Raw genomic sequence first — 72,089 nt, forward strand, 5'->3', positions numbered from 1 at the left:
CTACCTCAACACTGGAATGATGCATGCTGTGGACTGGTACCCGACATTGGTGGAGTTGGCTGGTGGAGAGAACACCGATCCCAACATGGACGGAGTCAGTCAGTACGACATGCTCATCAATGGTGGACCGAGCAAGCGAAATGAGTTCGTCTACAACATCTATGATGATAGGGAAGCAGCTGCAATCAGGTACGGAGATCTCAAACTCATGCAAGGGAGTCCAGGAACTCACAATGGTTGGGCTCCTTTGCCACATTTGGGAATCGATGAACGTGTCTATGAAGCTGATAACCAGAAGTTCCCTCCTTTCATGCTCTACAACATTACTGCAGATCCAACCGAACACTTCGACCTCTCAGCCAAGTACCCTGAACTTGTGGACATGATGAAGAAGAGGCTGGAGAACTGGAAGAAGTCGCGTATTCCGGCACAAGACCCTTCTCCTGTTCCAAGAGCGAACCCAAAATACTATGGAGGAGTATGGAGTCCTGGGTGGTGCTAATATGTAGTGTGTTTGGGTACAGGTGGAAATGTAGTTTTTTTATATTACCCTGCAGCTTCTGTGTATATAATCAAATAGTTTGACGATGCCACGTAAGATGAGTACGATGTGAAACCGCCCATGTATCACTCACAGCAAATAAAAAATACTAGTCTCGATGTAAAATTGTTTGCACATGAAATATCCAAATTTCAACTTCATTTTTATTATATTTCTTGGCCCGTGAAGGTCCGTGGTAGAATAGGCCTTCGGGAACCCATGCTTACCATAAAAGGCGACTATGTTTGTTGTGAGAGACGATTAACGGGATCGGGTGGTTAGGCTCGCTGACTTGGTTGACACATGTTATCGGTTCCAAATCGCACAGATCGATGCTCATGTTGTTGATCACATTGCCGCCATATAGCTGAAATATTGCTAAGTGTGGCGTAAAACGCAACTCACTCAGTCACTCATTATATTTCTTGGTTGTGTCGGCCATCCACAGCCGATGGTAAGTGCCACCAAAGCAGTCAACGCCTAACACCTTCATTAGTTCCCGTCACGATGACGCACCAGAGAATAGCTGAAATAATTTACTTAAAGACGGTTTCAAACCCAACTCCCTAGCCCATGGCAAACATCATTGACGTGAGTTTTATGTATATTGTAAAAGAAGCAGTGTAATGTCAACTGAAGATGTAATTTGGATGATGTGTATTCGTAATTTCTTGTTTGAAAAGCGTTTGGGTAAATTGTTGAAAACGGGTAACAGGTCAGTTATTACACTTAATATTAATTTATCCCAACTGACCTTAAGCGATGATGGATCCATATACGTAATTATGGATCCAGATACGTAGTTATTGGTCTACCGAAACACAAAAAAGGATCCACCACTGCGTATCTGGATCCCTCATTATCGAAGAATTCCATTCATTGCACAGCGTATATATGCACGAATATAAAGTGACAACGAATTTAAATACCAGACTGTAAATCAGCTTGGTCATTCATCTTTCCATTTCAAGCTTGCCTTTAGCGTTCTCCAACATCTCGAACGAATACCACAGATTGTATAACAAACTTGAGTTTTATGACAAAATTAATTATGTAGATTCATGCCATACTTGACACATTGTCACACGGGATGTAATCATGGTGTTATCATTGTCCGTACACATGTAGCAGGTATAGTAGGGCACGGTTACTTGTTGTTTCCATGGTTACTGACGATGGCATGCAAGGAAGCGCAGGCACAAAGCATAACCAGATGGCGTGTATATTAGCAGGAAAGACTAAGAGGATGGGTGCGATTTTGTATTAACCAATCCTTACCTCTCCAGAGTTGATCAGTCATACGTAACTGAAGTCGGAATTGGAAGCATTTGGGAACCGTTGAACATCGCTTACACAAATACGCACAGAGAGAGTGGTGGTGGTAGACAAACAGAAAGACAGGCGGAAAGACATGCAGGCAGACGGGCAGATAATCGCATTAAACATAACATTGATAACATTTCATTTGTGATGTACTAGTAATGATTGAGTATGGTTTTACGTCGCTCAGCAATATACTAGCTGAGTGAAACTCTGTTGGTAATCAAGGCTGGACAAGACAATCCAGAGAATACCAAAAGAAGGTATTCTAGGTAACTGATGTATGATGACATGCACTGCCCAAGGAAGTGAGTCTGACCACCCGATTCCGTAAGTCTCTGGAGTGAAGCTGATAACCAAACGTTCCCTCCCTTCATGCTCTACAACATTACTGCAGATCCAACCGAACACTTTGACCACTAAACCAAGCACCCTGAATTTGTGGACATGATGAAGAAGAGGCTGGAGAACTGGAAGAAATCCCGTGTTCCGGCCCAGGATCCGTCTCCTGTTCCAAGAGCGAACCCAAAATACTGTGGTGGTGTGTGGAGCCCCGGGTGGTGTTGACACAAGCTACGATGGGATTCACATTAAGTATTCAAGAAATAGCATACAGTATATTTTGCATTTTCTTTCTGCAAATGATATTGGAATAGACTGAAAGTTTGTTTGAAAATGTATGAACGTAATAAATCGTGTAATGATACATGCTTTTGAGTCATGATATTACTTGTTGTTTTTTCATGGCGTGCACATTCTCGTTTGACGTAAGAGGCGACCAGAAGCATTGGATTCCAGAGCGTCACTAACGTAATACAACGTAATAATACAGAGTCCTACAGGGCATGTTATGTTTACGTGTATACCGACATCAATGGTAAAAGTGACTTGAAAGCGAGCACTTTGACCACTAGACTACCTCATCGCCTCTTGATACTTTGTTAAATATCTGATGAGAATTTGAGATGATATCCCTTTTTAACAAACATTTTGCCAGTGTAATGGTGGATCGCATTAACTTAGGTCATGCACAGTTGTGGTCATTAGACGCGCTTCCATCTGTGGGTAGAATAGTTATTAAGTTTCTCACTGGCCCTGAAAATTGCCTTTGATAGTTTAGTCTGGGGTGGACTTTACTGCCCCATGAAACTGACATGCTGTGAAATATCTTCAATATCTTTCAAAGTAGAGGTGGTTAGATCAACCCACTCAAAACACGCTCACATCCAAAAGAAATAGGTTCCCGAATGAATTCATTGTAACGTTGACAGAGCTCAATGGAGGTGTGCATGGCAACTACTCTTCGCACTGCTGCACGTGTGTTCAGTCGTTTACAACATGTACAAGATATCAAGGACACAACTCTTCAACTGATAACATTAACGCAGTTCTAGCTGAAGGTATCACTTTGAAGCAGCTATAAAATATGAAACTGTTCCTAGCCACGCAACAACTAGTGTGCATGTCGAGTTTAAACGTCGGTTTATGAATTCCAGTCTTAAACCTATATCAAAGATTATTTGAAGTTTCAGACATATTTCATAGAATCTGAAGACAAACTCTCGACTAAAAACTATATCTTATTGTAGAGATGGAGGTCTTTACAAATGTTGTGAGAATGTTAATATCTTACGACTATAAACTGAAGTTCTTTTGACTTAACGCGTTAGGAAATTATGACATTGAGGACTAGAAGAATGTGATTCTGCATCACATTCACTGTTACTTATGATGCCAACATCGCTTCGCGTCGGCAGAAAATTATATCATTGTCGGACACACGAACGCCAGCACAAAAGCCCTTGTTTCTGCAGTAGAAATAAAACATTTGTAAGTGCACCTTACTGGACCTTCTTGTTAAGTTCTTAGAATGTAAAGCTTCCAACCCAGAAAAAAACCTTGAGCTACCTGAGTACCGGGTCCAGTTTATCATAAATAAATAAATGCGTGAATCTCTAGCCCAAAGCTGGAGAGTTGACAGGTATGAACATATATTACAAACACGTTGAAGACATTGCTGAGGGTCATGAAAAGTTGTAACTGACATATTTAATTATCCACTACTGCTTGACAACTTTAGATGAGCCATGGCCTGACTAATGACCCCAATTTACATATATCGGAACGCCCTCTACAACATTCCATTTGAAACAAGAGGGAAACACGTTGTCCTCTAAATATTGAAAAGTGCAATTTCCTCGTGCGATTCGTGTCGTGATGGTGTCTTGCTGAACTAAATCGTTCTACGAGACACGTGTTAAACAGTAGCGGTACTCATGTCATGCCACGGTCAGCATGTATTGCACGTGCTTAATCGCTAATCTACCTGTAGCAACCAAGTGTATTCGCAGACATTACTTGCCCCTCCCAATTGTCACAAACGCGTTCACTGCGTTGGTTCGTCTAATACTTGTCAAGCAGAAGTCAAAAACTAAAAGTCAACATTAAATTCCTCTACACATGTTGTCATTGCTTCATGTATGAATATGCCATTATATGATTTTGCCTGATGTATTAGTATGTCTTTATTTAATCAATCACTGCTCCACAACCATTTTTCAGTGACATTTTCATCACCGTAATCAGTCAAGACAACAACACATCACAGGTGATAACTCCTTCTAAAATCAAATGAAATCTTTGCTCAAAACTGAGTCCATTGTACCGATTGTCACTATGTTCTTACTAAAGCTTAAGGATATCGATGTTCCAGAGAGAGAAATGTACCGGCTGTAAATCCGGCATTCTTCATCTTGAAGGTGGAGATCAGTTATAAGCAAGTATAGCCGCTATTGCAAAACCACTTTGTGAAACTTTGGCAAAACCTTCAAAGGTGGTTGAAGTACCGTAAAATAATAGTCCTCCGAGAAGGAACGTGAGTCCAATTTTATTCCAAATACTTTTTTATTCTTCTGTGTTCTTGGTCGCAGTATTTTGTTAATTTTAACTCTTTGGCTAAACGTTCTGACGTACATCCAACTTGGGCGACTGTGCAGTTAGCAGAAGTACCATGGTCCCTGGTGTGGTAGCCCAACTTTGGTTGCTGGTAATCTATGTAATCTATCTAATGTTATTTTGTATTATATATTGTTGTCTGTTAATGTTCTAATGATTGTATACAAATTTCAATCTTCATCTGTGATTTGTAGTTCCTTTACTGTCATTCGTTAACAGAGTTTTAGTCATATATACTACCCATCGAAAGTTTAGACTCACTATTATACGTGTGTGCGTGTATGTGTGTGCGTGTGCGTTAGCGTGCGCGCGTGTGTGTGCGCGTGTCCCTGTGTGTGTGTGGCTACATCGAAGATGAATTTCTCCACTAACGTCGGGGCAGCTACTGCAAATCTTATGCAGATGAATTACACGAAGATCATGCATCAAATTGCTGAAAAACATGTGCAAATATGGTAAAAGGGTTTAGTGTAAAGTTTCGTTTAGAATTCACCAATTTCCACTGAGTTTTATCATTTAGTGAACTCATGACAATAATCTTTTCAACGTTACGAATTTGTTTTACAATACATCTGTTCATATGTAAACATGTATGCATGTATGTATGTAGTTCCCCGGGTATAGTGACATGAACAGAAATCAGAGAATGCTTGGCGTGTTGTACAAAAGCAAATGTTTTCACACAGCTGAAAATACTGCGATTAATTTTATCTTTCTCATACTAGTTTTAATTCTGTCTGATAGAGTACTGTCCTTTGGCGGCAGGTTTTATACCATACACATGTTTCTCATCAGATATGTTCTTATCACGATATGGCTGAAACATTGCCGATGTGACGTGAAGTCCTCACTTAGTCACTCACTCAATCACTCATAGAAGCATAATACATGTACACAAAATAGATTTCTGAAAAATCGAAATGCTGTAATTTATCTGCATTATATAACGCCCAGATGACGACTCTTACGCAAAAAAGTCGACATGCCGTTGTTTTCAATTCTTTGGTGTTTCGATTCAGACATTCTGAATTCTGAAAGTATCACAAACCGTTAGGTTACACCAGAAACGTCAACATGTTTCATTCACAGTCACATTATCCTGACATCTTATACTTATAACCATGACAGCATTATGTTTATAGCGTCTACATATATAGTCTCCATATTTTCAGTCCTTGATATAATCTGTCGGAATGCGTCCATTTAAGCATTTCTTTCACAGATATGAACACAAGCTGGTACGAATCAGGACACTCACATGACACCTTATCTTTGGGAGATCTCTTATATAAAACTAGGTCTCACTGCCTACATCAAAAACAACATGCCTTTCACGTCTGTTGTATGTCTTCTTTTGGTCACGGTTCTCTGTGAGTGTGCAGAGAAACCTCACATCATATTCATAGTTGCTGATGACCTTGGATGGAACGATGTCGGATTCCGGAATCCTCAAATGATCACCCCTAACCTGGACAGACTGGCCACAGCGGGAGTCATCCTCAACTCTTCTTACGTCCAGCCTCTGTGTTCTCCCTCCAGAAACTGCTTCATGTCAGGATATTTCCCTTATCACACAGGACTGCAAGATGGCGTCATATTGGTAAACGAAGCAAAACATCTACCCGCCAATCTCACAACAATTCCACAGAAACTGAAACAACTTGGTTATGATGCTCACATGGTTGGAAAGTGGCATCTTGGTTTCTGTAACTGGAAATATACACCCACAGAGAGAGGCTTTGACTCCTACCTTGGATATTACTGTGGTGCTGAGGATTATTTTAACCACTCGAGACGGGGAGGTCCTGGTGAAGTAGGACTGGATTTTCGTTATAACAAGACGGTCTATAGAGACGCCAATGGAACGTACTCTGCACACGTGTTTGCGGACAGAGCTGTTGAAATCATTCGGAACCATGACAACAATAAGCCACTTTATTTGTACCTTCCATTCCAGTCTGTACATGCACCTCTAGAAGTTCCTCCTGAATACGAAAACATGTACAAGAACATAGAGACCATAAGCAGAAGGATCTATTGTGGAATGGTGAGTGCTTTAGACGAAGCTGTTGGTAATATCACGAGGGCATTAGAAGAAAAAGGTCTCATGGACAATCTATTGTTGGTCTTTACAACTGATAATGGTGGTCCTACATATACAGCATCTAATAACCTGCCTTTGCGGTGAGCCAAAAATACTCTCTGGGAAGGAGGAACGAAAGGAACGGGATTCATCTACAGTAAAACCCTTCTCAAGAAGACAGGCTACCTCAACACTGGAATGATGCATGCTGTGGACTGGTACCCGACATTGGTGGAGCTGGCTGGTGGAGAGAACACCGATCCCAACATGGACGGAGTCAGTCAGTACGACATGCTCATCAATGGTGGACCGAGCAAGCGAAATGAGTTCGTCTACAACATCTATGACGAGAGGGAAGCCGCTGCAATCAGGTACGGAGATCTCAAACTCATGCAAGGGAGTCCAGGAACTCACAATGGTTGGGCTCCTTTGCCACATTTGGGAATCGATGAACGTGTCTATGAAGCTGATAACCAGAAGTTCCCTCCCTTCATGCTCTACAACATTACTGCAGATCCAACCGAACACTTCGACCTCTCAGCCAAGTACCCTGAACTTGTGGACATGATGAAGAAGAGGCTGGAGAACTGGAAGAAATCCCGTGTTCCGGCACAAGACCCTTCACCTGTTCCAAGAGCGAACCCAAAATACTATGGAGGAGTATGGAGTCCTGGGTGGTGTTAGTATGTAGTATGGTTGGGTACATGGTCAGGTGGAAATGTAGTTTTTTTTTGTATATTACCCTGCAGCTTCTGTGTATATAAGCAAATACTTTGACGATGCCAGGTAAGATGAGTACGATATGAAACCGCCCATGTATCACTCACAGCAAATAAATGATACAACTCTGGATGTAAAATTGTTTGCACATGAAATTTCCAAATTTCAACTTCATTTATTATATTTCTTGGCCCGTGAAGGTCCGTGGTAGAATAGGCCTTCGGGAACCCATGCTTACCATAAAAGGCGACTGTGCTTGTGGTGAGAGACTATTAACGGGATCGGGTGGTTAGGCTCGCTGACTTGGTTGACACATGTTATCGGTTCCAAATCGCACAGATCGATGCTCATGTTGTTGATCACATTGCCGCCATATAGCTGAAATATTGCTAAGTGTGGCGTAAAACGCAACTCACTCAGTCACTCATTATATTTCTTGGTTGTGTCGGCCATCCACAGCCGATGGTAAGTGCCACCAAAGCAGTCAACGCCTAACACCTTCATTAGTTCCCGTCACGATGACGCACCAGAGAATAGCTGAAATAATTTACTTAAAGACGGTTTCAAACCCAACTCCCTAGCCCATGGCAAACATCTTTGACGTGAGTTTTATGTATATTGTAACAGAAGCAGTGTAATGTCAACTGAAGATGTAATTTGGATGATGTGTATTCGTAATTTCCTGTTTGAAAAGCGTTTGGGTAAATTGTTGAAAACGGGTAACAGGTCAGTTATTACACTTAATATTAATTTATCCCAACTGACCCTTAAGCGATGATGGATCCATATACGTAATTATGGATCCAGATACGTAGTTATTGGTCTACCGAAACACAAAAAAGGATCCATCACTGCGTATCTGGATACATCGTTATGGAAGAATTCCATTCATTACACAGCGTATATATGCACGAATATAAAGTGACAACGAATTTAAATACCAGACTGTAAATCAGCTTGGTCATTCATCTTTCCATTTCAAGCTAACCTTTAGCCTTCTCCAACACCTCGAACGAATACAACAGATTGTATAACAAACTCGAGTTTTATGACAAAATATTTAAGTAGATTCATGCTATACTTGACACATTGTCACACAGGATGTAATCATGGTGTTATCATTGTCCGTACACATGTAGCAGGTATAGTAGGGCACGGTTACTTGTTGTTTCCATGGTTACTGACGATGGCATGCAAGGAAGCGCAGGCACAAAGCATAACTAGATGGCGTGTATATTAGCAGGAAAGACTAAGAGGATGGGTGCGGCTTTGTATTAACCACTCCTTACCTCTCCAGAGTTGATCAGTCATACGTAACTGAAGTCGGAATTGGAAGCATTTGGGAACCGTTGAACATCGCTTACACAAATACGCACAGAGAGAGTGGTGGTGGTAGACAAACAGAAAGACAGGCGGAAAGACATGCAGGCAGACGGGCAGATAATCGCATTAAACATAACATTGATAACATTTCATTTGTGATGTACTAGTAATGATTGAGTATGGTTTTACGTCGCTCAGCAATATACTAGCTGAGTGAAACTCTGTTGGTAATCAAGGCTGGACAAGACAATCCAGAGAATACCAAAAGAAGGTATTCTAGGTAACTGATGTATGATGACATGCACTGCCCAAGGAAGTGAGTCTGACCACCCGATTCCGTAAGTCTCTGGAGTGAAGCTGATAACCAAACGTGCCCTCCCTTCATGCTCTACAACATTACTGCAGATCCAACCGAACACTTTGACCACTAAACCAAGCACCCTGAATTTGTGGACATGATGAAGAAGAGGCTGGAGAACTGGAAGAAATCCCGTGTTCCGGCCCAGGATCCGTCTCCTGTTCCAAGAGCGAACCCAAAATACTGTGGTGGTGTGTGGAGCCCCGGGTGGTGTTGACACAAGCTACGATGGGATTCACATTAAGTATTCAAGAAATAGCATACAGTATATTTTGCATTTTCTTTCTGCAAATGATATTGGAATAGACTGCAACTTTGTTTGAAAATGTATGAACGTAATAAATCGTGTAATGATACATGCTTTTGAGTCATGATATTACCTGTTGTTTTTTCATGGCGTGCACATTCTCGTTTGACGTAAGAGGCGACCAGAAGCATTGGATTCCAGAGCGTCACTAACATAATACAGCGTCCTACAGGGCATGTTATGTTTACGTGTATACCGACATCAATGGTAAAAGTGGCTTGAAAGCGAGCACTTTGACCACTAGACTACCTCATCGCCTCTTGATACTTTGTTAAATATCTGATGAGAATTTGAGATGATATCCCTTTTTAACAAACATTTTGCCAGTGTAATGGTGGATCGCATTAACTTAGGTCATGCACAGTTGTGGTCATTAGACGCGCTTCCATCTGTGGGTAGAATAGTTATTAAGTTTCTCACTGGCCCTGAAAATTGCCTTTGATAGTTTAGTCTGGGGTGGACTTTACTGCCCCATGAAACTGACATGCTGTGAAATATCTTCAATATCTTTCAAAGTAGAGGTGGTTAGATCAACCCACTCAAAACACGCTCACATCCAAAAGAAATAGGTTCCCGAATGAATTCATTGTAACGTTGACAGAGCTCAATGGCGGTGTGCATGGCAACTACTCTTCGCACTGCTGTACGTGTGTTCAGTCGTTTACAACATGTACAAGATATCAAGGACACAACTCTTCAACTGATAACATTAACGCAGTTCTAGCTGAAGGTATCACTTTGAAGCAGCTATAAAATATGAAACTGTTCCTAGCCACGCAACACCTAGTGTGCATGTCGAGTTTAAACGTCGGTTCATGAATTCCAGTCTTAAACGTATATCAAAGATTATTTGAAGTTTCAGACATATTTCATAGAATCTGAAGACAAACTCTCCACTAAAACTATATCTTATTGTAGAGATGGGGGTCTTTAAAAATGTTGTGAGAATGTTAATATCTTACGACTATAAACTGAAGTTCTTTTGACTTAACGCGTTTGGAAATTATGACATTGAGGACTAGAAGAATGTGATTCTGCATCACATTCACTGTTACTTATGATGCCAACATCGCTTCGCGTCGGCAGAAAATTATATCATTGTCGGACACACGAACGCCAGCACAAAAGCCCTTGTTTCTGCAGTAGAAATAAAACATTTGTAAGTGCACCTTACTGGACCTTCTTGTTAAGTTCTTAGAATGTAAAGCTTCCAACCCAGAAAAAAAACCTTGAGCTACCCGAGTACCGGGTCCAGTTTATCATAAATAAATAAATGCGTGAATCTCTAGCCCAAAGCTGGAGAGTTGACAGGTATGAACATATATCACAAACACGTTGAAGACATTGCTGAGGGTCATGAAAAGTTGTAACTGACATATTTAATTATCCACTGCTGCTTGACAACTTTAGATGAGCCATGGCCTGACTAATGACCCCAATTTACATATATCGGAACGCCCTCTACAACATTCCATTTGAAACAAGAGGGAAAAACGTTGTCCTCTAAATATTGAAAAGTGCAATTTCCTCGTGCGATTCGTGTCGTGATGGTGTCTTGCTGAATTAAATCGTTCTACGAGACACGTGTTAAACAGTAGATTTACTGATTTCATGCCACTGTCAGCATGTATTGCACGTGCTTAATCGCTAATCTACCTGTAGCAACCAAGTGTATTCGTCCAGATGACTTGCCCCACCTAATTGTCACAAACGCGTTCACTGCTTTGGTTCATCTAATACTTGTCAAGCAGAAGTCAAAAACTGAAAGTCAATATTAAATTGCTGTATAAATGTTGCCATTGCTTCATGTATAAATATGTCATTATATGCTTTTGCCTGATGTATTAGTATGTCTTTATTTAATCAATAACTGCTCCACAACCATTTTTCAGTGACATTTTCATCACATTTTCATTTTAGTCAGTCAAGACAACAACACATCAGAGGTGATAACTCCTTCTAAAATCAAATGAAATCTCTGCTCAAAACTGAGTCCATTGTACCGATTGTCACTATGTTCTTACTAAAGGATATCGATGTTCCAGAGAGAGAAATGTAACGGCTGTAAATCCGGCATTCTTCATCTTGAAGGTGGGGACCAATTATTAGCAAGTATAGCCGCTATTGCAAAACCACTTTGTGAAACTTTGGCAAAACCTTCAAAGGTGGTTGAAGTACCGTAAAATAATAGTCCTCCGAGAAGGAACGTGAGTCCAATTTAATTCCAAATAATTTTCATTCTTCTGTGTTCTTGGTCGCAGTATTTTGTTAATTTTAACTCTTTGACTTTCTGACGTACATCCAACTTGAGGGACTGTGCAGTTAGCAGAAGTACCATGGTCCCTGGTGTGGTTGTCAAACTTTGGTTGCTGGTAATCTATGACCAATGTTATTTTGTATTGTTATCAGTGTTAATGTTCTAATGATTGTATACAAATTCCAATCTTCATCTGTGATTTGTAGTTCTTGTACTGTCATTCGTTAACAGAGTTTTAGTCATATATACTACCCACCGAAAGTTTAGACTCACTCAAAGGACTCTCTGTATGTCATTACGCGTGTATGCGCGCGCGCGCGTGTGTGTGTGGTTGCATCGAAGATGAATTTCTCCACTAACGTCGGGGCAGCTACTGCAAACCTTATGCAGATGAATTTCTCCACTAACGTCGGGGCAGCTACTGCAAACCTTATGCAGATGAATTTCTCCACTAACGTCGGGGCAGCTACCTCAAACCTTATGCAGATGAATTTCTCCACTAACGTCGGGGCAGCTACTGCAAACCTTATGCAGATGAATTTCTCCACTAACGTCGGGGCAGCTACTGCAACCCTTATGCAGATGAATTTCTCCACTAACGTCGGGGCAGCTACTGCAAACCTTATGCAGATGAATTTCTCCACTAACGTCGGGGCAGCTACTGCAAACCTTATGCAGATGAATTTCTCCACTAACGTCGGGGCAGCTACTGCAAACCTTATGCAGATGAATTTCTCCACTAACGTCGGGGCAGCTACTGCAACCCTTATGCAGATGAATTTCTCCACTAACGTCGGGGCAGCTACTGCAACCCTTATGCAGATGAATTTCTCCACTAACGTCGGGGCAGCTACTGCAACCCTTATGCAGATGAATTGCATGATGATCATGGATGAAATGTGCTGAAAAACATGTGCAAATATGGTGTGATGGTTTGGTGTAAACCTTCGTTTAGAATTCACCAATTTCCACTGAGTCTCATCATTTATTGAACTCATGACAATAATCTTTTCAACGTTACGAATTTGTTTTACAATACATCTGTTCATATGTAAACATGAATGCATGTATGTATATATGTATGTAGTTCCCCGGGTATAGTGACATGCACAGAAATCAGAGAATGCTTGGCGTGTTGTACAAAAGCAAAATTATTAATGTTTTGACACAGCTAACCTTGATTTTAATACAATATTCAAAATACTGCGATTAATTTTAACTTTCTCATACTAGTTTTAATTCTGTCTGATAGAGTACTGTCCCCTGGTGACAGGTTTTATACCATACACATGTACACATACACCATACACATTCTTATCAGATATGTTATCACGATATGGCTGAAACATTGCCGGTGTGACGTGAAGTCCTCACTTAGTCACTCACTCAATCACTCATAGCAGCATAATACATGTACACAAAATAGATTTCTGAAAAATCGAAATGCTGTAATTTATCTGCATTATATAACGCCCCGATGACGACTCTTAGGCAAAAAAGTCGACACGCCGTTGTTTTCGATTCTTTAGTGTTTCGCTTCAGACATTCTGAATTCTGAAAGTATCACAAACCGTCAGGTTACACCAGAAACGTCAACATGCTTCATTTACAGCCACATTATCCTGACATCTTATACTTATAACCATGACAAATTAGCATTGCGTTTACACCGTCCACATATATAATCTCCATATATTTTAGTGCTTGATATAATCAGTCGGAATACGTCCATTTAAGCATTTCTTCCAGAGATATGAACACAAGCTGGTTCGAATCAGGACACTCACATGACACCTTATCTTTGGGAGATCTCTTATATAAAACTAGGTCTCACTCCCTACATAAAAAACAACATGCCTTTCACGTCTGTTGTATGTCTTCTTTTGGCCACGGTTCTCTGTGAGTGTGCAGAGAAACCTCACATCATATTCATAGTTGCTGATGACCTTGGATGGAACGATGTCGGATTCCGGAATCCTCAAATGATCACCCCTAACCTGGACAGACTGGCCAAAGCTGGAGTCATCCTCAACTCTTCTTACGTCCAACCTCTGTGTTCGCCCTCCAGAAACTGCTTCATGTCAGGATATTTCCCTTATCACACAGGACTGCAAGATGGCGTCATATTGGCAGACGAAACAAAACATCTACCGGCAAACCTAACAACAATTCCACAGAAACTGAAACAACTTGGTTATGATGCTCACATGGTTGGAAAGTGGCATCTTGGTTTCTGTAACTGGAAATATACACCCACAGAGAGAGGCTTTGACTCCTACCTTGGATATTACTCTGGTGTTGAGGACTATTTTAACCACACGAGACGTCTCATTCATAGTGAACTAGGACTGGATTTTCGCTATAACAAGACTGTGTATAGAGAAGCCAATGGAACGTACTCTGCACACGTGTTTGCGGACAGAGCTGTTGAAATCATTCGGAACCACGACAGCAATAAGCCACTTTATTTGTACCTTCCATTCCAGTCTGTACATGAACCTCTGGAAGTTCCCCCTAAATACGAAAACATGTACAAGAACATAGAGACCATAAGCAGAAGGATCTATTGTGGAATGGTGAGTGCTTTAGACGAAGCTGTTGGTAATATCACGAGGGCATTAGAAGAAAAAGGTCTAATGGACAATCTATTCTTAGTCTTTACAACTGATAATGGTGGTCCTACATATACAGCATCTAATAACTTGCCTTTACGGGGAGCCAAAAATACTCTCTGGGAAGGAGGAACGAAAGGAACTGGATTCATCTACAGTAAAACCCTTCTGAAGAAGACAGGCTACCTCAACACTGGAATGATGCATGCTGTGGACTGGTACCCGACATTGGTGGAGCTGGCTGGTGGAGAGAACACCGATCCCAACATGGACGGAGTCAGTCAGTACGACATGCTCATCAATGGTGGACCAAGCAAGCGGAATGAGTTTGTCTACAACATCTATGACGAGAGGGAAGCAGCTGCAATCAGGTTCGGAGATCTCAAACTCATGCAAGGGAGTCCGGGAAGTCACAACGGTTGGGCTCCTTTGCCACATCTGGGAATCGATGAACGTGTCTATGAAGCTGATAACCAGAAGTTCCCTCCCTTCATGCTCTACAACATTACTGCAGATCCAACCGAACACTTCGACCTCTCAGCCAAGTACCCTGAACTTGTGGACATGATGAAGAAGAGGCTGGAGAACTGGAAGAAATCCCGTGTTCCAGCCCAGGACCCTTCTCCTGTTCCAAGAGCGAACCCAAAATACTATGGAGGAGTATGGAGTCCAGGGTGGTGCTAATATGTAGTATGTTTGGGTACATGGTCAGGTGGAAATGTAGGGTTTTTTTGTATATTACCCTGCAGCTTCTGTGTATATAAGCAAATACTTTGATGATGCCAAGTAAGATGAGTACGATGTGAAACCGCCCATGTATCACTCACAGCAAATAAATGATACAACTCTGGATGTAAAATTGTTTGCACATGAAATATCAAAATTTCAACTTCATTTTTATTATATTTCTTGGCCCGTGAAGGTCCGTGGTAGAATAGGCCTTCGGGAACCCATGCTTACCATAAAAGGCGACTGTGCTTGTGGTGAGAGACTATTAACGGGATCGGGTGGCTAGGCTCGCTGACTTGGTTGACACATGTTATCGGTTCCAAATCGCACAAATCGATACTCATGTTGTTGATCACATTGCCGCCATATAGCTGAAATATTGCTAAGTGTGGCGTAAAACGCAACTCACTCACTCACTCATTATATTTCTTGGTTTTGTTGGCCATCCAAAACCGATTGTAAGTGCCACCAAAGCAGTCAACGTCTAACACCTTCATTAGTTCCCGTCACCATGACACACCAGAGAATAACTGAAATAATTTACTCAAAGACGGTTTCAAACCCAACTCCCTAGCCCATGGCAAACATCTTTGACGTGAGTTTTAAGTATATAGTAACAGAAGCAGTGTAATGTCAACTGAAGACATAATTTGCATGATGTGTATTCGTAATTTCTTGTCGAAGAAACGTTTGGGTAAATTGTTGAAAACGAGTAACAGGTCAGTTATTCTACTTAATAATAATAATTTATCCCAACTAACCCTTAAGCGATGATGGATCCATATACGTAATTATGGATCCAGATACGTAGTTATTGGTCTACCGTAACACAAAAAAGGATCCATCAATGCGTATCTGGATCCCTCATTATGGAAGAATTCCACTCATTGCACAGCGTACATAAGCACGAATATAAAGTGACAACGAATTTAAATACCACACTGTAAATCAGCTTGGTCATTCATCTTTCCATTTCAAGCTAACCTTTAGCCTTCTCCAACACCTCGAACGAATACAACAGATTGTATAACAAACTTGAGTTTTGTGACAAAATATTTAAGTAGATTCATGCTATACTTGTCACACTGTCACACAGGATGTAATCATGGTGTTATCTTTGTCCGTACACATGTAGCAGGTATAGTAGGGCACGGTTACTTGTTGTCTCCATGGTTACTGACGATAGCATGCAAGCAAGCGCAGGCACAAAGCATAACTAGATGTCGTGTATATTAGCAGGAAAGACTAAGAGGATGGGTGCGGCTTTGTATTAACCACTCCTTACCTCTCCAGAGCTGATCAGTCATACGTAACTAAAGTCGGAATTTTTACATTTGAAGCATTTGGGAACCGTTGAACATCGGTTACACAAATACGCACACAAACACAGAGAGAGTGGCGGTGGTAGACAGACAAACAGACAGACAGACAGATAATCGCATTAAATATAACATTGATAACATTTCATTTGCAATGTACTAGTAGTGTAGCAGCCTCCTGCACAGACTGAGTATGGTTTTACGTCGCTCAGCAATATACTAGCTGAGTGAAACTCTGTTGGTAATCAAGGCTGGACAAGACAATCCAGTGAATACCAAAAGAACTGATCTAGGTAACTGATGTATGGTGACATGCACTGACCAAGGAAGTGAGTCTGACCACCCGATTCCGTAAGTTTCCTCTTATGACAGGTTGATGTATAATTATTGTCCTCCCGAGAGGGTACGTAAGTCCCAAAAACTTTCAAAGTCAATTTTGCTCAACCATACCTTTTAATCGTAGTATTACTGTTCTTGTACATTCTGACTGAATCTTCCTACCATCGCCAGCGGCTGAAGGGATGGTGTAAATCCAGCTAGGGTCATTGCAGGTAGCAAAAGAAATGTAAGTCCCCATGGTTCCTAACCGGTTTTTATGGTGTTTTGTCCAAATGGTGCTGTCGGTTTCAACTGGCCATACTAGTTTTACTGTAACTGTCATATTCTAGTTGTTTTACGGTCATTTGACGACAGGTTTTTTCAATATACACATATTCCCTTTCATTATGAAACATGTTCTTGTCCCCATATGGCTGAAATATTGCCGACATTTAATCTTCACTCACTCACTCACTCACTCACTCCTCTTACGACAGGTGTAAGTCGCTGAAGAACAGTTTGGACTCGATCTTCAAGGGGCTGGTTCCTAGTGTATCGTGCAAATATTCTACTTCAAGTTCTATGTCTACAAACAAAGGGCCATGAACAATGTGGAAAAAACTCGCACCCACCCCCCCCCCCCCCCCCCCCCCCCCTCTTGGGTTGCTTAAGACGCTGATGCGGCATTAAACACTATTCCTATGTTGGTTTACTACCTAGCCCTCCAGGACTCGATCCACAAATCATTCGTAATGTTGCGACCTGTCGTAACTCTGTAGTTTATCATTGACTTACGAACGCTTTTTGGATCGTGTCGCTCACTCTCTAGGTTGTCAATAAACATTTTCTAAACCTTATTAAGTCTTATACGGAATGCCACAAGTTTAAAGTCAGTAGTTTGTCATAACCTCTGATTTTTATTTCTAACAGAGGATAAAATCTTAAACATAAACAACTGTGATTACATCAACAAGGTGTAATAAACATGTGTTTATGCCTCAACGACAGTTTAATAGACCTCATGTCTAAATATTTAACCAGTATCAGCACTTTCAACAATCCATAAAACTGACCTTCTCGGCCCACAAAGTAGGGGACAGCTGTGCTTGTTACGTCACGCTTAGGTCAATGCCCTTTAACCCGTTGACCCGGAACCAGAAGGTGTAAAAAGGAAGTTACGTGTATCAATGACATCCGACCTTGGACAATGTATACTAATTAAGCTACCTTTGTACGAACTGTATACTTTCACCACTTGTCTGGATGCTAGGTAAACCTACGGGCTGTAATTGCCGCTCCTTAAGATGCGGGCCGGTTTAGGTAAATACGGTGACATACTCGGGTAGATTGATGGACGTATTAGCGAGCACATCAAGTGTCATTTGGAATAAAATAGAGGTAATTTATTTCCAGCCTAAAGCTGGAAAGAACACACGCACGAGCTAAATAAATAGCACATAAATATGCAATATTTAAAATATGTATAACATAAGTATGTAATGTAAAAACAAAGACTTCACACGGAAATTAAATTAATGTCGCATTTTAATCCTATAAATCATCAGAATCCTTGACCTGCGGTTCATTTCACAAGCAACCTTTACTAAGGTTAACATTAACTCCCATGTTTTATCATTGCACGAAGGTTACCTTAGTAACTTACGATGATCACATTAGTGCTTTGTGAAAAGAGGCTTGGTTTATCGCCGTTGAAAGAATAAATTAATCACACTATTGTCTGGCTCAAACCTCTTGAGTCACAAACAAAACATTAACACGCTTTCAGCTGGCTCTGAACATCTGCTAAAGCGGATCAGTGATTGATCTCGTCTCTTTGGCCTGTGTTTTTTATTAACCCTACTGTAAGTCTAGTGGTGTTAATAAGGAGTAAAATGATACTCATTGTTGCCAGAGATGGGTATCTTGTATTGCGGTAGATCCTTGCCACCTCAAGGAGATAAGTTGTAGCATCAAAGAGAGCGAAAATAACTCAGCTAAACACTGTAAGCTCTCTTGCACACACATTCGTATTTCGTCATTACGGTTAAACTGGAGGGCAGAGAACAGTTTTCATTTCAGCTGATTTTATCATATGTTTGATTTTCGGTTGAAAATATTTAAGTTTGCAATGTTGTATGAAAAAGATCAAATGTACTCGGGTTTAGTCAGAGCTCAAAGAATACGTCCTCTGCTCTTTTAAATACAGCTACGCTCGTATGCAGCACACAACAATCCCTGAACTTCTACACAGCAGTCGTAATTCTATATTAGATGTTCTGGCTGATCAGCCACTTAATTGTCTGGTCAGTTCATATCCCGTCATAGCGAGCGTACCCCAACGGGGTCTGTTCATACTTACTGTTTAGGCAAATCGTGTGAATGGCGAGTGTATGTAGGACAGGACACATATACGTTCTTCGCGAGTACTTACTCTCATTAATGACAGTTAGGGATCTGTTGATATACTTTTCACAACTATTTGCTCAATTCACCAAATGAAGTCTGTTTCTCAAGAGTCCAAGCTTGATAATCTATTCCACTGGTGGTATATATCTAATTTTTAGTACTGTGAGAGATAACAAACCGAACACTGAGACAGGCGGGAACAATGACATCAAAGTCACGACGTGACATATGGGCCCATTAAAGGTTAATTTTATATCAATAAACCTCTCACTGGAAGCAATTAAGCTGTCATTTTGGAACAAGATTTATCTTAAATCCACTCAATATGTACATTGAACGACCTAACCTGTACTCAATGACAGAACTGATTGACAGACCATAGTCATAACATGACATTCAACCACTGGAATTGCCATAGTGTAGCGTATCAAATTTCAAAGTCAATTACAGCTCCCTAAAAGTAAGGCGGCGAGATAACGTAACGGTCAAACAATCTGGCCATTGATGACCGTAGACGGACACAAACCCCGGGTGACATTATACCAGCGTGTGTCCCTGCTTTATGATTAGGACGGACGCACCTGCTGCCCTTTACTCCAGCTGTTAGGTCCGTGTCACGTGACATCATGAATAATTCAGTGATATTTACATTACATGATATATACACTGCTACCCAACAGTTTCTCACGCTAGCATGTACATGTACTTTGTGATAGACAAGTTAGGCTGGTGGGCATATAAAGAGAAGTCCGATCGCTCTGACAGTTTGTAATTCAACTGGAAATTAAGCTTGGTCCCATTTCAACGTTTCAAAGCTGGTGTTTTCTGTTTTTGTTTACAGTATATGTTGAGGTTACGTATAACGTGACTTAGCAATATACTTAATGTGTTCAATTCTCTCATGTTAGACATCGTGTTACCCACCATGCAGAAGATCACACCCATAACGCTTTTAAATTCCATTCAACGATGTTAATTCTAATCTTCATCATTTTATGTTTTGAGGTGTTTAAACTGCCAAGTCGTTGTTTTTATATAGATGGTTATAAAATAAACAACAAATGACTGGACATGTACATGGTGTTCAGTGTTGTCGTTAGCGTTTATGTGAGGTGCATATTTTGGAGTTTGGAAATCAATCTAGTGATTGATAGCACGAGCAAGGAACGATGCATCTGTCATACACCACTACAGTATTAAACTGGAATTCCTCAGCATCACTGAAAACAGAGGATTTTCCGAAATTCATACAGCTAATCGTGTTTTACTGCATGGTGAATGAGGGTGTATTGTTTTACGCAACGTTTGGGCAGGCTGTTTAACATGTATACAGGCAATGAATCCAAGATGGGAAACAAGATGAAGTAGAAAATGTTGAAGGTAACGGACGATGAGGAGAAGTTGGAGAAGAAAAAGAGAAGAAGACAGTAAGGAGAATGATATGGAAGAAATATAGGAAAAAGAGGAACGAGGAGGAGAAACGGAAGAATTAGGAGAGCAGGCGCGTAGCAAGCCGTCTTTTTTTCATGTAAGCCCAATGGGTTGCAAAGCTTTATGTTTAGATAGTATTCAGGGATTGCCCAACTTTCATATAAGGGTCATGTGTCTATAAGCCCGAGCTTTTTATAGTGGTAGCTGCGCCCATGCAGAGGGACGAAGAGTAAAGGAATAACGGTTAGGAAAGGGTAGAGGAGATGAAAAAGGAGGAGAAGAAGAAAGGAGATGAAGAGTGAGGGCAAGAGGAGGAAGGAATGTGGTTGAAGCGGAAGTAGGAGAAAACACTTACTTTATCAAATACTGTGGCAGTATAAATATTCAGCGAAAGTGTCAGACCATATAGCACAAAGAACAGACAACAGAACATTTACTCAAGCAACAATAAAACAAAATGCTTACACAACTGAAATTACACAGACGAGAAAAATCAGCTGTGATTTATATACTCTTACTCATAATCCTTCTAACTAATCATTAAGTAATGAAGTAACGAAGTGGCAAACGAATACACATCATAGGATCAAGTTATGGTCAATTAGTGTTATATACTCTAGGATAGTCCATGTTTTCACTGTACCCGCCCATATCAACTCCCCGACACCTCATCATAACCCCCAACAAACCTTCACGCCGCGGGGATATAATAAATAAATCGTCCTGCTACAATTTAAGTTTCATTTTTGGAGCTCAAGGATAACACCAATGACTGTTTGTGTCCCTGGGCGTTGTCATCTGTAGGCTTCAGTTACTGTCCTTCGGCTGGACATCGCCGACGGCGGTCAAGCTGTGACTGGACATAAAGTCCTGCCCTAAGCTCTTCCTAGTGTTCGTCTACATTTGTTTTATCTCAGAACATTTGTTTTATCTCAGAATGTCACAGATCACGGCTGATAGAAAGTTGACGCTTATGTTAATAATGACAGTAGATAAATTCGTGAGCATGAGTGCGTGCGTGTGTTTGTGTGTCCCAGGCCGTGATCTTGAGTGAACCAGCCACGTGTACTTTTTTTATTTATACTTCTCTTTTAAAATATTGATGCTTTTTTTATCTATTTTGTTTGGTTCTGTACTAGACGCAATCTACCTAAGTATCAGAATAATACAAACAGCTATAAAAAGTCGCCTAAATTTACAATGCACTGCAATCTAGAGACATTTCCATTCTATAGAAACTAGTGAAACAGGCAGTGTTAAGTGTCTCAGTCTCCAGCCACGGTCTGTGGTAAACCTGGGGACCAACCCATACATTACAAAGCCAACCCAGAAATCGGGGGACAATGTGATGTATTGCATGGTCAGAAGCGGGAGTTATCCCACCATTGCGTCATATGATTGGCAGATAGGGAGTTAATGTTGTCTTTTATGTCTTTTAAACGTTGGCTTCCACATAGTCGGTCAATGTCAATGCTAATGGACGCCATTTAAAAGTGTTGTATTGTCCCTAGCGACCGTTGTCAATGAATGAGTGGGTAGCTTTGATACTCTTTCTTTGACAGGAATTCCAATTAGTCGTATAATATAGTAGGTTTATATATATGATGTGTTCCAGAGACCTCGTTTCCAGGTATATTTGTTGTTGGGGTACCATTACGATGCAATTTTGATGGTTGGATTGTTGAAAGGCCAACTAATAGGCGAGAGGCATAATGGCAGCTCCAAGAACTGGATCTAGAAATACTGCCATGCGTTTTACACACTCACAGTTTGAACACCACAGGGCAATATCCTACACGCATTATACTCTTAATATCCCACATTCATTACTGACGCTCAATCACTTCAAAAGGTGAGTCAACATTAAGAATAAAAGAAATCAGAAGCCAAATATAACATCGTTATTGTGGTATTTAAGTATGTGGACGCCAAGGTTTCTGTTCGCTTTTCCTTGGGAGAATCAACGTTTTTAATATTAATATACGTGAAGTAATGCTGGATATTGCTCCTTAAACACTAGTGGAACAATATATACCAGTCTGTGTACCAGTCCATTCGGTTTATGAATCTGTGGGCGTAGGAAAAAGGTGTGTGTAAAATATAAACAAAATAAAAGCATTTGTAGAATGTCACGTTCAAATTAGGTGTCACTTATTTATTTAATCGATGTGTATGTATAGTTTGTAATACAACTAAACCCAGTTATATCCGTGTCCCGCAACCTCATTTTTACCTATAACTGACATTTTAAGAAATATATTTGGGATTTTCATTTATTCAGGTTCTTGATATAAATGTTTGGTCAAACAAACCATATTGCACATCACGTAATATTGTTTTTCGGGTAAAAGTGGTGTTTGGCATTCCAGTATGCGACAAGCCTATTTCAAAACTGATATGAAATATCTGCTGAAAGTCAGTTGTACATTTTCTATCAGTCTTGGCTTATGAATCACTAATTAGTTGTGAAATCAGGTGCTCGCGATTCGCGAACAATCCGGCTTATCCTGCTCCGCATGACGTACCGCTCACAAACACATGTACAGGCAAGTGAGTTGTTCGCCTGACCTATGAGTCTCTACCCGTACAGAACCTTTTTACAATCCTGATCTAGAATCAGTAACACTTGAGTGATGTCAGTGTATTGAACCCAGTTGCAGGTATCTGCAATGTACAGCCTACCCAGGAGTCAGGACAAGGCAAAGTATCAGCACCCTTTAGTGCGAACCAGAGAGTCGGGTTTATGTAATGCCGCTTTAAATAACATTCCAGTGATGTCACACAACATATTAATTATTATCATGACACAACGAATAACCAGTGGTAAGAATTATAAGGAGTAGGGGGTTTCTAACCCACGAGGCGTGTAATATACCCGTCTCTGCACAGTCCATAACGACTGCGACAACGGACCACCTTGGCCCAGTTCACCTCTCAGCCCCTCCCCATGTGCTTTATAACTATATCACATTATATAACGATCCCTTACATTAAAATACCAGCACTTACAAACCAATGTCGTTACACAGAGAGCACAGACCCTATGGTACTCCTGGCCATATGCACGTATCCTCAGTGCATGCTGACCTCGCATTTCCACGTTGACAAACAGCCTGCAGTCTGCATAATGGTTGTAAAATACATGAATATGATATATTCTATGTCATGACTTTTGTTACGGGTCAGTGGGTTAAGATTGACATAAGAAATAATGCTAAGAAGTGTGGGATAAAACAAACAGTATTGTTCGTTGTTATCCTGCTCAAATTAGTTCTTTCGGTTGTCTAAATATATTGGCCATCGTGGGTATAAGGGCACTTGCTGTCTCACCGGCAGGGACTTACGGAGAGAGAGACTGACGGTACTTGTTCAAGCAGAAAACTTCCCATGCATATTGCAGGTCGTGATTTGCTCCTTTCTAATGTTTATGTGTTACCTAATAGTTGAATAAACGTCAATGACATTTCTATGCTACCTGTCCATAAATTTATGATTTACACCATGTCTCTGCATAATAAAACAGATTGTGATTTGGTCTCGGTCTATTAGTTCTTAATATAGCGTACTCAAGAGGTTAAGAGTTGTGTCATGGCATAACAGCTACCATATTAACAAAGAAATAATCAGGCGCGTAATAAATGTTTGATGACCAAAACGACACTCTTGTCTTGATTGTTCCGGGACTTGGCTATCAATATTCCATGAATGGGCTTAAGTGAAGATGTTTTGTTACATCGCGTGGTTGATTGACAATACCATGTTGTGTGCAGGTGTAATATGTGTTTGGAGTGAGTGAGTATGTTTTTCTAAACAGCGTTTAGCAATATTTCAGCAGTATTACGGTAGGGAAATAGGCTTCACACATGTCAGGAATCGAACCCTGTTCTTCAGAGTAAGGAGAGGAAGCTTTAACCACTAGGCTACCCCTCCACCCCAGTATGTGTCTGGATCATGTTCAGGTGTAGTGTGTATTTTGATTGTGTTCAGGTGTAATATGTGTCTGCATCATGTTCAGGTGTAGTATGTGTCTGGATCGTGTACAGGTGTAGTATGTGTCTGGATCGTGTACAGGTGTAGTATGTGCCTGGATCGTGTACAGGTGTAGTAAATGTCTGGATCGTGTACAGGTGTAGTATGTGTCTGGATCGTGTACAGGTGTAGTATGTGTCTGGATCGCGTACAGGTGTAGTGTGTGTCTGGATCGCGTACAGTTGTAGTGTGTGTCTGGATCGTGTACAGGTGTAGTATGTGTCTGGATCGTGTACCATTGTAGTATGAGTCTTGATGGCGTATAGATGTAGTGTGTGTCTGGATCATGTACTGGTATAGTATGTGTCTGGATCGTGTACAGCTGTAGTGTGTGTCTGGATCATGTACAGATATAGTATGTGTCTGGATCGTGTCCATGTATAGGATGTGTTAATGTAAAAGGTATGTTTAACTCAGGTGACATAAATTCACTTCGCATGATATTTTCATTTATGCGAAATAATTAAGAGTGTGAATGATTTACAGTCATGTAGCCTACATAACATTTTCTTTGTGCCATTAGGCCTGAATTGCCCACAATGCCACCCCAGCCCACCCGCTTAAGAATCGGTGTTCACTATGATCGTCCTAAGATGCGGTTAACTTTGTTCATGTCAAAATATACCAACTGCACAGACCGAAGCATTTGATGTCAATCACTGGATTATCTAGACCTGGGACTCCATTCACGAAGCGGCCTTTAATTTAACTCCGACTCTTTAACTTTGCACTACGACCACCGTAGTAACGTAAGGTCGCCTTGGTGCTTTGTGCAAGGTGGCCATGGCCTTTAAAGACGGGGGTAATATAGCTGTTGTTACAACAATGCCTCTCTTTCATCCAACATCGATTAGCTGAAAATCGGACAAAATCGAAACACTTGACGTCATTTCACCTCCCTATACTTGAAATCCGTGAAGATCCGTGTTAGACCTGATCTTCATTAACCCATGCTGGTCGTAAGAGACCACTGAGGGGTTCGGTTCCCAGTTGCGCAAACCCATGCTCATGCTGTTTTTCACTAATAGCTGGAATATTGCTGACTGCGGCGTAAAACTAAACTCACACATCCACTCTATGCTTGAAGCATCTTCCTGTCCGGGACAAACACAATCTTGACAACTCGCTGTCACGTTGTCAGGTCATGTGCAGATATCCGTCACGGATATATCTGAGAAGAGATCCGTGTTTGACGATTTATCGGTATTACACGGGATGAACGGAGCAGAGAAATGTCTGTGTTGTTGTCCACATGGTGAGTCAGTGTCGTGAAGTGAATTAAATGCAACAAAGAGTTTATTTTACTTTTCTTTATTTTGTATTCAAATAATTATTTCACATTCGTATTGGCGTGTACGTCAAGCACAAAACGCGCCACTCCCATCAACTCTTTTTTTCTTAAATGGAATTTCTCAGAGTTTTAAAGCATATAATATAATATATATCAAAAATCAAAATGTGGATATAATGATATGACAATGATGAAATGAACAAAGTATGAAAGGACATTTCTCAGGACACAAAGTACATATCAAAGACAACAAGATACTGAACAAAAGTGCGCCTATCTTTTAAGTTATGGAAAGATAAAATTGGAGAAATCAGCTAGAGTGATCAATGCTTAGAATGCCTTCCAAACAAACTCACCTAAATATCGTTGATGAGTTGGCGAAAAGCCGTTGAGAACAATGAGCTGAAAAATCGAACAGGCCTTCTGTGTGACGAGCGAACGGTTTAACCACTAACCACTTGTGTTAATGTCGTTGTATATTTCATAGCGAGAGTGAGCATGGTTTTACGCCGGGTTAGCTACGTTTCTGAAATATCACTGCAGAATGGGCTGCACACGTTGTACCCATGGAGGAATGGAACCGAGGCTTTAGACGTGACGAGTGAACGCTTTAACCACTAGCCTATCAATGATACTGACTACACTAACACAAATTCTCGTGTACGTTACATTGCCTTATTGTATTAGGGTAATGAAGTTTTACAGAATAGTAGCAACGTGTCGATAGAAATTTAATAGTCGCATGTGATATACTCACTGTGGTACAGAGCGTTCATGATAAAGTATGTAAATACACGGCACGGTAAAGCATGTAAATGTGTGTTAACAATCTTAAATCAGATTACCCACTTTTATTCAGTATCAGTATGATATAGGATACGAGACAAAACTATATACAAGATAATACAATATAATACCCCTATAATCCCGTAGACTAGGACACACGTACACTCACAGACTCTCTGTACAGCACAACCTTGTGAATGAGGACACCTGGACAAAGAAGTCCACGGCGGTATAGAAACATGGAGTGGCGAGTGGTGTTTGAAGATCGCCACTTTCAGGGACGATCATCCATAAAACACTCACCCACAATGGTTACTGAAAGCACATTTACGTTGGACATCTGAAGGTTCAACGTATGGATTTACATTTTAAACAGCTAATACCTTTCAAAGTAGGAGTTGCAAGGAACACAATATGGTTCACCCCAAATGACACAAACACTTTGACGATAATTATTAACCCTTTCATTGCACAGTTGTGTCGGCAACCGAGTCAAACCATCCCGTGGTTCTGGATCATATGATCCATATTGTGAAGTTCTTGGAACTCAGAAGGAATTTTGGGACATTTTGCTGGAGCACCAGAACTAAATGTCAGTCAGACATCTTCAGAAAGTTTGAAACGGCATTCATTGTTCGAGAATGTTCTGAAAGCACTGGCATCATAAATTACAAACACAAAACATGCATGAACATATCCACAGGTCCCTTTATATAGCACATCCACCCCTCCCGTGGGGGTCATTTTCCTACATGCATACCTGATGTGTTCTGCCGGATAGCTGGACCCGTGGTATCCCGTACATGATGTAGGGTTTTCCTGGCAGGCCTGTCTGAGCAAGTCTTTGACAAGAATGAGCATTATCTATGACGGATCTGATGGTATTGGTAGACAGAGGTTTCCTTTCCAGCTCTGAAGACCTCACAATGACCTTCTTACCATGTTTGATAAGGATCATGGCGACGAGCTGCTTGTTGACCTGGGTGCGCCACTTCATCCACGAATGAAACTCATGCTGAGCCTTGGGGTGTATAGCTGAAGGAAGGAATTCGAATGTCTTATCATTGAGAACCTTCCTTTCTACTTTGTTCAGATTGACCCTCACAGTGTAGTTCACCTGTCTGACATCCTCAAGGTCATAATCAGGAGCAATACAGCTGATGACTTCTACATCCTCGTTGGAGTTATCCGTCGGGTAGTCTGGGTCTATTTCCCGAACCTCCTCCTCTGTGATGTTTAGCTGTGTTAGTTCCGGGTACAAGGGGTAGTCTGGGCGCAGCAGGGTTTGGTAAGGGGAGGTGGGTTCCACTGGGGTGTCCTGATGGCCGAACTGTAGCCCCTCACTGAAGTAGAACTGGGTCAGATCTGGGTAGAGTCTCTCCGGGGGAGGGGCTGTCACTCCTGAAGGCGGCATTCTGGGTACAAGGTTGAAGCGGACTTGTTTCTGACTAGATCTGGAGCTTCGGGTGGCTGAAAACAAGAACACGATGTATTAGTTGGGTGTCAATGCATGGTCAAAATGGTTTTTATCTCGATAAAATGTGTCGATAGGGATTTATTTGCAGGGTGTGCTTGTTTTCCAAGAACCGATCCTTGAAATAATTTCCATTTGGCATTTCGAACTGTAACTGATAAACTTTCTTCCTCTAGTGTATAGAAAATGGCCTCATGACAATGAACCATTATCAATGATATAGGTATTAGTGTATCTGGCTCAAACCATGCGATGTCTCATTGAACCATCCTATCTATATGGATGGCAATGTCTTTAATTCTCGAGCACAACTCGAGAACGCCTTTACTGTTAACGAGGATTAAAGAAGTTCTTATGCACATAAACTTGTTCTATCTCACTTCTAAAATGCCACTCAAACAAGTCAGTCGTCAAAAATACAATCTGTATTTTGGTTATAAGGGTGAGTGAGTATGGTTTTACACCACTTTTAGCAATATTCCAGCAATATCACGTTGGTGACACCAGAAATGGGCTCCAGGCACTTAATTTCAATATCATTAAAACAACTTGTTCACTAAATGCAGACAACGCACTTCAAACCTACTACTTCACTAACAATCCCGGCTGCTGAGACAGTACATAATAAACTCATTGCATCAAACAAATTTCATACAATCGTATTTGCTTGAGCGCATGGTAAAAATATGCTAAAGTGTAATATACAGTCCCCATACATAGTGGATAGATAGATAGATAGATGGATAGATAGGATATAGCGCACATATCCACACACTAGTGCATGCTCAAGGAGCTGGTAGTTTTCCCTCGATCACTGGATGTCATCTCAACAGCACATCGTATTTCAATCTCAACTCCCTGGGGAGTATACAACTCTTGCTGCCACTAGGCGCACAGAGTTTATTGTGGCTCTCTCATCTTAACGAGGCACCCTATCGACAGCTTGGTGGACTGGGACACATAGTCACAGCACTTTGTACAAGTTTACTGCACGTTGCTGTACCCGCAACTAGGTGTATGCACGTGTTCATGTGGCCACCATCTGGTCATATACCAACGGATTCGTGGCTTCTTTTAAGTGCACAGGGTTGTGTACTGTACACTAGGGGTTGTGACAACACTGAAAGAGTCTGCACACAAAGTTGACTCCAAGGTTTTTTACACCCGATCACAGGTGGGCTCTATCCCGAAACCTCGCTGGATCACTAGTGGATCAAGTGACAGTCCCTCCATATGTAACTATATGTAACAGAGAATGTGGTATAGACTCTACATAACACAACATCATCTTACACATATCCGGGACAACCCAGGAGAGTCCCACCCAGTCACACTGTCAGCCTCACCGCCCTTCGAGCAAACACGACTCTTCAGTCTCCCAGGCGACAATGAAGACATGATAGTGTTTACCCCCGCTCACACTGCTAAAGGAATCTATAAGGGAACCCAGTTAACGCCTTGGGTGAAGGTGGATATTAGTCAACGTTACAGCATTGTGATTACGACGACCGTTGAGGATCGAGATTAAACAGACAAGTAACCTTTTATGGTGGGAATCCATGAGTTGTGTCAGGAGGATTAAACACCTATAAACATTGAAACATCAACACCAGAGAATAATCATTCTCGATTGCCTTTAACAAATCCATTAGGTGAACAATGTTACATGGCTGTAACACTATATCAACGGATCTTTGAAATATAGCTTGTAATCCTTATACATGTATATAAAATACCAAGTGACATTTTCATAATTTGTAATACTTTTTTTATTTTTGTATGAACGGTGCAATAAGTTGGAGTTATGGCAGTATTATAATCACTATTATAGGATTCCGTGTTTTTACACCGTTATACTGATTGAAATAATATATTTATATATAATTAGATTTCTAGAACTAGGTAACTTACACTGACAGACATATATCCACATATACATAAAAAGTAACCTCAGGATGGTTATAATGGTAGTTGTTCAACATACTAGTCAGGAAACAACTAGTCTTGGTCAACAATAATGTGGATTAACGTAACTATTAACAGTTAAGAGTATTAACCACACACTGGTGCATGGCGCTGTTCCAATTTTACAATACAGGCAGAAATTCTGCAAACCAAAACAACTTTAAAAACCTTTATGTTAACATTACAGACCATAAAAAGGTGTGTCGATGAAGCCTAATACCCGGAATACTACTAGTAACAATGTGATACCTGGAATACTGCAAGTAACAATGTGCTCGCAAGTAGCAGAGACCATTAAGTTTCAACAACACATAACCTTTCGACCGCGTTTAAGGGTATCTGCTGAAAATCACGATCCAGACTGCTAGTTGGTAATAAAAAACGTATCCACCCGAAAATAATGAACAATTACCTTTTCGACGTTTGATTGCAGTTCTGTGGTGTTTACTACGGCTAGGTGACCCTAACTGACCACAGCAACAAATCCGACCCAACATAGTTCGCGGCCATTCAACAGTACCTCTGACATCGTTACCTGGGTGGCGGTGTTAGTGTGCAAATATATTAACAAGACATCTGAGCTGGTCGAGGAAATAACGAATATTGACTCTCCGGGGAGTTTTTTAAGGTGGGATACATCTTGTGAACACCTCTGCGTTCACGCTCTCACAACATTGACAGGCATGTATTCAAATTGTATCATGTAGCTTGGGTTTAATACGCGCCTGGCGTTATAAACAAATGTAACTGTGTTCAAGAACCTTCATTAAAGTTCTGAACAATGTATATTAAACTCTCACCTTGCCTGAGGAGAGTATTGTGTCATTCGAGTGGTTTAAACTATCATTTGATCTCATGACAGGCGAGGTTGGTCGGTGAGAAGGGGCGTTGTTTTTGTTTCCATCCATCCCAAATAATAGGTCTTTGTGGATCTTCAGGAGAAATGTGGCTTCTGATTACGAGATCGGTTTTCTTTAATTTATCATATGAAAGATTTGAACTGAATACAAATGAGAGAAAGAGAGAGCGAAAGGGAGAGAGAAAGAGGGAGAGGGAGAGAGAGAGATTTTGGAATCTACTATAAGGTCACCAGGTTAAATATGTGAAATACCAATCTTGGAACAGATTCAGTATTGGCATCTGAATTTGAACTATTACATAAACGTGAATCGTAAAGGTCACGTTGAAAAACTAAGAAATTACCTTAAAATGTATCCAGTAAAACTCTCCAGATGTGCCCTTGTAATTACAGGTATTCTCAGGTGAATGCAAGTATACTGAAGGGTGACAGGTAGGTATATCTCCCTGAGCACGTCATACTGTCTTGAGGCGTTGATTAGATAATGTGAGAGACAGGACCATCTATCAGAGAATGTCCCCGTGTTGGGGGTAGGGGCTGTCCCCTGGGGGTACTGGTTAGGGTACAGAGATTACAAATGTAATTAACACTGAGGCTAAACAGACAGATGTGATTGCTGGCTTCACTTTTTTCGAGTGCGTGAGTTTAGTTTTGCGCCACAACCAGCAATATTCCAGCTAAATGGCGGCGATCTGTAAATAATCGAGTCTGGACCAGACAATCCAGTGATCAACAACATGAGCATCGATTTGCGCAATTGGAAACCGATGAAATGTGTCAACCAAGTCAGCGAGCCTGACCACCGGATCCTGTTAGTCGCCTCTTACGACAATCATAGTCGCCTTTTATGGCAAGCATGGGTTGCTGAAGGCCTATTCTACCCCGGGACCTTCACGGGTCTCACTTGTTTCGAAATTCAGTCGAGGATGCATTTTGGTCCAACACTGCATGGGAAGGTATTTCAGTCATATCTCGCTGCATCATGTGAGAGAGTCCGAAGTAAACAGTATGTGTCAGTCTTTACGTTTAACACTTTGATGAAATCCATGAGTCCGAGCTAGGGGGTTATCTATGTGACCCTGGGATTCGAACCCCCGAAACCCATGACGGTAACTTGCGGCATGGAAGTTTGTATGGTGGACAATGGAGTCTATAGATACACAATTTTTGGATCGGCATTCAAGGAATTAGTGAGCCAAAGACATATGATTTTATGGATGACAACTTCATGTTTTTAGCATAGAACAACGTCTCGGTGTAGATTTTACATCGCCATCAAGCTGAAAACGATAGATATTCGGTAAACAAGAAGCTATCATCCATAAAAATGTACGTTTCATACACGACTCCTGTTAATGAATGTGACGTTTCGGCGATGGTATGGTTAGACGTTGGTGAGCCAGGTAAGGACAAATTTTATAGGTGAACAAGGTTTTACAGGTGATCCGTTGTTTCAATGCAGATGCTTGTATCGTTGTGGCAAACTTGCTTGACAGCAATACAAGAATCTGAAATCGAATCGCATCACCCGAATAAAGAAGGTGTTCATCCATAAAGTTTGTCCTTATTAAATCAATAATGGTTGTGGCTTATCACTTAAACCTGGTCAATACTAGGCTCAATACTAGTAACTGTAAAACCGATTCATGATAGTGTGAAGATTACAGAAAGGTTGTTTTACTACTACCTAAAACCAATTACAACCTAACTCATAAAGCAGTGATGATACGAAGGTGTAAATCAGTTTCACTACTGATAAATGTCTGTGCCAATATACTTAACACAAGGTGTTGTATTCATGGTACAAATCCCTGAATGCACAAGTTTAAGTATCACTAGTGAGTGAGTGCCAGTTAGCCATCCAACGTGTATGACAATGTGGAAACCCCATGTCGGAGATACGTAAACACGTGTAATTCAGGTCTAACAGGTTGATCACTTTGCTGAAACCGTCTAGTAATACCGTGGTGAGGAGGACAAACCAACCATAAATATTGGGTCAAATCTAGGAATGGAAAGAAAGATGTGAGCTTTCTGGTAGACCTAAGGGAGGCAACTCTGCTATGTTGATAATATAGGGAAATGTACAAGTTGTGATATGACGAAATGTGGTAACGCTCAGTGAGGTTAGTTTTAAGCCCCCATAGCAATATCACGGTGGGGGACATCAGAAACGGGCTACACACACATAGTGCCCATTTAGGGAATCGAACGGGTCTTCGGTGAGACTAGCGAACACCTTAACCACTAGACTACGCCACCGCCCGGGTAACGTATAAGGTTGTTTAAATACCATCAGTGTCACAATGCGACTTGAGTAACTGGTGTATTTGCTACCCGTTTTAACTCAGACAGTAATCTTCAGACAGACAGTACGACTACATTCCTGTCAGATAAAAACGTGCCATGTATCAAGGCCCAATATATTCGCAGGTCGAGAAATAATCAGACTGCCAAACACGGCATAGTTTGCTTGATAACAAGGTCACAACCTTGATTTCTATCACATACCAACATGGTGTTCTATTCAGCACTCTTAACGACATTGCATAACCGAGAACCCAGATATAAATACCTTCAGTTCCCTTATCTTGATCTTTTGCGATCGGGATTTCTCCAAACCAGTTCGTGACCTTTTTAGTTGGAATAAATTAAGCAACTGCGAGGGTCAGCCCTACTCTTGAGCAAGAAGATTGTTCTGGGTAACATTCCATAAGCGTCTACCAGCACAAGGACCATTGTGCAATGCGTCTGAGCCATTTGGGTCTTGCTTGACCAGCGGTCAACAATAGACAGGACAAGCTGTTTGATAGATTGTGTCATAGGACATGTTGAACAAGCACAAGGTGATGTGTGACCTACTTGATCACATTAACGTAACCTCGCAGGATCAATGCCATCCTGAGGGAGGATTTACTTGCCTTGGTGACATGTTTACCGACGCTGGCTCACATATAATACAATCTGGGAAATGAAATGGCGAGTTAAAATGCCTGAGCCAAGTCTAGAAACTTTTAAACGATATGATTATGTTTCTATACATGAATTGGAGTTTATCTGATGTGCATTCTGGGTGTTAAGCAATCAAAGCAATTGTTGTATATATCACATACATCCCTTATATATGTGTCTCCTTTCAAAACAAATTACACTAAATAAACAAAGTCCTCTGATAAACACACAGAAAGGATATATGCTGGCTGTGTCGACAAAAACAATGTACATCACATGTACAGTACTAAATAGAACAGACATGTATTGCGAGGGAATGAACCTTTAAACAGTTACAGGAACTTAACCTCTAAATGTCTATGACATATAGTCTGAGTGTAAACCTATGTTAACAGTAAGCTACATACAATAAACATATCATACATACTTTGTAGACAACTCCACAACCCAGCTGGCTGTCCAAATATCTACTCTGGTCCCTCCGAGACGCAGACACAGTCTGTCATGTCTCGATGTCGTGGCGGACTTAAATTACACGCTTGCTCAATTGTAGTTCCTCATCTCAAGCGACCCACGTGTTAATGACACGAGACTCCGTCTGTATGCTCCAACACAACACCAAAACCTGGGTCTTTGTCTCCAAGATGGACCCTCTGAGTCAGCTAATGCTTTGATTCACCTAACCAAATAAACTGGCATTTGTCATGGTAGCCAGTGTTTGGAAACCATCCCAAATATGGTGATTATCAGAGAGGCAATCTGGTCCTAATCCCTGAGATGACCAAAGGATTAGAGGATTAGTCTTTAGAAGTAAGGGAAGTCATTTTCCGGTTTAGGTTTTGTTTATTTTGAAATTATCCCACTGGTCACGAGGAAGGTTTGTGTAAACATTCGTATCGCGCATCGCTTTGTAGAATGTACTATCAATGTATGGTTGTATTCGGAAATCAAAAGGCCACGTTTTACATGCAAAGTGTGAAGAAAGATCATAAAGTGATGAAGCGGGATATGACACTAGTCTGTCCGTTATTTCATCGTGATATTTTATTGTTTTTTCAAACTGAAGATAAGCATCTTCGGAAAACTATTTATCAAACATGCATACATGTACGTAATGTTAATCATTTATATCGAAACGTTGAATATACCATTGGCAGTGTTATCACGAAAGAAACTCTTTACATTCACAATTTAGAATAACACAGAGACCGCTGCTTATTAATTCAAGCACATTTCCCCATGGTACGGACTTTATTGCTCGGGAATATTAGCAAACACCACCTCAAGCAAATTATGGCACACGTGAACAATGAATAATTTGTCTCGACGGCAATGGGGCCTATACACATGGGACTACTTCGTCGGCATACAACATCTTCAACGTTGTAAGCGAGGGAAATATGTTTTGAGACAAGTGAATCAAGTACATTTTCAGCAGACCGGTCTAAAACAACGAACAAGATTTTGGGTTAAATGACACCCCGACGCCATATCACAGACGGGAGTCCCGATATAGGACCCCTTTTGTGCTATAGACATTCCCGAAGTAGTTAATTCACCAAACCTGTACATGTACTTGCGTGTTAACCCAATACTGTACAACTACAGCTACATAGGACAGACGGCGATTAACACGCAGGCTACAGCATCCTGTAGGATTTAAACATAGTTTAGCGTATCTTGGTATCACTGATGAGGAAGAGGCATCATAGAGGGATCCAAGCGAGGGCTGTACACCATCCTTTTGTCCTGAAAGTTTATCAAAGGACCACTGAAACTCTGGTGAAAATGAACTGTGCACCCCTCTTTCTCGAAAAGCTGTATCCGCCCCTGAGCCTGCAGATTTAACACGACACGCGATACTTTGACACTCTTCTGTTGTAAAGTATTCATTAACTTCATTTGTTCGATGTATCAGGTGAATACATTTTCAATTCTAACAATTTCAATTCATTATAGCACTGTAGGAACAAATAGCACATGATCGATCGTTTTAAAGTACATGCTTGAATGTTACTAAATGTTAAAAGACGGTTGAAATTAGTAAAGGGTGAGTGAGTGAGTTAAACCCCATATGTCAGTTTTATGTGGTTCAGATAAGGACACTGATATTTACAGTTTAGCTTAATCCTGAACAAACTTTAAGTCTAGGATTCGACCCCTAACAAGGGACCCGTAGTAGCAAGTACGTGAAGCCTTTACCTTTAAAAAAAGACGATCAAGAGAGAGAGCGAGAGATAGAGAGAGGAAGTGGGGTGGATATAGGGTCAGCTGCTTATAACATTTGAACCACATCAATACAAGACGTACCAAATGTGACTAGATATGTATAATTTGTTTGTGTTTATTCCTCTGAAGTCAAGCAATCATTGATTCTGCTACACATAAATAAACACCCATTTGTTTACTCACATATTCATCAAGTGAAAATCTTTATATTCAAAGTACTTCGGCCCAATACACTATAACTGTCTATAAACGAGTGTGTCTGTAAAGCCACTCAATGTACTGACCACTTGGTCAGGTGAGATAACAACAAACAGGAAAAGGACGAGTTAATCCGTGTGTAGCAGGCCAAGACGCACGGGTGAGAGAGTACAGTCAGCCTACTGCTTGAGTTTCAGTCTACAATGCTGCTACTGTATTGCTCGCGGATTATGTATTGTCTATGCTATAACTGCGTTGTATGAAGTTACAGAGAAAGTGACTTGCCTAGACTTGATGTGTTTTTTAGAATTATGTTCTCAAGTATGAAACTTGATTTTAAGGAACCAGAAAGATTATCTGATGAGTGTCCTGTTAGTATTTCGTTGATTTTCAACTGATAGCTGATCTGTTTTAACGAAGAACATCTTAGCACCAGACCCATGAAGAACGGGGATAGAACTGAACTTCAGCAACCCATTTTGTCTTAAGAGGCAAATAATGAGATCGGGTGGTCATCATGTCATCGTATCCTAATTGTGCAGAACAATGCTCATACTGTTGATCACTGGATTTTCTCGACCATACACAGTCGAATATTTACAGACCACCAGTAGAACACTGCTGACTGCGGTTCTGAACAAGAAACAAACACATCCAAATGTGAATGGACTCATACTGTCAATGTGTCATTACACGAAGAACTATTCCACTTGCATTCCTTATATAACATCCTTGTTTTCAGCACCCGTATATTGACAAGAGTTAAATGGGTCGAACGCCTAATAACTACTACTTACAGAGGAACTATTTGTCACCTACTTAAAACAAACTTGATGTCTACTTCATATTTTTTTCGACATTATGTCACCAGTATCCATTCCCTACTAATATCTACAACGCTACTACTGGGGAAAGTATAAGACTATATATCTCTCCCTTCATAACTATCAATCACGTTAACATGACACTGATATGAACTCCGGTCGTCGCGGAAATCAATACAATAACATCGTTATTACCACGCCTACTCGCTATACGGTGTATATACACTTCACTGGTGCTGTTATATCTCGCGTTATATACACTCAAGCGCTAGACTCCACCCAGGGGTTTTTGAACATCACGCATCACTGGGCTTCATCACAATGTTATACACGACTTTCATAAGGCCATTATTAATTACGACTTTTCAAAGCCAACAGTCTTTGTTAATAGCTAATAATGCGAAAGGTGGATTAGTCTGGGGTTAATAAGCTGTAGGGGATGAATGAGTCAGTAATGGTGTGGGGATCAGATCGAACATTTCTCACATAAGTAGTTCTTATTATCAGAAAACGTCTCGAGGCATGCATTCCGTCATATCCTGATATCTCGAACTCATTCAACTCAAGTCGACGTGCCTGGAAGTACCACTCTCTTAGATTTGACTCGAGCTACCGATAATTCGATGTTTGGGCCATAGCTTGGGGACTTAATGAGTCACCTAGTGACCTTGACGCCGCTCCTAGCAATATTCCAGCATTAGCACACAGAGATGGGCTTCACACATTGTACACTCGTGGGGAATCGAACCCGGGTCTTCGGCGTGACGAACGAACACTTTAACCACTAGACTCACCGACCTTTGAGGACTTAATGAAATTTTGCTGTAAATATCTATATTATTATACAACAGATTACACTTTCAACAAACATTTTATGGTAATGGTTCAATTATGTTATATGTACATGGGATATATCTCCATGTGAAGTGAACCACTTGGACTTGGGAAACAAAGCAATCAAGTGTGGCAGATGTCCTTTAAACAACCCTATAATACATTGTTGTAAATCTACATAATATTCACATCAAACCAAAGAAATGTACACACCTTTAATCGGATGTGTGGTTTCACAAAAAAGTGTCATATTTCATGAATTATCCTATATCATCTCATTATCCTTTGACTGAAACAGTCGCAAGTTATTAAGCGTTTGATTAGAATTAAATAAGTTGTAACATTATTCGCGAGGTGACCGATAATGTCCCCGTGAAGTACAGCATGCTGATAATGGACAGATGTACTGTAGAAGCTCATTTCTAATCAATAATAGATTCAGTTACTTCCTTGTCTCTTCATTACCACTATGGAATCTCGTGTACTGCACGAGCCTCAGGCAACAGCCCGTGCTGCATGTGATCAATAATCAGTTTCACCCGTCTCGTCATCTGGTCTGAACCTGTGTATTATGGCTGTGATATATATGTGTATATATGCTTCTGCTGTTAAACTTAACCATAGATACGATTGTTTCTAACCAGTAAAATATGAAAAATCGAAAATAATTTTCACAGATATTGAATAGGTATTTCGTAGGAATTGTCAACGAGTTGATTTAAGTAGCGTTTAACGGCATGGTCAAGTGGAGTATAATGGTGATATAGAATTGGAATGTCATACATGCGTTGTCCATAGGTGATGTTTTATACTGACACCTGCTATTTGGTGGTCTGTGATAAATAAAATAGCAACCCATCTCGGGAGGGTATGAGTGTTAACGGACTCCCCAAAAGATGACGTCACACACTAAAGAACCAGCCAACACGACCTAATGTTTCATTAATCCGTGAACCATTGCAAAGATACAAGGATATTGAAGGCAGTGACTCACGCGCCAGACTGGGAAAGGAACAAAGACCTTTAACACCTACCTGAATTGTCAAAAAAAAATAAGATGTCCTACTTCCAGTGGTCAGTCTAAATCTCCGATAGTCTGTTAGGGTCCGGCAATAAACGGTCAACCACCCTGGACCAGCTGGGACCTATGTGCTTATCTGCGGTCGTGTACAACGTGTGCAACATAAAAATAGACACGGTCTTTGTGTTCATCAGTCCGACGAATCTGATTGGTCCATACGAGCGGCAATCAGTCACATGACTAGGTACAGTGTATTCGCCCATGCGTAATCAGTGTTTGAGAATCAGTGGAGCATGGTGGTGTTGCGGAGTTTGGACAAAGCAAGGCTGTGAAACAATATGAAAAATCGTTTGTATCCTTGAGCGGTATTTTATCACCGACCAAGTGGTAGTGGGTGCATTACATCCTCTGTAGTGCACGGTCGGGAATGACTTCACAAAATGGCATTCCGACACATCCTGTTTTGAAAGTTCTGATCTAACATAAAACATGGTCGCTTTATATTTCAGCCTCATACATGAGTCACAAGACTCTTATATGAATAGCCTGTCGAAAACATACTGCATTTTGAAAACGTATATTGCAGGTATTATGTTTACAAGTTTGTGACTGAATAAGCTTCAATACTCGTTTATAGGGAATCTCCAATTAAAGAGCACGAACTCAATAATGATCATCACAAATTGTGAGCTTGTAATTATATGGCGCCATATATGTCTATATCTAGATTGGAAACTGTTTTCAATATGAATGTTAAAAAATATATTAAAACCCCAACACAATACTCACACTACATTGTGACTGAAATCCTGCGACAATACCCAAACATGTTGGTTGCAAATAGTTGCTTGCACGTTTATAATGATATATAGATATATGACGAGAACTAAGGCAGCAATGTTATAAAATGGTTTTGTTGTTATAACAGGGTAAGAACAGCCAATGTACCTTTAAACATAGCTCAACGTCTTGTCAGTCTCAGAAACAAATCCTGGAAAAGAACTAGTCTCGATAATCTGATCAGATTCCACGGAAATAAAAGACTAAGTAGAGGTAAATAACGTAAATAACGTATGATTTGCCCCACAGTGAGTGAGTGAGTGAGTGAGTGAGTGAGTGAGTGAGTGAGTGAGTGAGTGAGTGAGTGAGTGAGTGAGTGGGTGGGTGGGTGGGTGGGTGAGTGAGTGAGTGAGTGAGTGAGTGAGTGAGTGAGTGAGTGAGTGAGATAAGACTTAACGTCACACCGGCAACGTTTTAGCCATATCGTGACGAGGGGAAAATTGATAAAGAATATATGTATATTCATTTACATCACAGAATCTCAACTTCATGTTTTAACAGTCCAAAATGATGAATGTCCTGAATGTTTACACCCTTAGCCACTTAATGGTTCTGAAAGGTTGTGGAACAGTTTGAACCCTGAAACATAGCCGAGATGAACCGGGACTCGAACCCACATTCCCTGGTTTCTGACGTGAACAAGGAGGGCAACACTGCACAGCTATTGAAAGTATGTACACGAAAGGGTGTAAGTTTTTTTTAATTTGCTGGGGGTGGAATTAACGCCGCATTCGGCAGTAGTTCAGTGATGTATCGGCGGTCTCTAAGTAATCAAGTCCGGATAAGACAATCCTGTGCCTTACATGAAGTACATCTGTCTACGCATTTGGGGTGACGTGTCAACCAAGTCAGCGAGCCTGACCACCCGATCCCGTTGGTCGCCTTTAAACGTGAAAGTGTTGCATGGAAGTGCATGCATGAAGAGAATATATACAAGTATGTATGAGTCTGTACATGCAGTTGTGATATAAACATGATGTACATTCCTGTTGATTTCACGAGTGCTTGACATTAGTTTGATAAAACTACCGTGACAGCTTCCGACGTCCACACATGTACCAAACACGTTACAGGAAAATACAAACTATATTCGCTGTGACAGCTGGAGATTTATCATACATTTTTCGCATTGAAATACCATTCTTCATATATAATATACACTCCATGCGCAATCACCAGTTTCATGAACCACTCACGTCAGACCAGCGGTTTTGATTAAACAGCTCTTTATTGCAGTGTATACAATCAATGCCAGACTCACAGCCACACATCAGTGTGCAAATTACTGTAACGGCAGCTGTGAGCTAGCGGTTCAATGCTCAGATAATGACAAACTTACACAATCTCACACTTCTCCGTAACAGCTACAGATGCTCTAACACTTATCTTACCACGAGAGTCTATTGATTAAAACACAACCACGATACATTGATAAACATTGTACAAATATGATGATAACAATTATGCATGTATTTACACACGTGTTTGAAGCGTGGCGTCACATCTCTGTGACGCTATACACCCTTTGTATGATGGAGCCGATCCTTAGGTATTCAACAGACTGCGGAAATCGTATTTCGTTTTCTTATCCATAAGTGCTATCTTAAAACAAGCCGTATAATACTTGTTGACTAAACGGCAGACACATACCTGTAGCGCAGAACAAGTATGCTTGAACAGTGTACTTCCTATAGAGAGTTTTTCTTAAATGACGTTGTCATTGATGCACATGGGAAAGGTGTGTGCAGGTATATGTGCGTGTAGGATGGATATATTTCAAAACGAGATTTACCGTGAAGGGTCGGGGTAGAATAGGCCTTCAGCAACCGAAGCTTGCCATAAAAGGCGACTCTGCTTGTCGTAAGAGGCGACTAACGGGATCGGGTGGTCACGCTCGCTGACTTGGATGACACATGTCATCGTTACCAATTTGCGCAAATCGATGCTCATGTTGTTGATCACTGGATTGTCTGGTCCAGACTCGATTATTTACAGAACGCGGTCATATAGCTGGAATATTGCTGAGTGCGGCGTAAAACTAAACTCACTCACTCACTCAAATGAGTTTTCCTTAACTGCGAGAATCCTACAGCCACTGGCATAAAGCAACTGAATCAACTTAATTAAAACAAGCAATGGGTTTCGCTTTGGCGCTGTGTCACTGGGTGCGTAAGTTTTATTAAGTAAAAGAATGAAATGGTTGTCCGTAATTTGAAAGATAGATGACGGGATTTTTCCGGCATCTACTAGGTTATTGTGTTTGTAAGGAGAAATATGACATAAACCCTCATCAGCCTGAATGGGAATGTACTGTACACACACAGAGGGTAGATGCAGATCATGGCGAGAAGGATGGTGTTGGGATGAAGTTCCTGTCTACCTCTGTGTAGCTGAGGAACTGCGACAGCGGCCGACACTGCACAATGTGCACCATCTGTATGACGTATAGTGTCCTCTGTTTGTAACAGAATTGTGGGCGTACAAACATCGACCTTTCTGAGCGTACATACTGGTGTATGTACACAGATGTGTTCGTGTAAATGTATTCATTCTGTATATGTTTTGTTGCTCATAGGAAAGGGTACATGGGTAATATACAAAAGCGTGTAAATTCTTTTAATGGGCGTTCATAATAAAATTCCTTTCTGTTCAGTTTGTTCCGGGGCGAAATAGTCCCCCACTGCGTCATGCGTGTTTTTACATGAACAATTGATTTGCCTCTGCGTGTGTTTGAGACGAGACGTCGCAGGCTCCACAGGATATGCTCACCTATTTCGTGAGCACCAAGTGGGAATCATAGTGTGGTTTTTTTCGTTTTTATTTGTTTGCTTGTTCGGGGTTTTTGTTTCGTTTTGTTTGTTGTTGTTTTTGTTTTTGCTTTTGCTTTGAGTTTGGGTTTTTTGTGTCTTTATTTGTCGTTGTTTCTTTTCTTTTCTTTTCTTTTTTTGCGGACATTTCTTACCTTTAGCAGTCATTTCTTTATAATTGTGTAGTAGAGGCGTATGATGTCGCTTTTATTGTCCTAATATCATGTGTACTCCATGTACTTACGACACAACTACTTATATGGATGCTTATTAAAGGCAGACTGATGTGTTATCAAAGTCGCACCACAAAATGTACAATGTTTGAAGTTTACATAAATCAGTTAGTCAATCGTTCAAGGTATAAGTTATAAAATAATATCCCTATCTACATACACGATATGTATTGCATTGGCCACCTACAATATCCAAGGAATATCAAACCAAAAATATATTGATAGAAAAGCACCTTTCATCGCACAAAAGAGATTTTGTAAAACATAAAGTTTGGCTTTCAAGTTGTAACATTTGGCGATGCGACAAAATAAAACACAATGTCAGTTCATCTGTATTCGCCATAAGTGAAAGTTTATTTGAGACAGAGGTCAATGTAAATGCATAGAAATTGCTATAGACTTAATCCTCGAGAGGCGTGCTGGCATATTTCGTTATTCCCCAAATATCTACACAAGGATAACTGCATTATCATATTTTCCCACAAACACCACTGACTTATACATTCCGTTTGTGCAATTGTACATTATGTTTAGCACTTTCTTGTGAAACGTACTGCCAGGCATGTTAGCTCTTTACATGGAGAAAGTTTACAAAGTTTTGCTTTTAAGCTATCCAGATTCGTTTGGAAATAAATTGTTATATATGTTTAAACCATATCTACATATGGCTCAGGCGGTGCAATGTTTCCTGGGCAAATGTTGCTTCTTCGCTTCATTCCCTCGTGTCTTCTACTACCCGATGTCCTCACTGATTCAGAATGTAACTATCCATAGCTTTCGCATGCATTCTTAATAATATACAATTTGCCTGAACACCTTCATTTTAATGAAGACCCTTGGAAATGCTGGACGAGTTTTCTCCTGGGAGACTCATTCTCGAGCATTTTCACACGCTCATGGACGGATACACTGTCAACATTGTCACAATGCGTTGTTTTCAGCGTGTACAGTATTATTGATATCACTGTGGAAGTCTTCCATACGGAACCACGTCACGTAATTGGGAGCGTAATCGCCCCTGAAAACCATTCCAACACGACGATAACATGTGACACGAAACATTACTTAGCCAGTGACCACCACATTATGTTGTTTCATAACCTGCCCGACACTGTAAGTCTGACATGTCAGCCTTCACTCTGCCCAAAGTATAAAATATCATTTACGTTTTCGTGCATTTTATATTGTCAATATGCCGATGATATTGTGTGTTTGCTTTTTTCATGTGTGATTTTGTATTATTATAGAAAGAATATAATATCACCAGTGTTGTTTGTTTGGCAACCCGCGTAAAGATTGACAATGAAGTAGTTGCACTGAAGAGCAAATTTAAATGAACGCAATTTTCGAATAAATCTCAAAAAGCAAGCGTTCGTTTTTAGGTTTTCTATTTAAAAACTGGACAAAAAGCCAAAGTTGCGTTTCTTTTAATGCACTATATATTAACCACTTTTTGGACACGACTAGACAATACAGATACTGTCATTTGTTTTCAATTTAAGCAACTATTAATGAATATCTATGAACACTTTCACATATGCTGCTATAGGCAACTGACTGCGCCATCAAATAAACAGCATGGAGTACCCCAAGGGAATGTTTTATGCCCTATTCTGTTTCTGACATTTTTGTGAAGCCACATAGCTCGTGGCAGCTCAGCATTATCTGAAACTGGTTTTCAAATAATCACGTCGTGAATCTTCCTTTGGCTGACTCTCTAATGCTGACCACCAGTTGTTAATAACCAGTGAGATAGCCACGGCCTGGCCATTCCAAGGACCATAAACAGCAGCAGCACGAGGAAAGGATGTGCTAATGTCGATTAACACACACAGGGCGATAAGCCATCGGTGGTTGAGTAACACCCGTTAGTTACTGCATAAACTACACATATATCACAGGACGTATTTATTCGCCTATCTATATACAGCTACACTCAATCAGTGTAATCAACATCTGTATTTATAACAGGGTGTCATACAAAAGTATATACGCATGTAACAGATTATGATGTTTAGAAATGTGTTTCAGCAAAACCACATTTTTGTAATATCCAAGTAATGCATTGAAATGATTGATCGAATGGGTCACACAAGACAACTTAAAACGGTATGAGAAACATGTCATTATAAATAATGCCGTTTTTGTAGGAACTTTGTGGGTTTTTAGCCATATTTCTCAATATTTCTCATCGGGCAAAAGATACGTGTGTTCTTAACATGAACGTTAATGATAATTCGTGAAATTGTTTTGTACATGAGGCTTGTATGTGTTTACGATATGTTCAGGGTTCGTTTTTGATTTGAAGAGGCGCGGATTTGTCAAAACAAATTTTAGGTCCAACATTTCTTTTCTTTCTATTGCCGCGACGACGTCGGATGTTGTAGATCAGTGACAGCTTTTAGGAATTGGGAACGTGTTTATTCCTTTGATGACGCGATCAGCTTTAATGACTTCTGTCTGGGGCAATCCATCAAGTGACATCACGAGCATTAATCTACACAATTTTGATACAATGACTTGCATCAACCCAAATTAAGCGTTGGATCACCCGATAACCGTCAGATACGCTTATAGGTTGCCGAACACCAATAGATATCACACACAACGTCCTTTTGAAAGTACTGAGAACGTAGCTGACAGAATTGTGCTGTCTAATTGGAAGTTTTTGACAAGAATCATGCGACATAACTGATCTCATTTGGTCCAACTGAGTGTTTTTCTGACGCGCTTGTTGTGGTGATTGTATGTGCGCTTCCAATAGATTAGGAAGCTTTGGGAGTTTTAAACAATACATATTATATCTGCATAAATAATCAGCTGTAACCTTTAACACTGGGCACATATTTCACATCTCTGGGAATATTTTAGTCTGTATGTTTGGGGGGTCATTCAAATTTTTCAGAGAAGTTAGTTAAACTTCCACTTGGGGTGTGACAGCAAGGTTACACAAATGTTCAGTTCGAGAAATATTCTAAATCCACAGGGAAACATAAATTGTATTTCCACATTAAATAGAACAATTCCCGTTTGTGATTATAAGACCCCATTAGAAATGTAACTGCAAATATAAGATGAACATCTGGTAATAATTTCGGCAGAATATATTTCTCTCTTCTCTTTCAGTTCTATCAGGGGCGGTGGGATAGCCAAGTGGTTAAAGCGTTCGCTCGTCACGCCGAAGACCCGGGTTCGATTCCCCACATGGGTACAATGTGTGAGGCCCATTTTCTGGTGTCCCCGGTCGTGATATAGCTGGAATATTGCTAAAAGCGGCGTAAAACCAAACTCACCCACTCACTCATTCAGTTGTATCAAGCAACAAATAAGCAAAAACAAACACAGCAATACAACGTGTCTGTACTCCGGTGAAATTAATTGGGATTAGAATTCAAAAATAGGCATAGAGTTATCGTTCCTGTTTGAAGTAGTTCTGGTGTTCCTAAGCCAAAATGAAATCCTTCGAGAGAGCCACGAGTGGCTATTCGGCTTGTACCGGATTAACACGAGTAGACAAACCGTAAAGCAATGGCCACATTTCTAAAGTGTGTATTTTCTGAGAATGCTTGAAAGAGTGTATATATATCTTCTTACTACGTTGCAACAGACACGTTGTAACAGCAACTGTAATATGGGCCAGTGGCCAGTACTGCTGAATTAAATCTGTCTGTAATTCTGTGTGGAATATTAGGGAGCATTGTAACTGCCGAGGTTGCTAATGAGACACAGCAGATTAAAGCCTCCAGAGTTACCTCCCATTGCATGCATACGCTTCATTCGCAACTTGCCTAAACGTTACAGAAACGTCCGACTGGTGGCAATAGAGGCAAGGTGCCACAATTTGGCGTTTCGGCAAGATGACCGGTGTTGGCAAATTTATACTCTTTAAAAAAGTAGGGGATAATGAACTTTCAGTGTGAGTGAGTGAGTGAGTGAGTGAGTTTTAAGCAGCACTCAACAATATTCCAGCTATATGGCGGCAGTCTGTAAATAATCGAGTCTGGACCAGACAATCCAGTGATCAACAACATGAGCATCGATTTGCGCAATTGGGAACCAATGACATGTGTCAACCAAGTCAGCGAGCCTGACCAGCCAATCCGGCTAGTCGCCTCTTACGACAAGCATAGTCGCCTTCTATGGCAAGCATGGGTTGCTGAAGGTCTATTCTACCCCGAGACCTTCACGGGTCGAACTTTCAATGTGAATAGGAAGTGTAAACGTTAACAAACGTAAAGTGATTTCTCGACCCTCATGAAAAAACGTCAAAATCAAGAATGGAACCACATACACGTATATGGGGCTACTGCGTTGTGCACGTGCATATCATTCGTTGTGTTTAGGAGTGGTAATAGGGGGAAATGGTGGTGCGTTTATAAGATGTCTGCACTTGAAGAACATTAATTTTGACACTCGTCTTGAATCAAACATTTGTTAGTGTTTGTTTCTAGTCTTTTGTTTTAAAATGAAAATCGTATAATGCACATTACATGCCATACACCAGTCATCTTTCAAAAGCGATTACATTCCAAATAACTATGTTTGTTAGGAAGAACAAATGGTGATGCACTCTCAAAACATTCAATAATATCATATCAGCATATGACTCCAGTAAATCTCCTAAATATTTTTAATCGTAATTAAAAAAATGAAGTTCCCCTACTTTTCGTAAGAGCATAAAAAGTAGAGGTGAACATAGAAAAGTGTTTAATGACTCTCCTGGAGTATAGTTGGTTGGTTTCTTCGTCGATATACATTGGTGGATTGCACGACAACAAACATGCAACAATGTCTACTTCTGCCTTTCTGTGAAGACATACGCTTATCTCACTGGAACCAACACAACTGATGTCAGACCACAGGATATTCTTTTGGCCGATTCACATTGCGATACACCATGAATCAGGAGATCTGCACATACTCTGTCACACAGTTTGCACTGTGTGTCTCTTCCTCGTATCCACGATGCACATTTTCTGATGATGGATAATGCTGCTCTTTTCAGTTTTCTCTTGGAGATCAGCCAAGCTGTATGAGTTCGTAGTGTTGGGTGGGACACATCAGATTAAAGCGTCAAGAGTTACCTCCCATTGTATGCATGTGTTCGCAACTTGGCTAAACGTTACAGAAACGTCCGACTGGTGGTAATGGAGACAAGGTTTGATGTTTGACAAGATGAGCCGAAGCGACCGGTGTTGGCAAATAATCCTAGAGTGAAATTTGAATATCGTGCAAAATATTTAAAGGCCTTGTTAGTGTGTGTATCAGTAGAGTGCACACACACCAACTCCATCTTCTCAAAAAGCTGTGTCCGCACCTAGTCATAATGACTCATAAATTAAACAGTTTTGATAGTGCGATCATACATCGATGGCCATTAAAGGAACGGACATCGATTTCCGCTTCTTCAACTGAAAAATTATAATGATAGTCTGCTTGTATTAAGGTGGCGATAGTACACCTTTCTTAATAGAAGTGAGTGAGTGAGTACGGTTTTACACCGCTTTTAGTAATATTCCTGTAGCGGGGGAACAGCTGAAATGAGCTTCATACGTATACCCTTGTGGGGAATCGAACCCGGGTCATCGGCGTGACGAGCTACGCTTGAACCCTTCTGTTACCCACCGCCTGTCATTTATAGAAAGGAAATATAGCACTTGGTTGTTTTTTTTACGGATTGTTCTCCCGCGTGTGATCAAGTATACGTGGGGTGTAAACTTGTGCAGACACTTTAATATGAAAGTAACTATAACCGTTCAAAATGGAGGGAATCTTCCTGATGTCGGTTGGATATACAATAAGAGTTCCTCTGTTTTCTACAGTCGCCACAGGTAAAGCTAATGTAATTCTTTAAATAATGTTTCTTGAAACTTGTAAGGTGTATTTTAATACTTTCTGTTGATATCCATTAATGTCGTAACTGTGTCTATTTCGGGGAAACACTGTAAGGTCAAGAGGGACCTAGAACTAGGAAGCAAACATCACCGGAACGAGACTTCCTTTTGGTGCGTTTTGGTTATTGCTCTCACTACTGATTGTTGCCGAAACCGTTTATAGAAGCAGATACACAAACAGAGAATAATAATTTCATCATGGCGAAAAGACATGTTGAAGTAGGGGGTACTATATACAAATAATGATACAGTACCTAGAGTTGTAAAAGATGGTACAAATGATATATACAGATAAAATATGTTACAGTATGACCTATCCATCGGACACGTTTTTGTGTTGTATTTTCAAAATGCCCATGATAAATATACATCATCAATTGCGTATCTGGTTTGTCCTATTTATTACGCGTGATCGAAGTGAGTTAGTGAGTGGCCGTTTTTACGAAGCTTTAAGCAATATTCCAGCAATATCGCTGCAGGGGACTCCAGAAATGGGCTTCACACATTGTTCCCATGTGGAAAATGGAACCCGGGTCTTCGGCGTGATGAGTCAAAGCTTTAACCACTAGGCTACTCCACCGTCCACGCGCTTGCAGAGGCAGTAAAACTGAAGCCAGAAACATGCTGACTTTAAATTGCCGTTATATTGTTGAGAAATAGTGGTTTCAAAAGTTAACATTCAACAAAATGCAACATTGCTCCATAGCCGCCTTGTTTCCGCCTCACGCTAAATGTCCAGATGGACGATCTTCATTAGTCATGGACATCAGTTGATAAACACACTGCACATCTGTCATGCCACGATATGTCATATATTCGGTGATCGCTGTTACCTTGTGTTCGCCTTCAACTGGAATCACAACACTATCAGGTAAGAGTCGTTTCAGGTCGGAATTTAATGCTGTTAAATAGTCACTTTATGGTGGCAAAATGAGTAATTTACTAATGAGGTAGTATTTATGTCAAGCTTACATGTTAATACTTACCAGGCTTAGACAACCATTCTCTTCTTGTCTGCACTTATAATTAGTATCTGTAGCGAATGGGATGAGTGAGTGAGATTAGTTTTACGCCGCTTTTAGCAATATTCTGGCAACAAGAGGGCACCAGAAATGCGCTTCATACATTGTACCCATGTTTGGAATCGAACATGTGTTGCAAGCGTGACGAGCGAACGCTTTTACCACTAGGCTACCAGTAGTCAACGCGTTCACGCCGAACCTGAAGTTCGATTGCCCCAAATTGCCGAAAGCGGCGTGGCAATACCATCAATGTTATGTAAAAAAAGAATGATTTGAACTAAAACCAAAGGTCCTTTCGGTATTTGTGTCTTGTGATTATGTGGCCAATGGTTCCAGGGCGTTTATATCCACCCCTTAGAGATGATATAACCCACGGTCTCATCTGTTTATATCCACCTGTTAGAGATTATATAACCAACAGTCACATCTGTGTTTATATCCACCTGTTAGAGATGACATAACCCAATGTGCCCATTTGTGTTTAAATCCACTCGTTGTAGATGATATATCCCCTTGTGCCATCCGTGTTTATATCAATTGTTTGATGATGATATAACCCAGTCACGGCAGTGTTATTCTAGTGTCGTTAAACAGAAATACTAACTGGCGGAGTATATATAGACTCATAGTACATATAATCGGCTCATCAATATGAAACCGTGTTTACATTGTTCACCAACACTTCCTTCTTTCACTTATCTATAATTAAAATACGTTCCGTCAGCATGCTTTTCCAAACAATAAATCGTGAATTTAGTTCCCATAAGCTGAGGTCGTCTTCGTGCGTACATCGTCTCTGCAGCGTAGGAGTGTCCATCATCCACACCCAGAAATACATTTGTCTACAGCGAACGATGTGTTTATTGTCATACATATTTCCGTCTGTGATTGTTGTCTTCCCTTGACTGCCGTTGTCTCTTACAGCTCAAGCAAACCGGATGTCCACGCCAATAAGTACCGGAATTAGTTGCACTGACACAGCTGGGGCGAACTGCGCAGACGGTACAGAGTTTCGTATGTCTTGTGCGGTAGTGATTCATGATATAGACGTGGGAATCTGTTAGATAACCTGTCCATGCTTGTAATGGCCTCGTCACTTTTACTTATGTCGAGTCACGATCACATATCCAAAGCAACCAATGTTTCATACCTCAATATCCCACTTGATTCATGCTTTACATTGCTTGTACATCATCAATATTATGTGTAATGTGTGTGTGTAGATGCGCGCGCATGTGTGTTGGTGTTCGGTTCGGGAAGGGTGTCGGATTTTTGTTCAGTTTAAATGCTGTTCATTTACAACAGTTAGAGTTAGTTTTCTGTTTTGAGGGCGGAAGGGCAGTATATTGCCCCAGTGGTGGAATCGAAACCAGGTTTTCGGATGACCAGTGTAAACTAGAAACTACTGGTTAAAGCGTTCGGTCGTCATGCCAAATGCCTAGTTTAAATTCCTAATATATATGCAGTGAAGTCCACCACCCCCTGTAAAATATATTGCAATATTGCGTGTGTGCATAATGATATGATTTCTAAGCTTTCTTTCGTGCAGATGGACATCTTATGCCATATGTGGTTAAAATTGCGATCATCTCCGCCTCAATAGTGGGAGCTATCCTTCTCCTTAGTCTCGTTGTGTGTGTCTGGCACTTCGTACGGAAGCGGTGAGCACTGACAATATTCACTGCATGTTGTTTTACGCCACGAGCCTCGCTGTGGTATAGTCCAGATTCACACCTTACAGAACTAGGAACCATCAGCGTGACACATAAACGGCCTGTTCACAATACCTTAAAAGATAGTACTTTTCATTTCCATTATATCTTTGCATGTTTTTGTTATATTTTTGCGTGAAAAACGCAGATTTCTGCTTATACGCGAACACTCGAAAGTGAATGCTGTTTTACGCCGTAACCATCAGAGGCAGCTGTATCGCGGTGGGTTTAGATATGTACTCGATTGACCATAACCTCAGGGTACAATCGCCTGTCAACAAGATTTTGTATCCGACATTATTATCACGAACATGCAACGTTAAACAAAAGCTATGTTTCCCACAGGAGGACTGAGAAGGTGATTGACATCGAGGCATCATCGGATTTCTACCAATCTGAAGACCCCCAAATACATCTTCGACGACTTGATAGAGACGAAGCGTCAAGAGCTATCAGGGACGCCGCCAGCGTCTTCAGCTGGGGTTCTGATTTCCAGGACGAAGAGACCAGAAGGAACTACGAGAATCACGAGTTGATTGGAGGCATGACAAACCGGAACCGGAAGTCACGAGGTCAGATTTATGCTAACACCCTCGCCATTGGTAGCGACAGAACTCAGGGATCGTCAACGTATACCAATGTAAAATATGAGGAAATGACTGTGAGGCCAGAAAAATGAGGACAGTAACAATATAACATACGATGTGTGGAATAAGTAGACAGATATGTCACAACAGACACTCAACAGTCTCCAGACAGACTGAATCACATTATATTCTGCCTTGCAGTCATAGACATAATTATTTGTTCTTTTGTCTTATACATTAATATTTTCGATTGTACAATTCCAGGTAAATTATTTTCTGTTTTCTCTGGACAGGCTTGGTCACATTGAAATAAAGACTTAGTATTCATTCACCAAGGCTGTAACTTAGAAAGTAACCCTCAAGTTCCTACGAATTATACCAGGGGTTTTTAGCATGTGTTTCCTACTCATCGGTGTGTAAGACATTGATGACCGATATGATATTTCTTGAATGCTTCTCAAACTCTTTACGAACGAAAGCCAAGGCCTTTCATTGCTTCTGGCAAACATTACACAGTCAATCTGTGCGCAGCAAAGAGACAATTCTCAGTCTTCTTACTTGTGCGTCGAGGTTGGCAACGTACCTCGGTTCTTCGTACTTCGGTTCGAAAAATGTTTCATGTCAAAAGAAAATATCGCCACCATCAAAGGTATACACCCATTTCTTTACTTGGTTGTGCTCTCATATTGAACAATTAATCACGTGAATATTTTTATTCAGCATTTTAAACATCACATGGCATATCTTCGCCTCCAGCTTCCCCTTCCAGCTTCTGGCTCAACTGAGTGAAGGAACAGGTGGTATTATTCCATATGGAATACTTACAGTTACCTCCCCTGCCTCATTCGCCCATTACGCCAGAGGTGTTTTCATGTATGTATGTTTTCATAAATGCTACGAAATTTCTAACAATAGAGACGACAGATAAGACAAATAAATTCCAACAGGTTCATGTTAAAATTAGGCAATATGGTACATTGCATTTCTTTTTAATTTGTCAGGTAGAGTCGAAAAGTTAGAGTCACAATTAAGGAGAAACAACCTTATATTTTTCGGAATGAAGGACGAAGAAAAAAATGAAACGTGGTCAAGCTCGAAAGACAAAGTTAAAAACTTCCTGTGTAATGAACTACATATGAGTGAGGTCGAGGTCCGTAATATCCACATAGAGCGAACTCACAGGCTACCCACGAAGAGGAAACCACGTCCTATCATAGTACTGTTTTCATCGTATAAAGACAGGGAGCGTGTGTATCAAGTTGCTAGAGATGAGCTACGCGGCAACAAAACATACAGAGTGTCACCCGACTATACACAATCAGTGAGAGAAACACGCAGGCAGCTTGGAGAGTTTGTAAAGTACTACAGGGATAATGGTGACGATTGTTACATATCCTATAACAAGCTGATGGTGAATGGCTATGTTTATGCTTATGATTGGAGTAAGTTAAGTTCAGATAGGGGCACGGCAACGTCCCTTTGACAACACTCGGGATACAACCGACACTCAGACTAGCGGGACCCGGGACAGGGCCCCGTTTCACAAAGCTCTCGTAAGCCTAAGATCGCGTAAGTTTTCTCGTAGCCATTGTGCCTCCTATGTTGTAACACAGGAGCTACGGATACTACGAGAAAAGTTACGAGATCTTAGGCTTACGAGAGCTTTGTGAAACGGGGCCCTGGTCTCCACGTAGCAGACGACAAGTCAACACCGAGGATACGGATGCCCTGAATGACAGGAGACCTAGGGGTGCGGCCGAGACCAGGCTACTGAACAAATACAAATCAGTACAATATTAGACTCCAATGGTCCACAATCTTTAACGTTGCTTACATGGAATATCAACGGACTTTATTCTAAAATCCGGACAGAAATTACAAATTACAATATTATTTGTTTCATAGAGACTTGGTCCGAAACACTACAGATTTTGAAAATCTGTTTACAGATTATACTTGTTTCCAGTGTGTGAGACAACGTCGCTTTGGACGCGGACGCTATAGCGGGGGTATTGCTGTTTACGTCGCTAACTCCATTGTCCACAGTTTTAGTGGACTGCATACCAAATGGACAGACTGTTTGTTATTTTTACACACCAGCTTTGATAAACAAGTTCGTATATGTCACACACTCTGAGGCATCTGTTAACAGTTTTGAAGAATTATATGGTATGGACCTGTTGGACTGGAGGTTGTTGACCCTATCAACAGAATACATCTCGGCTACTTTCTGTCTTTCTGGGGATATGAACGCACGACTCATCTGCCTCTTGACGAATTCGAATATGGCATTGATGGTTTTGATATCTTACGATCTTCTAAAGATGTTGTGATAAATGATGAAGGGAAACAACTGCTATCAATATGTGGCAACTTAAGTATGCATATCCTAAATGGTAGGGCTGGAAATAATAGATCGGGAGATTTCACTTTTTCTAGTCAGCAAGGAAATAGTGTCACCGACTTGTGTATAGTATCATCTGATTTATACACAAATATAACCGATTTTAGAATTTTATCTAGGAGTGAATCAGACCATTTACCACTGACAGTGGAGGTGAGTTTAACCTCTCACTCAGGTATACCACGTGACTCGCCCCACGCACGCGCGCCTCATGCTCGGGTAGAGCACGTGGACAGATTCATATGGAGAGACAGCGTGCATGGCGAGTTCCATCAGTATTTATCTAGTGTAATTGACAAATATTCGTTGCTCTTTTTTGACCATTTGAATAAGGACATAGATAAAGTCATACATATATTTAATGAATTATTTAGTGAGTGTTTTAACGCTGCAAATAAGGATAGTTCAAAATATAACAAAATAGCCACTCTGAATATCAACAACACGCAATGTAAACCCCAACCCAAGTGGTTCGATCGAGAATGTGAGCAACTTAAGAGGTATAAGTTCAAGCTCCTGAATAAATTTAGAAAAACAAATGACGGTGAGCATTGTAGAAAATACCTTGACGTTAAAACACAATTTCAGAAATTATGTAGTGAAAAGAAAGCTAGATATGAAAGGGATATACTTGATGCCATTCTTGACACAGCAAACGACAAGAACTGTACCCGATTTTGGAGAGTAATTAAAAGATATTGTTATGATATTGCTTGCCCATAAATGATTTCACCTGAGACATGGCATGAATATTTTCAACATCTTTTAAACCCCGATAACGCCAGCTGTATAAGTGACCAGGAAATTATCCATGCTATCGAAAAGTTAAAAAGTGGTAAGGCACCGGGGGAGGATGGTATACCTGCCGAATCAATTAAGGAGTCTCTAGACTCTTGTTGCCTTTGTTAAACCCATTATTTAACCATATCCTGGAGACAGGATGTTTTCCGTCTTCTTGTAATTTAGGATTAATAGTGCCTTTATTTAGGTCTGGTGTAAAGGACGATCTAGGGAATTACTGAGGAATTTCAATATTAGACACAATAAGTAAAGTGTTTATTTCCACTATAAACGACCGTATACAGTCTTCTATGGAAACACAACGTCTTATCTCGGAGTCTCAAGCCGGTTTTAGGGAGGGATATTCCATTATTCACAAATATATTAGAAAAAGATGGGTAAATTCTACTGTATATTTGTAGACTTCGAAAAAAGCGTTTGATTCAGTGAACAGGAGTAAACTGCACTATCTGCTGCTCCAAAGAGGTATACATGGTAAGGTACATAACCTTTTAACAAATATTTACAAGAATGTTAAGGCTTCAGTTCGGTGCAGTAAAACAACCATGACTAGCATGTTTAACACATCATGTGGAGTAAGACAAGGGTGTATATTGTCACCAGTGTCATTTATAATGTATATTGATTAACTTGTAAATTTCTGCTTTCCCAACAAGCAGAAAAGGCCCTTTACCCAGTCAACAAAATACAAAATATCCCAGTTGATGCAGCATTCAAGCTATTTGATGGCAAGATTAAGCCTAAGTATACTTTTATATGGGGCTGAACTCTGGGGATGGGAAAAACGTAAACCAGTTGAAAGGGTGCATACACGTTTTTGTAAATACGTATTACAGATTGGCTCTAGGGCATCAGGTAAAGCCGCGCTGGCAGAATGTGGTCGTTATCCAATGCCTATATTAGTCTTTTGTCGTTTTGGATCAGGATCTTACGCCAACCGCCATACAGATACACAAGGAAGTGTTATGAAATGTTAAAAAGACTAGATGATAATGGAGACGAGAATTGGGTATCAAAGGTGAGAAAGTTATTATTTAGATATGGCTTTGGCTACGTGTGGATAGCACAAAATGTAAGGTAATGTGCAATGCTTTCTTGGTAATTTTAAACAGCTCTCAAAAGATATCTATTACCAACAGCGGCATCAACACGTGGTCCTTTCCCAATCATTGACACTCTATGCAAGAATACAGACTGATTATTCTCTTGAAAATATTCTAAAAGCTATTGGCTAAAAAAAATTACGGTTTGACAAAGACTCGTTGTAATGTACATGATTTAATGTTAATTCTTATAGACATTCCAAAACTTATGAAACTGCGTTTTGTACTTCTTGTGTGACTGATCTAGAAGATAAATTCCATATCACACTGGTGTGTGCTCTCTACAATGAATATCGTGCTAGATATTTACCTGAATATTGTCATACACACCCTCATGTCCAAATATTTCTTGCGTTGATGAAAACAAGCGATAAAAATAGACTTTTAAGACTGTGTATCTTTTTTTTGAAAAGTGTTCGTACTCCGATCGAAACCAACAAAGTTGTGAATATATAATCATATTAATTGTACTAAGATCAACATTTACAGTGTGACGCATATGTATGTTTCTACCTCACTGTTTACACATGTTGTACTGTTGGCCTCATGGCCATCTATACGTAATAAAGAATCGAATTTCTTTTTAATTTCTGCTTCGTCACTCCGTTCAACCGGAAGCTGGAAGGGGTAATGGTGGCGAAGAACGATCTGTATACCAGGAGTGGAGCTTAAAATGTTGAATAAAACATACTTCACGTAAGTAATTAAATATGAGGTACGAAATCTGAGAACACAACCAAGTGAGGAAATGGGAGTGTATCTTTGATAGTGGCGATATTTTATTTTGACATGAAAAATATTTTTCGATCCGAAGCGAGGGAAGTGCGTTGTCAACATTTGCTCGCTTCGCTCGCATATAAGAAGACTTGTCATATTCTCTATGCTGTGCAACCCCATCTGCGTTACAGTTTGCCCGTGGCTGAACAGATGAAAATAACGGATCCAATCATGTTTCGCGTAACGTTTCACATTTGAAACTCTGACTACGAAGCACCTATTGCAGTGCATCTATTATAGTGAACTTGGTCATAGTGTCCTTGGATATAATTCAATGTATTTGCCAGAACGGGCGCGTGTATATAATGGGAAAATCACGCGATACATTAAGTAATGGTACAAAAACAGATGAAAGATATCACTACACTGTCTGTGTAACCAAGCAGACAGTTGCATCTAATGTGGTGTGGTGTGGTGTTGAGTTAATGGCTTGTGAGGAATAAAATACGTATTAATGTGTAATGTTTCGGTAAACTGTAGTACCGGTTAATATGCACATCCAGTAAAAGCCTGAATTACACGAGAGTTTAATTAAAAAGAAGATCACATTTAATCCCCCAATGGGATTTATCAAATAGAACATTCGTCTTGACTGTTCATCCTGAAATGAATTATGAACAATGTGTAATGTGTCTGTTTGTTGGTACAGAAAGGTATTTAGTGGTCTCAGAAAAGACTTGGACATCCTGTGAGTCACGTTCATCATGGACAAAGAGAACGCCCGAAAACCCCTCAAAGACGTCCTTGTACCCCGAGACCCCATTCTCTTCCCACAGAGGTTACTCCTGTCGTATCTTCCTGACTCGCGAATGGAGGTATTCAGATATATTTGTGCAATCAGCGACGTTGTTTCAAGAAGGATCATTCACAAGATACCGGTAATTTCCGAATGCATTGGGAAAACTTGCCACTACCAGTTTTTGCTACTACAAACACATCATGGCGATTGATCCCTGCACTCTCTATTGCCAGTTTCCGATTTTCAGTTAAACGTGACATAACGATTCCTTTCCTTCGTACGTTGATGAACCAACTCCATGGGGGCCGCCATATTGGAGCCAAGTCTTTTTAACGCGTGTTCTGATTGGATAGTAACAAGGGAGATAATTCCTGTTGCGATTTTTTGCCGCAAGGGGATTTCTCAATGACCGGGAAATATGGCGGTATTAAAACAGGTTACGTAGGAAGATATGACAGGAGTAACCTCTGTGGGAAGAGAATGCGAGACCCAAGCAAAAGATGGAAACCTCCGGTCCCAGACAGAACATATGTCTCACCTTAAACTATCCCCTTAAAACTTCATGTTTTCTCTAGGGCATGGCACACACCCTGCACCCTGCACCCTGCACCCTGCACCCTGCACCCTGCACCCTGCACACATCACTCACGCTCGTTCTCGAAGACTTTAATCATTGGCACGCCAAAGTGTGCGCATGTACTGCGGCACGAAAATCGCGCAAGTGTCAGGATGGCATAAAGATTCTCCATTCTCCATTCTCCCTTAGTTCGAGAAGCGTGTTTCATATCTTTTGAAAGTCACACACGAATATCTGGGGAAAAAACAAAACGTTACAAATAATATTGTCGAATGGGCTTGCCCTCGCCCTCTCTGCACGACATAACCTAACCCAACACGCGGTGTCTATGTAACGGAGAGAGAAATCGTGACATTCTGTTGATACTGAAAGCAGAATCCGCAAGCCAGTGAGAATATTCTCCATTCGCGAAAAGGTGAGCGTTTCCTAACCCATCGGTGATACAAGTCACAAACACATGCAAAATCAGTTGTCTCCCTAAAAAGACAGTCGGTATAGAGAGGGACCTGTTACTTCATTCCATATCTTTTGAGAGCACATTTTCAATAGTTATTTGGTCAGCGTTGAAAGATCCTAGGGTTTATGGAAGCTTTAATTTCAAAACGGTTCATGCGATGTGGCTACATTTTTTAAGTACCACACCCCAGTGACAATGTACTTTTGATGAACAATTGACTTGCCTTAGCGTGCGTTTTTGACTCGCTAACACCTGGTAGGTGATCATGGCAAAGTCGGTACCGCACAATCAACTGCGCTTTTAACTGACATATCTCAAGAATATGGAAAACATTTAGTCGTTCTTCAGGTACCCCTTTGATATGTTCGGACTAGATCTCACTGGGGGACATTGTATATTTAGAGAGTAATTCTAAGTTATCTATAAGACGTTCTAAGACACCCTGTACTTGTGCTGTATACATATCTGATATTTGCAATTGCATACAGCTATAAAGTTCAATTATAGTGGCTGGGTTTACGTTCTGTCATGCCTCTTAGGATAAAGAGAATAGCCCGAAATATTGCCAATCTAGGGCATTTACCGCTATAGTGAAAACACAGCGCGCATATGGTGTGGACGTATAAGCACCAAACTGAAAATACGAGGTCTCGACACGATACCGACTCTCATCTGGACTGTCACCTTGGCAGGATACCTTGCGTGTCCTCGTGGCTGTAGCATTCTTGCAATACTATATGCCAGTCTCCGTTCAAACTCCAGGGCTGTTACTGAATTAACTGTACAATAAACTTCGAACCTTGAAAGTGTATGAACTTGCAAAAGCTGGAACTAGATCCAGATAATGTAATCAACACATTCCGAAAGTCACGTGACCCGGAATGAATACTTAGGAGACCACACATCCGACAGCTGTCAAATTGTGATACAAGTAACAATGAAGCTAAATCCCAAATGTAACTGGCAGTGAAAAACGTACGTCTCGACTTAAGACGATTACGATAGTCCCCTGTGAAATCCTGGGCAGAGATTGTAACTTGATAAATAACCTTGGAGCCGTAGCCCTCGAACCTACCTTGCTTGTGAAAGTCAAATTAACCGCACCGACGGTATTCTTGACCGATCTATTTATAGGTGACTTAGAGTCACATGATACCCAAACATGACGTCAGAGTATCCAAGATGGCGACTGTAAATATGACTGATATTGCTTTATTACGGTTAATAATTTGGCGTGACAAAAGGTGTTAGAAACTCTCCTCAGAACCAACAAAATATAGCACTGACAAGTCTAAAATATTTAATATTTTGTATTGACCAGAAAGCAAAGGCAAGATACAAAGATTCACAATAGAGGTTTCATGTACAATGCAACTGAGTCAAACCTTAAGTAATGGGTAACAAACACTCACCAAAGTCTTGGTTCGAGAGTGGGAAACAGTTATACTGAATGTGACAGGGCGAGCGGTCATGCAGCGGTTATGTAGGTCAAGCGTTGACGAAGATTGATGATGGCCGAATGATATACTCCAGTTAATCCATGTGTGTCGTCCTTCGTCAACACAATAACCAGCATTTGTATAGAAAATCACTAATTCCTGAACATTCGAGCACAATAAGACCATCGGAGTTTCCTGGAAATACGCAGATTGAAACTAATCAAAACACACTCTCCTACGCAGCGAGCCTTCCATGCGGCGAGCCAGCATAGTATAGAAAGTCACTAATTCCTGAACATTCGAGAGGAACATGAAGTTAGAAACGGATTCGGGATTCGGGATCCGAATCCGAATATTTTTTTTCAGATTCGGGATTCGAATCCCGAATCTGAATATTTTGTTCACATTCGGGATTCGAATCGTGAATCTGAATTTTTTGTTCACATTAGGGATTCAAATCCTTAATTTAAATTTATGTATTTATGTATCTATGCATCTATGTATGTATATATGTATGTATCTATGTTTGCATCTCTGTATGTATCTATCTATATATCTGTTCAAAGGATTCAAATCCTTAATTTAAATTTCTTTATGTATGTATGTATGTATGTATGTATGTATGTATGTATGTATGTATGTATGTATGTGTGCGTGTGTGCGTGCGTGCGTGCGTATGTATTTATGTATGTATGTATCTATGTATGCACCTATGTATCTATTCATGCATCTATGTATCTATATCTGTATCTATGTATGTATCTATGTTTCTATGTATCTATGTATCTGTGTATCATGTATGTATGTATCATGTATCGTGTATGTATTCTATGTGTGCATCTATGCATGCATCTATGTATCTCTGTATGTATCTATGTATCTATTTATCGAATCCCGAATCTGAATATTTTGTTCGGATTCGGGATTCGAATCCCGAATCTGAATATTTTGTTACAAAATATTCAGATTCGGGATTCAAATGCTCAAACCCGAATATGAAGAAAAAACAAAGTTGAGGCTGAAATATGGGAAAATGTAGGTCTGGGTGTTCATGTGTTTACGAAACCCAGGTTTACTAGTGGGCCCAGTACCTTAGAAGGGGTGAGATAATGTATGTTGACACTGTTGTTCATAACTCCGAATCTGAACAAAGAATTCAGATTCGGGATTCGAATCCCGAATGCGAACAAAATATTCAGATTCGGGATTCGAATCCCGAATCTGAAAAAATATTCAGATTCGAATCCCGAATCCCGAATCCCGAATCCGTTTCTAACTTCATGTTCCTACATTCGAGCACAATATGCGGCGAGCCAGCAAAGTACCTCTGCCACAGGCCAGAAAGATGTGACATCTCACACAGTCCATTTGATATTATGTACACAATTTCTTAACTTCTTTATGTTTGACGAGTCTACACATCTAACTAAGCATCGTTGTTAAAATGGTTTAGTTTCACTAAGAAAATATCCTAAAACGTGTCACACTATTTCGATTTTCGCAGCGATCCTTTGTTTACATGGGTTGTACGGCTCCACGTGCTGTCATCGAAGCTTTATGGAGAGCAGATGCAGCCGGTTTGAAACATAAATATGCATTGTCATAAACTTTACTGTCGCAGTCGTTGTCGAATATTTAACAGTGTAAAACGACATGAAAACAGAGCCGAATCGCTTGCGTTATGCCAGTCTCTAATTAGTTATGAATATGCGCGTTTGTTTACAAACAAGAGAAAAGTCCGGTCATGTGATATGCAAATTAGCATGTGGCAGTGGTCTTATGCTAAGTCATCGCTGCACTCAAAGGGAGGTAAATCTAAAGCGCTACCTTAAAGCCTGCTGCCAAAGTACGAAAAGCACTGAACTTTTATGATACGAAATGTTACCCATAATAACAATCACTCAAACTCTAAACATTGTGACCTAATACTAATTATCACTTAATCAGTAATACAATTTATAGGAAATACACTCTCGTAACAACTTGTGTTGCAAATTACCATTACACAAAGGTATGTCACCTTAATAAAATCCAGCATAAGGCTGGTATCTTGGCTGGAATCACTGTGATGGCTGAGAGCTTGATTATCTCATTATGAATATCTATTATGAAGCCAAGATCAGACATGAGTTTTTGTTAAATATAGAAATTGATTAGATATCAATCTCATTATACGTGGAAAATGAGGTCTCCCCACGTATGAGAACCACAATTATTTCTCAACATCTTTCTCCATCTTTTCTACCAGTCGCTGATGCCATCTCTGTAGAAGGTGCCATTTTGGTCCTCAAACCAAGCCTCAGTAGCAGCACTTATAGGTCATTATCATCCTGAAATCTACGACCACGCAAGTTTTTCTTGAGATTTGGGAACAAATGGTAATCACTTGGTGCCAGGTCTGGAGAGTAGGGGGGATGCGGCAAGATTTCGAACCCGCATTCCTGGACAGCAGCGGCTGCAACGCGAGAGGTGTGTACTGGAGCATTGTCTTGATGTAGAAGAATACCACGTCTGATCTTGCCCCAGCGCTTCTCCTTGATTGACTGTCGCACTTGCCTCAACAAGTTAGCGTAATATTCCTCATTCATTGTTCTGCCTTTTGGTAAGTAATCTATATGGATGACGCCTTTGCTATCCCAGAAGACTGTCGCCATTACCTTCAGCACTGATCTGGAGGCTTTGAACTTTTTGGTCCTGGGAGAAGTGACATGTTTCCATTCCATGGATTCTTGTTTGCTCTCAGGATCATAGTGGTGGATCCAGGTTTCATCACAGGTTACTAGCCTAAAGTGAAAAGCTTCTGGATTCTTCTTGTATCTGGTTAGCATGGAGTTGCTTATGGTGACCCTTGTTTGCTTCATTTCATCTGTAAGCATTCTTGGCACCCATCTTGCGCACACCTTAGACATGACGAGATGTTCATGAATAATTGTCTCGATGGATCCGTGTGAAATGCCTATGGTCTCCTCTAACTCGTGAAGTGTGATTCGACGATTTTCCAGCACAAGTCTATGCACTCTGTCAATGTTTTCCTGACTAGTGCTTGTTGTTGGGCGACCTGGACGGGGGTCATCTTCAAGACTCTCTCTACCATGCTTAAATTCATTGACCCATCGTTTGATGGTAGCAGATGAAGGGGAAGAGTTCCCATAAATTGCTGAAAGCATTTCTTCAATGTTCTTCGCCGAGTTTCCTTCAAGAACTGAAAACTTAATTACTGCTCTATACTCAATTTTATTCATTTTCACTGCTGTGAGGGGGGTCTCTTTCTGTGAATGTGAGCTGTTCAATACCTTCTGAGAGTAGGATACCAAAACTTTCAATGTTTCAATGTCGTACCATAGGCTGTGACACCTGGGTATGAAAAATGCTCAAGGCTCAAAACTTATTGACATCCCCTCGTATCATGAAGCCCAAAGGTTCGTTGGAAATGCTGCTGAGGGATCAACCCCTGAGCTGGCTAACGATGATGTTGAAACGAAGATTAATCAACAACTATGGGCGTGAGATGTCTGCTGACCTGCTGACCAGTGTGACTATACACCTTCATGAAAAACACCGTAGATGATCAGTAGAGAAACGGATACGAGGTACTGAATATAGAAACGCTAAATTTCATACAAATATACGATTGCTGGAAAGAAAGGAGGTCTCGAACACATGTCTATGGGATATTGTACCTTTATGTTAACATTGTTGGAGGCATACCTCTAGTGAGTGAGTAAGTGAGTAGGTTTACGTCACTTAGCAATATTCCAACTATATGGCGGCTGTATGTAAATAAAAGAGTCCAGATCAGACAACCTGGTGACCAACGATAATCGATCTACGCAACTGGGATACGATGAAATGTGTTAAAGGTCAGTGAACCTGACCACCCGATCAGGTTAGTCGCCTCTTACGTTAAGCATGAGTTCCTGATCACAGGTTTGTCTGGTCCTGACTGGAATATTTACAGACCGTATAGCGAGTGTTTTGGAAGTCTGTAAAATTAAATCGGGTGGTTGGACATCTACCTCGCTTCCAAGATTGAAGCTGCTCTATAGATTTGTTTTCAGTGGGTTACAAAATCAAAATTAATTACTAGTTGTCGTAAATGATTAATGACCAAAAGGATTTTGCATGACACAACTTGTAACGTAACGATTTCTTCCTCGGAAGCGAGGTTGTGTTCGAAGCAACAATAACCTTGTAAGTAGTATTATATTGACAATCACCTCACTTCCAAAAGTCCCATTGTCCATCAATCAAATACATATTTTACTACCAATAGAAAGTGATTTTGTAACTCAACGAAAACAATCCTAAACAGCATTTATTCTCAGACTGGTGGATGTTCGCTACAGGTCACCGCCATTTTCTAAAAGCATGGCGTCACACTCTAAAGTTCGTTTAAGACTCAAATAGGCTGCATGAAAAAAAATAAAAATAAATTTTCTTCTAGTTAAAAGATGACAACTCGCGGTTAAATATGTTTTTGAATCATTACCAAAAGGATTTTACAACACAAAGATTGTAACAGAACGATTTATAACCATTATGTCAACTAGCGATTTTGACAGAATTGTCACTGAAAACAAGTTGTATCTCGGAAAATAAGCAAAGCAGGTGCCAAGATTATATGGCAGTAGTTTGTGAAAAAATAAAGCTTCCATTGTTCAGAACAGTTGTCATGATTGTAAGTCAAACCTATAAACAAGGTAATTAACAGAGAGAGAGAGAGAGAGACGCACACACATACACACACACACACACACACACACACACACACACACATGGAAATTTACAGTGAATACTGCTGCAACCCACATTGATATACCTCACATTACGTCGCGGAGGTCTGATTGGTTGAAATTTCGTTCGTGGGAGATATTGTGCACTGTTGTCAAAAAGGCTGGTTTGGGGCAATTAAATGTACTTTTAATAGTCGAGTATCATTTAATAAATTTAGGTATTGATCGAGCCGTATGCTTGCACTTACTGGGATGTATTAACCGCAAAGAGCTCCGTTGGCCGTGCCTGGATCCTCTGGTCATATGTCCGAGTCAGCGATTCGATCCAAATATGGTTCCTGATCTTACACAACCATGACTGTGCTGTCAACTTGCACACTTTGGACATTCTTCAAGGAGCGTTATTCGTCTCTCGATTCTCGTACTTTACAATCCGCGATCTATATACGACGTTAGTCCGAGGTTTTTTCCAGGTAACACATGCTTATTGAACTCTTAGTTTTCAAATTAACGTCAGATTACCCACCATAAATTCACCCAAAACAACACGGGTTCTTTAACCACTCGGATGAGACCAACTAACGCTGCGCAAAGGTGAAATTGCAGAGTGCATAATTAGAATAAATTTTATTTAGTAGTTTTTGAATTAAAGAAAACACGCTTTGATAACATCGACCAGTTGGTTACAGGATTTCACCTGTTTACGTGTAAAGTAAATAGCGATAATTATTCACACCTATTTCATGTAATTAAACATGCAATGTTGTAATTATGTAATCATCATTAGATTACCTGTTTGATTCCTCACAGAATACGTAACATAGAAACATCTTTATAAACATCAAAACACTGGTAAATAGTCACAAAAACCTCACAATATAGCATCCTCAATGTTTGAATATTCATATAACAGAACACTGTGGCCTCTTCCGTCGTCAGACACTGTCACTCAATATAACATTTGGTCACTGTAACATGCTTTAGTCTTTGAATATTTCAGTCTTGAAAAATAGCTTTTCATGGCAACCCTCACGTTCCTTTCCCCATAGGCGTAAAGTATGGGGTTCCCAAGAGAATTGCCCACAGCAAGAGTAGCTGCCACCCTCTCTGCTAGTGTAGGTTCATATCGCCGGCTCCCTGTGAAGATGGCAGCGATTCTCAAACTGAAGAATGGTGTCCAAGACACAATAAAATACAGACAAAGTACTGCAAGGAGCTTTGCTGCTTTTAGATTCCTCATAGCCGAGGACATGTATCTTCGCTTGATACACCGTGACACGTAGAATTTCCTTTTTCTGCGAGCAATGAGAAATATCTTGAAGTATATGTAGGTTAAAATTACTCCGCTAAGAAAGAAACTTAGTCCTGCCGCTAGATAAAAGAACCATGGCTCCATGATGTATTCAGCACTGCAGGATGACCCGTCGAAGTCGCTCCTCCTTAGACCCATCATTGGGGTAAACGAAAACAAGAAACACGTGGTCCACAGTATCAATGTCAGACAAAACACCCTTCTTTTAGAAATAATATCCCTGTAATGAAAGGGTCGCTTGATGCGAATGTATCGGTCCACACTGACAAACGTCAAATGTTGCATGGAAACACAGCTTAGGGCAACTGTTGAACAATAGGAGAAAAGGCACAGGCGGTAGTCTCTTAACAGTCCCAGTTCCAGTAAAGCTTCAAGGGGTCTTGACAAGCCCATTCCGAAATCTGACAGCGCCAAGCTCCAGATTATGCAGTGCGTTGGTGTGTACAAAGACGATGTTGTCGCAAGAATATACATGACGAAGCTGTTGACAAGAACGATTAATAATGCCAGTATCATCTGTACGATGTAATCAGCCAGACTTGTCGCCGTGAAGGGGATCAGAGAAAATGAAATCAGATCTGGTCCTGAAATGTTCCAAGGTGCAGTATTGTTTCCTGATAACCAAAGCGTCATTTGGGACAAGTTTGATGTGTCGGATCTGTTCGGCGTCGATGTGCTGTTTACAGCACCAGTCTCCAGCCTTACCGACATCGTGGCTTGAAGTGAATCAATACGATGAGAAGATCTGTCTTCCTACCATAATCTCTTCTCCCAACGGTCCAGTAACACTAGGTTTCCAAGGTATAACTGGAAAGAACGAAGTAAAGACGTAACAGATTCAAAAGTTGTGTTAGAAAAATGGAACATTAAATTTTTAATTTGTCAAAACACTAATTAACTAGTTATATTCCTAGGTTTTGAAAATTCAGAAAACATTTTGCGTTTGATATCTGGATGTCGTGACTAGACGAGTAACCAGAGCAATGTAAAACAAATCTCTGAACCATCCCTAAACCCTTCTGGTACAAACAGACTCCCGAACTAGGGATTAGTGAACGCAACAGGTCGCCAGTACCCTTGGTGATCGAGGACTGTTAGAATATAGGTCTTGCTTCATGATGTACCGACGCGTCCATCAATTATCATCATCATCACCACCATTTTTATTATTATTTACAGATGAGAAGAATGAATTGAAACAACAGTCAGGCAGGTTAGGTCCATTATCAGCTCGGGGCCCTTGGTCCCTTTAAGTGCAGCGCAGACTGTGAATGAGACATCTTGGAGTCGAACTAGAACCCATTAAGAACCTCCAGCCCTGTGCATTACTTAGAGTAGCAGAGGGACAAAAAATTCAACGATATAGATAAATTCATCAGGTTTCACAAGAAGGACAAGGTCATGTTTGTTGGCGTCACATCTGTGCTACCCCTCCCCTATCTATGTTAACTGGTTAGTATAAACGATTGAGAGAAGAATGCCGTGATGTTGCTGGAATATTGCAAAAGGTGGCTTAAAACTACACGACCTCACAAACACCGAAAGGATAAATATGTGCGGCTTTGTTTTCAAAACAAGCGTTCAGCTCAAAATACAATGACATATGTTCACGTAAACACATAAAAAACGAAATGAGAGCGGTATGGTGAACACAGCTTATGTTTCGCTGCGTGTGGGTGGTAGACGTAAGGTTTTATTTCTTATCAAGAGTGCAGTTAAGCATGTATGGTTAACATGGCGCGTAATACGATAATTTAACGTCAGATATAAAACACCTAATGAATACAGAAAGACAGATAGTGGTTTCAAATTTTGAGTTAGGCACCACGAGTTCAATATATTTACACAGTTCTATTTAAAGATTGCCAGCCTTCGCCCGCTCTATGACACTGTTTGAAATAGAGCTGCAGAAAAACCTGAATATTTAATTAGTCGCTATAGCTGTGGCGGAAGTGCGTTTGACACTTATTGATTTGGGCTCACGGTTACATAGACACTTTTCGAAAACGACCACACTTCGTGGCATTCCAAACTTGCAGAAACTGAAATTTTACGAGTGATACTTGCAACGGTCAGTTAAGCATTATCATTCTATATCCCCGTCATGTCGCTGGAAGTCAAGTGTTGCTGATGTCCACGTCTCCAGTTTCTTCACTGAGAAGATTGACAAGATTAGGATAAACCTTGGACCAGCAGATTATGAATCGTCCACGCCATACTATTGAATTTCTGGAACCAGTGTTCACCCTGTGAGTGACGAGTATCTGCGCAAATGTATCATAGAATCCAAACCCATCATGTGAAATTGATCCTGTGCTAACCAAGTTTTTGTACAAGATCATTGATGTTGTATTACCTGCTATTTTACAGCTAAATACTTCACTGGAATCAGGAAGTGTACCCAATTGCTTCAAGTCTGCCGTGAACACGTGTTGGGAATCGAACCCAGGTCTTCGGCGTGACGAGCGAACGCTTTAACCACCAGGCTACCCCACCGCCCCTATGCTAATGGGCCATTGACTATAAATCAAACATCAGATTGGAAAAGATATTATCGATCGTTGTGCATTCAGTGTGACACATGCTAGACACAAACAACATAACCGTGACCGCCGTTGAACTATAGTGTTTTAAGTGCTTGGGCAGTATCAACTGTTATGTCCCTGCTGGTACAATATAAATGGCAGGGATCCAGCAAAATAACATCGATGGGTTGCCATGTCTGGTACATGTTCTCAAAAAGGCTTTTCAGATATTTGTTTGAAGAAATTCACAAAAGCATTTTTATGTTTCATCAGCTGTAAGAATCCATATTGAAGACTATTTTATGATATTATCCAGCTGGGTATGTGATATATGTTCAGCTGAGAGACTGATAAGGACTACATAATTACTAACAATATTTGTATTGATTCAAACGCACTGGTCGACAGAAGAAAGCATACAACTGAAGATGAGATTTCGCCCAGAACATTACGAACGTTATGAAAACGGCATTCGCCATAACGTAACTATGAACGAATACATCACCGTATAATACTATTAATGTCATTTTTACATCGTCAAACGTTGATTACACAATGCCATTTAGAAAGTCAAACGTTGGAAGCTAAAGCCATTGTACTTCGTGCAAGAGGAAATGAGGGAGAGCTCATAATTTATGGCTTGTGGGTGGTGGTGATGATTTTTTCTTTTCCTTTTTTTCTTTTCTTTTTTTTTTCTTTTTTTCTTTTTTTTTCTTTTTTTTTTTCTTTTTTTTTTTTTAAGGAGGGGTTACACATTTTGTCCTGGGAAGGGTTCAGTGATTTTGTACATGACGAGCTGGGAAGCAGGGTGTTCGCTTACAATGTATTTTGTACTGGGCATGAAAACATTATCATCCATAAATCCTGAAATTATGTCAACGGTCTCTAAGTTGGGCTGGTTTTCATAGCATTGCATATGTACTAGAACTAATGACAAATCAACAACTGGTTGGGTTTTTTTTAAAAAAATGCGGAACAAAAGATGATGTCATGTAGGATTTACATCGATGTTCTCAGTGTGTTGTCCTAATGAATGCGGAAAGTAAGCTACTGAGAGTGGTCACTGTGTGTGAGTGTTTGATCGAGTTGAATCATTTTCCTCAAGTCAAACGCTGCTTTCATCCCTTCACCAAAGTACAGTTCTTCATAACTATCGCTGTTGGTGCAAGTCTGTTATGTCGCTGCATCTTTGATATTTGTTGCACGACCAAAGGCTGAACTGCTGGTAAAGTGTATAGTAAAGGCGCCGATCCTGAACTTGATTAAGGGTTGGTTGTGTTCATAACGGATTACAATATCCATTATGAACACCCATGTGCACACGCACGTGCGGATGCATGCAAACACAGACGTCAGAATGTAGACCCATTCACAGACTGAGACTTGGTCTCTGAACATACATAATTTCAGCAGAAACAAACAATTCCTTTAAAATTGAAAAGGAATTAGAAGGGAGAATTAGACTTTCTTTACATTGATCAAAAGGTTGACCAGAAGCGGATATGACGTGGTTCAGGGACCGTGAGACAGACTGCCCCATCTATCACTTTATGTTATTGCAAAATTTTGCAAAGATGCTGACACAAATGATACAAATAAACCAGACGACAGGCTCAGATATTTGTCGTGTTTCTATCACTGATTTGCGGCCTATGATGTATGTTTAGATATCACAGCATCTGAAAGATCAGTCGGTGGTATATCAAAGGCACCTCTTTCTTTGTTGCGCCTAAACATGCAAAGTTGAAGGCATGCAAATTAACTACATGTGGGACATGTCGCCAAGGATTGTTGAAACACAAAAGAGGAAACTAAAGGAAGAATTATGTTTTAACTTGTTTTCGAAAAAGGATTATTTTTATCTTCTGAATTGAAATATTTTCCTCAGATTCACGGAAATTCGAACAACATGTATTTGTTGACTTTACATTTTAATCGGTTTATTCTTAAAGGAGGAGTAAACAGGAAAAGGTACATCACCCAAGGGTAACAGTTGTGATTTCAACCAATCAGGACATTCAATAATGTTTACCCCTTTGCAACAGCTGCCTTAAAACTAAGATCGACAACAATAGCACAATCAGAGAATGTATTGTCTGAGAATGTACTGTCAATCAGAGAATGTATTGTCTCTGACGTGTTTTGGGATCTTTTATAAATCATATCTTGATCTTGCTAAAACAGCTGTCATGGGTTTGTATTATATGTAAATATTGTTTTGATATTGCCTGGTTCTTATTGCACTGACAACGGTAAGAACGTCCATTGTACTGTTTCCCTACGACTATTGTCATAACTGTTTAATCGACTTGCTTCAGTTCTCCTCATTTAATCTGTTTCAGTGATGACACTTGTATGTCAGCTGTGTCAACGCGAATATGTCGACAGGGAACTACCTCAGAATTGTAGCTTGAAAAGACGAAAGAATACGTCCAAACAAATTTAGGTTTTTAGTCATGCGATTACACCGTACTGGTTGCATTAATAGCTCTTCAGTGATTGTAAGTTTATGAAGGGACAAGTGCAGAACGTGCAACACGTGCAGCAAATGCATACGGATGCAGTCGGAACCCCATACTGATACACAGTACAGAACCTAACAGATATATGGTTGCAAAAAGATAGACAAAGAAACAATAGCATTGCCTAGTGTTGGCAGACACAGTTTGAGAAGATTGCAGTTACATTATTAAAGTCATTTTAAGATAGATAGCCGTGGCACTATTATCGAGATGGAACACAACACTTATACACTGACGTAGTCGAAAAGCTATAATCTTGAACGATAATACCGTCTAATAAACAGAATGACATAATATCACTCTGTGGCGACACAGGCAGACATGGAGTCTTCGGAGTACGACAGAGGACCTAGAAACCAGTGCTTAACCTCCGTCTGGAATGCTAGAGGACTGACATGAAATAATTACAGAATCAAACGCAATATTCTCCCACTGAACTTTCGGTCGACTGAAGCAGGGAGAAT

The 72,089-nt window shown here is 40.5% G+C and overlaps 2 protein-coding genes and 3 pseudogenes across 2 annotated transcripts; 4 read left to right on the forward strand and 1 right to left on the reverse strand.

Annotated features, from left to right (window-relative positions):
* The window catches only part of LOC137272671 (arylsulfatase I pseudogene), a 1,422-nt pseudogene extending 920 nt beyond the window's left edge, over positions 1-502 (forward strand).
* Positions 503-6,161: 5,659 nt separating this feature from the next.
* On the forward strand, positions 6,162-7,583 carry LOC137272672 (arylsulfatase B pseudogene; annotated as a pseudogene).
* A 6,149-nt stretch (positions 7,584-13,732) lies between these two features.
* On the forward strand, positions 13,733-15,160 carry LOC137272673 (arylsulfatase B pseudogene; annotated as a pseudogene).
* A 10,843-nt stretch (positions 15,161-26,003) lies between these two features.
* Positions 26,004-39,329, reverse strand: LOC137273905 (uncharacterized). Its single transcript, XM_067806805.1, has 2 exons — positions 39,155-39,329; positions 26,004-28,255 (listed from the first exon to the last, which is right to left on the reverse strand). Exon 2 carries the CDS (start codon positions 28,197-28,199, stop codon positions 27,534-27,536), a length of 666 nt encoding a protein of 221 aa, XP_067662906.1. The 5' UTR covers positions 28,200-28,255; positions 39,155-39,329; the 3' UTR covers positions 26,004-27,533.
* Positions 39,330-49,668: 10,339 nt separating this feature from the next.
* Positions 49,669-52,567, forward strand: LOC137272674 (uncharacterized). Its single transcript, XM_067805050.1, has 4 exons — positions 49,669-49,786; positions 50,862-50,939; positions 51,487-51,598; positions 51,995-52,567. The coding sequence occupies exons 1-4, from the start codon at positions 49,711-49,713 to the stop codon at positions 52,326-52,328; spliced, it is 600 nt and encodes a 199-aa protein (XP_067661151.1). The 5' UTR covers positions 49,669-49,710; the 3' UTR covers positions 52,329-52,567.
* Positions 52,568-72,089: the final 19,522 nt, after the last annotated feature.

The sequence above is a fragment of the Haliotis asinina genome, chromosome 2, assembly GCF_037392515.1.
Source record: "Haliotis asinina isolate JCU_RB_2024 chromosome 2, JCU_Hal_asi_v2, whole genome shotgun sequence".
NCBI classification, from domain to species: Eukaryota; Metazoa; Mollusca; class Gastropoda; order Lepetellida; family Haliotidae; genus Haliotis; species Haliotis asinina.

Coding starts and splice junctions, on each gene's coding strand:
- LOC137273905 (XM_067806805.1), bottom strand. CDS start 28,199: ATGCCGCCTTCAGGAGTGACAGCCCCTCCCCCGGAGAGACTCTACCCA.
- LOC137272674 (XM_067805050.1), top strand. CDS start 49,711: ATGCCACGATATGTCATATATTCGGTGATCGCTGTTACCTTGTGTTCG. Junction 50,940..51,486: donor TGGGGCGAACTGCGCAGACG/GTACAGAGTTTC, acceptor TCTTTCGTGCAG/ATGGACATCTTATGCCATAT. Junction 51,599..51,994: donor TGGCACTTCGTACGGAAGCG/GTGAGCACTGAC, acceptor TGTTTCCCACAG/GAGGACTGAGAAGGTGATTG.